Here is a 72,089-nt window from a genome sequence, read left to right as displayed (position 1 = left end):
GATGGCCACAAGATAGAGTGGTTGCCAATGATTTTATATTCACGTGATCACAAATTTTTTTTGTTAATAACATGTGTTAACATGTTAACATGTTATTAACATGTTAACATGTTAACATGTTCCCAAAAAAGCCGGTGGGAAGCTCCCTGATAACCGGATAAAATCCCGCCGGGCTTTTGCAATACCCGACGGTTCCGTCGAGGAAAATAAAAACCTGACGGGTCCAGCGGGGTCGTCATCTAGCCCGACGGGCTACAATTTTCTATATATATGGGCCCGCCGGGGGGCCCTTTGGGAGTTCATTGCTGACAGTATACACAGGTAATGAGACTTCTGTTTGTGTGTGTGTGTGTGGGTGTGTGTTCGTGCGGGCAGGATGTGGGTGGTCCGCCACATGAGGGGTGTGTGTGTGGGTGTGTGTTCGTGCGGGCAGCCGCCCATTGTCGCAATGCGCGCGGCAGGATGTGGGTGGTCCGCCACACGAGGGGTGTGTGTGTAAGGCCATTCTTCGGAATGGTGCTTACCCTAAGACACTTCGGTAACGCGGCTAGTTTGTGTCCTATGGTAAGTATGGCACGCCATATAGCGGTACTAATCGGTAACGCGACAAGCATAGTATCGTTATGGCGATGTCACCTTCCCTTCCCTTCCCTTTGTCAAATGCGGGCATATGGTCGGTAACGTGGCCAGTGTATGTCCGTATCCTATTCGTATTCCCATAGAATCGAGGGGCATTTTGTCGTTAACGCGGCAAGTTGGTGTCGTCCGCCTAGTGCATATATTGTTTTTTGCATATTGCGGCATTTGATCGTTAACGCGATCGAAAAAATGTCGTTAATTTGCTTGCATATTACGGCATGTGATCGTTAACGCAGTCGAAAAAATGTCATAAATTTGTTTGATTTGACTTGTATTGTTTTTATTGTGTGTGATCCATGCGATGCTTTGGTTGCTAACGCGGCATGAGTATTTCATGGATCAAAGTTTACATCATATTGTCTTTACGTTTTATTTTCATAATATCGTAACTCGAAAAAATGAATCTCTCTCTCTCTCTCTTCCTGCCCCCCTCTCTCTCTCTCATGATACACTTCACAACTCTTTCTCTCTCTCTCTCTCTCATGATACACTTCACAACACGATAGATGTGTAAATGGATTTCTTTTTTTTTTTCTCTTAAAATATACATAATTCCTAATAATTTCTTTTTTCTCCCTCTATTTACTTAAAAATTAAAACAGTACATTATTTTCCTCTTTAGGAACTCACAAAAATATTGAAAATGTCATCTAATGTTTCTTCTCACTATCTGTCACAACTCTCTCTCTTCCTCTCCTCTCTCTCTCTCTCTCTCTCTCTCTCTCTCATGATACACTTCACAATTCTCTCTCTCTCTCTCTCTCTCTCATGATACACTTCACAATTCTCTCTCTCTCTCTCTCTCTCTCTCTCTCTCTCTCATGATACACTTCACAACTCTCTCTCTCTCTCATGATACACTTCACAACTCTCTCTCGATAGGTTTGTAGATGAGGAGTGCTTTAGGAATACAAAACATTATTTTCCTCTCTTTAGGAACTTACAAAACTATTAAAAATGTCATCTAATGTTCCCTCTCTCTCTATCTGTCACACCTCTCTCTCTTCCTCCCCCCCTCTCTCTCTCTCTCATAATACACTTCACAACTCTCTCTCTCTCTCTCTCTCTCTCTCTCTCACGATAGGTGTGTAGATGAGGAGTGCAACATGTATACACTTGATAAGTAATAATGCACTTGTTGCGGTTGTCTCACGTTCGATAATGTATTGCATGATGTTGAGTTCAGTAATATTGTTTGATATTCCGTTTTTGTTTGATCATTGATAAGTAATGATACACTTGTTGCTGTTCTCTCACGTTTGATGATGTATTGGATGATGTTGATTTCAGTAAAATTATTTGATATTCCGTTTTTGTTTGAACATTGATAAGTAATGATACACTTGTTGCTGTTCTCTCACGTTTGCTTGATGTTGATTTTAGTAATGTTATTTAATATTCTGTTTTTGTTGTGTTTAGTGATATTTGCTAGATTTACGAAGATGACCAACAACATGCTTTCCCCTGAAGAGCGTAAAATCGTTCTACGAGCAATTCACATTGAAGCAGTCATCACAGTGTCACAATGTGCAGATGACGTCGTCAAAAAGATCAATGAGTCTGAGATACTCATGCGAGATCTAATAGAGCAGATATGGGAAAATGCACAGCGTCGACTTTGGAGCAGAGGCAACGCTGAGTTGCTTGATAGACAAAAGATAGCAGATTTCAACCATCAACATATAACACGAACCATTTTGGGGAGCATGCGTGTAGCATGCAATGATCTTAGAGATGCTGCCCCACCTGTAGCTAATATGCATCGTCTACAGTTATGGGACGCTATATGGAGCGAGCAAAGAGCCAAGAGCAAGCGCATGAAGGCGCTGGATGCAGAGTCACTCCCCAAAAGAGTGCGCATTGCCCAGGACGTCGCTGTAATGTCCAACCAGGCAGATGCGAGTGAGATAGGTGCCATTAATCGTACAATCTACAATTCTATGTGCACACACCTCATTGGCATCCCGCACGAGGCTCTGCTCGAAGGGCGAACAATAGGCTCTGGTGTTTTTGGCACAGTAAAAGAGTATATAATTAAAGGTATATCATTTTTACCGGAGCACATTACTTTTTGCGGAAAGCACTACAAAGGAGAAGGCAGCACCAAGTTCGAGAGCTTCCAGGCAGAGCAGGGCATGCAGGTTCTACACCCATCAATTGTCAGGTGTATTGCCTTCACAAAAGAATCTCCTTGGATCACTATTTTCCCATACTATAATGGCGGCTCGCTTGGTGATACTCTTCTGAAGGTCCCCTTCAGATTCAGTGAGTTCACCAGAGCAATTTTTCGTTTGGATCGAGGATGGAGACAACCCCCGCCCGATAATATTCCTTTAAGTCATCTAGAACTTTCTAAAATAAAACAAATAGTAATAACCATGCCACATATTATGCATGCCCTGGTGGAAGGCCTAGCGACAGCACATTTGGCATTGTACATACCGACCTACATCCATTCAATGTAGTGTTGAATTTTACAAAAGAGCGGAAGCCACGCGTAGGTATTATCGATTGGGGGTTACTGCTGAGAGCGCCCAAAAAACGGGTGTCTCTCAATTTTGTATTTGAAGCAGACAAGAACCCTGAGAAGGTGGCACAGGCGGTCTCCTACGCAGACAGAGAGCGAAATAAACGGCCATGTGTCAGGCGTTTTTCTGAGAGGTATTTCGGGCTCGTGTATATATGGGTGCATGGTGTGAATAAAGGTTTTGCTATGGAATGCATTGCCAGGTGTACAGGGTTGGACGGCATTTGATTTGGGTTTGTTGCAGGCCTGTCCGGTGAGAGGTTCGATGCAGGAGGTTTCAGCTGTTCGGTCGTCTTGAAGTGTGTGGGCGTCCTAGAAATACAATGGCATCGTGGGTTGCATTTGAATGTGTATGGAAGCATGGGCATTTAAGGTTGAAGGGACAGTGTTGTATTGGGCATTTGGTGTGAAAGGAAATATAAGGGTGGCCATTCATTAGGCCTTACAAAAAAATAAAAATAATTATAATATTTACGTGGCCTGTAATATCAAAAGCCACTTGGAGGCTTATTTAACGGCCAGCGCAACAAATGGTATCTTCTGGAAAGGTGACGAGCTGGCGAGTGCCTGCAAACGAAAAGGAGAAGGGCCGCTTTGTTACGGGGGGCTTCTTGGACGCTGACAGGCTGGGGCGCAGCTGCAAGTACAGAGCCATGGGGACTCTCTGGCGCAGCTGAAAGACGAGAGGTGAGTGCAGTGGAGCACAGCTGAGAAACGATGACAGCTGAGAATCTGCACAAGGTGCTGCAGTTGCAAGTCGGCTGGCATGAGGGGCCTTCTAGGTGGTGGTCAAGGGCAGCCCACAGCACAAGGAGAGACGCGAAGGAGCTTCTCTGGTGAAGGGGAAGCGCTGCAATGGCAGGCGTCAAGGTGTGCAGGTTGGGTGCTGCAGATGGACTGCCAACCGTGGGGGAGCCGCTAGGTGATGCTGCTGGGAGTGTGCAGACAACAGAGATAGGGAGCCTCCCTTGTGAAGTGTAGAGAGGGCTGGTCGACTGGGCGAGCTGCTGGCGTTGAAGGTTCAGGCTGGCGACAGTTGTCAAGGAGCGTGTGTGACTAGCGTCAAAGGTGACAGAGCAGCTGGAGCGGGCCAGAATCGCTTTGGTTTTGGGTATGCATGGAAGGTGTTAAAGGGAACAGGCTGGCGACTTGCAGAGGAGGCCGCCTAGGGAAACTGGTAGGGCTGGGGTGACCGAAGTGCGAGAGGGGGCCGCCTGGAAGAGAAGGACAGCCGACGGGCTGGTGAACGGTGTGGGCCGCGTAGGTGAAGCCGGATGCGAAGCACAGGTAGATGCTGGAGACAGGGCTGTGGACAGCAGAGTGGGTGCCGAGTGAAGAGAAGAGAAGGACGATATTGCTGCTTGGTGTGGTGGGCCGGTAGCAGGGCAGATAAGCTGCAAAAGGAAGGGTTTGAAGAGGCTGGCAGAGGATCAGCACAGAGAGAGTGAGAGAGAGAAGTGTTGGTGTAGCTGCTGCTGCTGACGACACATGCAGAAGTGATGGGCTGCAGAGAGTTGAAGGTTAGCTGGTGGGGCGCCTTCTGAAGTGAGAGTGGCCGGGGTTCATTCTGGTGTCATTGGTACAGCAGGCAGGCAAGAGGTTTGTGATTGGGGATGTGGTGTATCCTCGGCAGTGAGGTCTGAGTGTTTTGTTTATGGTTGTGTGAGTAAAGCTTCTGTGTCGGGAGAAGCTTGTATGAAATGTTTTGACTGGAATATATTGCTGGGTGTTTATCTTTGTCTATGGTGCCCATGTTTTGTGCTGTCTGTCTGGCGTGGGTTGGGTGGTGAAGTGTGAGAGAGTGTTCCAGCCGGTGGCTGGTGGTGCCTCCGTTTGTGTGTGTGATTCCAAGTTTGCGAGGTGGAAGAGCTATAGAGGCAGGGTTTTCTTTCTTTTTTTCACCTCACACCATGGATAGCCCCGGAACTTTATGATCCGTTTTAAGCAGATGCATACACTCCTGCATCTGATGTTTTTGCTTAGGGTATTTATTACAAACTTTATATGACTTTTGGCAGAAAGTACAAGAGTTGTGGATGGACAATAGTTCCTATTACCATGGATACTATTATTTATAGAGTTAAAAATTGGATGTGCCTGCCTAATCGCGACGAGCGAAAATCTATTTTGCAAGTAGTGGAATTTTTTAGATCACTAAATACTGACCCAACGAGGGCACAACGTCCTCTTGTAGAGCTATCGGTGTCATTCACCCCAATTTTGTAATGATACAGTATCAGGAGATTAAGTTTCAAGAATGGTACTTTGTTTCTCTCTTCAAAATTTGATATGTGCCCATTGTTTGAAATATTATCTCATCGAGTCTTTGCAATATCTCTCTCCTCTTGTCGTGTTTAAGTTTATGTTTTCTCTTCAAAATTTGATGTGCACGCATTGTTTGAAGTATTTTTTGAGTCAAGTGGATATTTCTCATTGAGTCTTTGCAATACATATCTCCTCTCGTGGTGTTAAACTTTAAGTTTTTAAGGGTAATGGTCAATTTATCTTACGTTGATCTTTACAATTCATTAAAATCCTAAAGTCATTTACGTTCATGCAGATATGGCAGAAGCGCAAGCAAACAAGCATCAAGAGTTGGCCAAGAAGGCATATGAGTGAATGAAGGCCCTTGCACATGGGGCCTGACAGCCCGCGAAGCTACAAGAATAGCATGCAGGTTGTCGAAATGGACAAATCCTACTTATGCCCAATGGAAAGACATAAACAAATGCGTAACCACAGAGATGATAAAGGAAATATGGCCATGTCCAGATGGCGAGATTAAGAAGGGAAGATGGAAGGTTTCGCGTTGCACTCACAATGATATCAAAATTAATGCTGAGCGCATTTTCTTGGAGGTGTACGGTCGTCCTCTCCATAACGCCGACGCTCCACTCTATTTTGCTAAGATGCTATATGCACAATTTATCCTAGAAACTCCAGTGGACTTCGCCTCCAGAGAGGCCACTGTCAACACCCATGACATACGTGAAGAGACAGTGACATTCACAAGGGAGGAACTTGCTCTCATGGTGGAGGGCGCTGGATTGGAGTTAAACAAGGTCAAAGAAAGCTTAGGGTCACAACTAGCAGAGAAGGAGAAAGAAGCTGAGCGATTATCTCAAGCGTCAACTCCTCCCCCAGCCAATAGAGGGATTCAAGAGCAGCTCATAAAGATCAGCCAAGATGTACAGACCATCTCTTCACGTATTGCTCTTGTGCGCCAAGGAAACCACATCTCTCATTTTTTGATACATCCTGATCTTGTGGGAGTTTCTGCTGAGGCTACTAGTTCCTCCACCCCCCAATGTCCTGTATGTTACAAAGTATTCGATGGGTGGAGCGGCCAGTATATACTACCCTGTGGACACTACTACCACTTAATATGTTTAGTGAGGCAAATGCAAAATATTTCCACATGTGCATTGTGCAGTGTCCCAATAAATCAAGGTATTTATACAGTGTTCGGCATGGCTATAGCGAATATAAACCACCAGGATCTTTAGATGCAACTCCTAGTGCAATTCGTAATTTATTTCAAGATGAAAGCTAAGAAAGACATAAATCCTACTTTTGTATTGATAATTTCTCCAAATACGATCATTTGTACAAGTACTTTTTATGAAATTAATGAAATGACTTCTTCCTCTATGTCAGTATCTTGCTCCAAAATTCTTTCACCGTTTACCCTCTCGTTTGCTAAATTAAGCTCATCTAAGTCAATGTCTAAATTGTCTTCTATCTCAAGGGTGGTGCACGACGTGCGTCCAACATCAAAGTTCTCGTCTACTACATCATCACAATTATACATCCATCTGGGCATATCTTCTTCATACTCTTCGCTTTCAATGTCTCGCAAGATCTTTTCATTGCAATACATGTAAACAAGTTTATCTGCTCGATCTGCAAGAAGTTGATTGCGAATAGTACTGTGAATATATTTGTACATGCTCCAGTTTCTTTCTGAGCGTGAGTTTGAAGAGCACTGACTTAGAACCTTCATTGCAAGGTTGCGCAATAAAGCATAATGCTCACCACCATTCATCATCCACCACTTCCATGCAGGTTGCTCTTTAGCCATTTGTTGAACAAGGGAGTTGGAAAATAAACCCTTTTTCAATCGAAATGAGGTCATCTCCTTTATGCACTTTACACGATCATCAACATTATTATAGAAAGTGTTTACCACTTTATAAAAATCTTGCACCACCTCAACGTTGGACATCAAATCCATATTCCAATATTCAGGATCTAACATGTAAGCAGCACTGTGTAGTGGTGAATGCGCTCCAATCCATCTAGCATGAAAGTACTTCAATAGGACTTTTCTTTGCCTACTGGAGAATGGTACACGCCATTGCTTTTCCACCACTGAATGCTCTAATTTCTCAGGACACTCCAAACTCCGCTGGACAGTGCACCATTGCATCCATGCTTTCTTGAGATTAGGCGCTCTTTGATCAAGACTTCGTACGGCATACATAATAGGCATCATTACATGGTATGCATCCATCACACTGTTCCACCAACTTCTTCTCGTAAGCGCTGCCTTCAAGACTTTGATTTTCTCTTTCACTTTTTCAAGTTGAGTGCTCTCCCAGTCATGAAATGCCATGCATGTAAATGTTTCACAAACTGCATCTTTATTTCGAAGAAGAGACTCAAAAGTGTAAAAGTGAGTGCAAAATCTAGTCTCCGCTGGAAGCTTTAACATAACTGACATGCGAGGTCGAAAAATATCTAACACTCTCTGTCTCTTGAGCATGAATCTCACAAGCTGGCGAGCAGTGTCGACGATTGAGGCAAACCATTTGGTATCATCACTTTTATACCAATCTTTTAATACAAGATTCAAACTATGAGTATTACAGCCTACCGGAAAAACATGTGGATATTGTCGCTGTAGGATTTTGGATGCATTCTTGCAATTCTTTACATTGTCCATGACGACTTGGACTACATTTTTGGCACCCAATTCCTCTATCACAGAGCCAATGACTTGAGCAATGTAAGCCCCAGTTTTGATTGAACCAGCAGAATCCACGGCACGGATGAAAGTCTCACCTCTAGGTGAAATAACCATTATATTAATTAATGGTTTTCTTTGTACATTAGACCATCCATCACTTACTATACTACATCCAGAAAGCTCTATATTGCTAAGAATTATTCTTTGTACACGTTCTTTTACTTGCACATTTCTCTAATAGATCATTTCGCATAGCATGGTACGTAGGCGGTGAAAACCCTGGTCCAAACTCACCAATTTTCTTCCATGCTCTCTTCCAATGCTCACTGTCCACCATCATCATAGCACTCCCAGAAAAGTAAATCGCTTCAGTAAGGGCGAGTTGTGCATCATCGAGCCGACCTTGACGTAGGCTTTCTTGCAATGAAGTTTGATGCATGGGTATATTTTCTACATCAAAGTTCTGCTTGCAGGAAGATGCATTGGGTAGATTACTTTCTGGTTGCACATTGACGTTCGGAGTACAAGCAGGCGATGTAGCGGTGGGAGTTTGATGATTAGAACAACAGTGTTCTTGCTGCCTTGATACATTAACGGTAGGAGTGTCATGTTTTCTTGAATCTTTCTTTTGAATTTCTTCTCTTATGCGTTTGGCCACTACAGGTGCAGAGGGGTGGGTACATGACTTTTTCTTTGGTCCGCCTAAAAAGTGCTCTTAGTCAAGGCGCCCCACCTGATTTTATTGCATGGCATAGCTTACACTCCCAATCTATGAATCGATCACCAACGTTAATTGCATATTGCCACTCTATCCCAGGTGCCTTTTTTTTCCTACTATTTGGAATTTGGACTCTATTGGAGGTATCACTGGATCCAACATTGTCCTCCATCTCAACAAATAACCTATTCAACCAAGCATATAACAATGAATACACAAATGAAAAAACAACAAAGTCACTCACGTATTACAAAACATACATTAGCAGACAAACTACTTCGAGACTATCTTGACAAATACAAAAGATCATCACATAACACAAAGCTACTTCGAAACTATCTTGCAAGGTCTGACTACAAAACTACTTCGAAACTATCATGCACATTGCACCCCCAATGAAGGATGCCTTTTGTACCCAATTAATGATACTTTACACAATTAAAGATCTATGCTTGCTCAATACTCTAGTATAGGACAATAGACCCTTGTCTACTCTAAACTATATCAAGTATCAAGAACCAATACAAGCCCCTAAGCAGGACTCTTGGCTCCATCAAACCATTCATAAAGCAGAATGAGGTAGATTACCTACGTAGCTCAAATGCAAAGTTGAATGACTCCAAATTTGTCCCTAAATCTCTGCAAGTATTAGCTACAAACCACACCCTGCCTCCAATTCAAAGAACTAAGGACGAGTGGCTTAATAGCCTTAGGAGTGCCTACAAGGAAAGACGACATCCCCCAAGATAAGGACGTTCTTCCCAAGAGGACACTTCTAGCAACTCGAGAGTTCTACAAGTACTTTGAGGAGAGATATCACGCCCCCAAAACAAGGACTATCTCCCCAAAAGTTCCACGATGGGTGTCGGGCAGTGTTTATAAACAGAACAGAACCCCGCCGGTGTTCTTTGGTTTTCCCGGCGGGCCCGTCGGGATATGTGCTTATCCCGGTGGGCCTGTCGGGAAAACAAGAAGCCCGAAGGTGTTACGGGACTAGTGGGTTCTGGCAGGTCATTGCTCAGGTCATGTGAATATACAATGTGATCACAAGTTTTAATATGTTAACAACAGGTTTTGTTAACGTGATCACGAAATTGTGAAGACGTTAATGAAATCCCTGGTGGTTGCCTTCAATGTGAATTATGAGATCCCTATCCCCATCGCGCAACAAATTCTGGGGTGCTAACAGCGGAAGTAGCACTTCTTGCACGGGGTAGGGTCCCACACTCGGGGCCTCGCCCACGAATATCCGGACAAGAGACTAATCCATTGGTTTTTTCAAAACTGAACCCGGAAAAACTTCCTTTGCCCGAAAAGCACAGGCGATTCCACCAAGATAACTTTTCCCTAATGTAGTCAAAAGCCTTAACTAATTGAGCTCATTTGACCGAACCCATAAGTCCCATAGTCAGATCAGGGAAAAAGACTGTACTTGGATCATAGAGACAAACGCTTTTTTCCTCATTGAGAGGCACAGCCGTTGATTCTTTTCCATAGAACAATTTTTGTCCGGAATTTATTTCATCTATCGAACTAAACTGAAATTGAGTCTCGATTTACGGATCCATCAGTCTAGCCTAACCTCCCATGGGTTAGCCAATCGCCTAACCACTGTAGTGATGGGATCCAATTAGGAATTTGGTTAGGTTTTGTCCCGGGTACCAGGGAAAAGAGTTCCCAGGCCCCCTAGCCGGATGTTCATGCAAACATAGAACTAGTCACACCACTTACACACCCAATATGAAATTGCCTTTTTTCTCAGCATCAGCTATCTTTTAAAACAATCCTTTAACGAAACCATTGTGTCACTGATCACAATCCTCAAAATCTTTGGTTGAATCCTTATTTCCAATCATTCCTTCATCGGTGTACTTATGGCATCATTGGCAACTAGAACGCTCATCACCTATTCACTCAGGGGCCTTTTCGATAGTTCCTAGCTCATAGTTAACTGGCAATATATTCACATAACAAAATGGAATCTCCATGGAAGATCAGTAAGATCAACTAAAACAGATCCATATGAAAGAGTCATGGACTCATCCATTGAGGACCAGCAAGGTCAATCAACCAGATCCACACCCGAATTCAGAAAATAACACTTACTCCTTGTTCCAATATCTTCCCCGACGTACTTAGTGACCGAGCACCCTATGGTCAGCACCCTTTAGGATCCTTCGCAGGTCACCTAGCACTTCACTCATAGGCCGCTTTCTTGGTCCCTTGTCCACTGTACCGGAAGCTCACCATTTTAATCAAACCGAGGCTGGTCAAGACCTCGGCTGACCTTGCTACATGAGACGTCCTCCATTGACTCTCCGTCTCACAGTAGTTGCAACTTTAACAGATAGATCTCCACGACCTCATTCACAAGACGGTCAAAATGCTACCCTAGCATTCTTGACATAAAACAGTCATTTAAAAATAGATTTCACATACAATTACAGTCCCAACAGTATTTCCATCTTTTCTCAATCACTCCACATCCTTACATATTAGTCCCCATCTTTTCTCATCTTACCACAATTTTACTTCATTGATCCCTGTCACATCACATCATTCCCACATCAATTCACATCCAATCTCATCATCCACACATCAATCCACATCATCCACACATCACTCCACATCATCCACACATCAATCCACATCATCCACACATCACTCCACATCATCCACATCAATCCACATCATCCATACATCATCATATCCATTTATAGAATGCAAGAGAATTCTTATTTTTGATATAAGATTTCTTTACGCATCTATTTATGCATAAATTCCATTTTAAGGAGAATAACACTTTCGAAATAAAAATCAATCTTTTTTGCATCCTATGCATAAATTCAATTTAAATGAGAGTGACACTTTTGAATAAAAAATCAATCTTTCATGCATCTTCCTATGCATAAATTCAATTTAAATGAGAATGACACTTTTGAATTAAAAATCAATCTTTTATGCATCTTCCTATGCATAAAATCAAAATTGATGAAAATAACTCTTTTGAACTAAAAATAGATTTCTTTATGCATCATTCTATGCATAAAATCAAAATTGATGAAAATAACTCTTTTGAAATAAAAATAGATTTCTTTATGCATCTTACCATGCATAAATCCAATTTAGTAGGAATTACTCTTTTAGAATAAAAAAATTTCTCTTATACATCTTCCCATGCATAAAAACTAAATCCAATGAAAAATAACTCTTTTAAAATAAAAACTTTCTTTTATGCATCTATTTATGCATATATTCAATTCTGATGAAAGTCACACTAAAACAATTTCTTTTATGCATCTAATTTATGCATAAATTCCATTTATGATGAAAATCACACTTTTAATATAAAAAAATCTTTTATGTATATGTTTATGCATACAAATCATTTATAATGAAAATCACTCTTTTAATATAAAAGAATTTCTTTTATGCATCCATTTATGCATAAAAATCATTTATGATGAAAATCACACTTTTAATATAAAAATTATCTTTTATGCATATGTTTATGTATACAAATCATTTATGATGAAAATCACTCTTTTAATATAAAACAATTTCTTTTATGCATCCATTTATGCATAAAAATCATTTATGATGCAAATCACACTTTTAATATAGAAATGATCTTTTATGCATATGTTTATGCATATAAATCATTTATGATAAAAATCACTCTTTTAATATAAAAGAATTTCTTTTATGCATAAAAATCATTTATGATGGAAATCACACTTTTAATATAAAAATTATCTTTTATGCATATGTTTATGCATACAAATCATTTATGATGAAAATCACTCTTTTAATATAAAAGAATTTCTTTTATGCATCCATTTATGCATAAAAATAATTTATGATGAAAATCACACTTTTAATATAGAAATTATCTTTTATGCATATGTTTATGTATACAAATCATTTATGATGAAAATCACTCTTTTAATATAAAAGAATTTCTTTTATGCATCCATTTATGCATAAAAATCATTTATGATGAAAATAACACTTTTATAATCAAAATAACAATTTCAATATGCTTTCTTCTATGCATAGAATTTAATTCTAAAGAAAGTAAGCATAGAATTTAATTCTAAAGAAAGTAACACTTTTTTAATAAAATATTTTTAGTATTTTTATATACCTAGGATGAAAAATAACACTTTAAGAATACATATATGATGGGAATTACTCTTTTTGAATTAAAAAAAGTAAAACTTATTTTACACAATTTTAGAAAATTTTGCTATAACCTCCTTTGTATGGCTGACCATTTTTCAATTTTTAACTCTCTAAAATTAATTAGAATTTCACCAAGAGTATTTAAATCATTCTAATGTAAACATTTTCTACTTATTTAAGAGAAACATTATGAAAAACTTGATTTTATCCACCATTAATCATTCATTTAGGATAAAGAATGGTTGGATTTACTAAAGAAGAGAGGGGAATGCCTTTTTTCAATGAGGCATAACATCATATTCATTTTAGAGAAGACAAAAATCATAAAAACCATAAAATGAACAGAAAAAAGAGAGAAATTTTAACTTACGAAGGAATTTGAGAGCTTTCCTTTGGCTTGATGGTTTGAGGAATCTACTCTTGTTTGAAACAAGAGTGGTCACCAATCTTTAGAAGAGGGAAGGTCAAAAACTAATGAATTATGAGTAAATTCATAGTTTTTGGCTCTTGGGAGAAGCAAGGTAACAGTGCAAAAAACACTATTAAGCTTCAGCAAAGGGGGAGGCCTCTATATATAGGAAAAAGTAAGCCTCTAACCAAGCAAACTGATTCTAAAATTTGCCAGATCAGTTTGGTCAATTTTTGACCATTTTTAGGTCAGTTTAGCTTACTTTTTAGAACTAGACTTGAATTTGGAGAGAGGAGAGATGAAATATCTCAATTTTTGATAATTTTAAATTCCACCACACATGTGAAGTAGGCGCCTCCTTCATGAGGGGGAATCCCCATCTTGAGGTGTCAAAAATTCATCATTTCACTAAATATCTCTTCTTTTTTAACTAATATCCTTGTCCTTAGTCAACTCTTCATCTTATGTGAGTATTTACTCATTTTTGGGGAGATTTTCTTTATTTCTTCCATTTATCTCCTCCACACATTTGGATGAATCTGATTGGCCCCTCAAAACCTTAATTTAAAATTTTCAGAAAATCTGGACCCCTAGGATAAGGCCTTTTAAACAGATTATAATTTATTTCGAATGCACCTTTTGAAAATCTTTTTGAACTTCTGTTATTCACGGGGGAACTTATTTAAATACAAAGAGATATTTTTCCATCCAAATATATCCAAAATCTGAATAACCTCTCTCTAGACCTTTTATATTTCTGAAGAGGGATTTGACTACAGGGGGAGAATTTGGACATCATGAGGGGCTGGGGGAGGAATCTCACATTCTACCCCACTTAAAAAATGTGAGATGTCCTCATCTCGTGGGTGGAGTATGATCTCTTTCATCTTCTTCTTCTTCTTCAATCACTTCCCAGCGTTACTGCCTTGGAAGTGTACGGCCGATTTGGGAACAACTCTCTTTGGCTTCCCCTATACTGAGGTGGAGGTCTTGCATTACTTTGGATTGAAACTGTAGGTTGGATAGAGGGTCTACCTCTGGGATTTCCCTGATTTTGGCAGATAGAACCCTGATTACTCTGGAAGGAAGGGGTTGGAGTCTGGAATCTTGATCCCTGATTTCCCTGTCCTGAAAAACTTGATCCAAAAGGAGTTGGGCAATCCATACTGCGATGTACAAATCCTTGAGAGTTATAGCATTTCACTCTCCTGTTCAAGGGTGAAACTTCTGAAGTTGAAATCTAGGGGATTGAGTTTCGGGAAAAGGACATTTCTTCCATTCTGGAACTTCCCATATCCTGGGTTTGACCTTGATATCTCTTAGGCGGAGGAAGGTTGGAATCACCTTCTAGGAATAAAAACCTTTTGAAAGGTGATGGTGCTGGCTTTGGCGGGACTTTGACATCAAAGGCTTTGGCGAAATCCTTCGCCATCCGAACTGCTTCGGCCATGGAAACTGGCTTGGCATTCTTCACCAGGATATTCAAAGGTTCGTTCAGTCCTTGAATGAACCTGGCCATCAGTTGTTCTTCATCCAGCAGAGGCGAGTATCTGAGGAGGAGGGTGAATGCTTAGTGATATGCTTCAATAGTTCTACTCCCCTGGGTTAACTCTAAGAATTCGTTCATCTTTGTTTCTAAAAAGTTGGGAGGACAGAACTCGTCCTTAGGTAAATTTTGAGATCAGTCCAGGTTTGGGTATTTCGGTCGAGATGGCTTGTCTCACAATGATTCCTCCATGCAACCCTGGCCGTTTCCACAATCTTTAACTTGGCGAGAGCCATCTTGCTTCTCTCATTGTAGCCAATTACATCAAAGTATTCCTCCATGGCCCCAATCCACTTTTCTACAACTTTACCTAACTGTTCCCCTTCACCCTTGAAGGGACCAGCAGGCTGTGAACTATGAAGAGTTTTACGAACATCCAAGTCGAGCTCTTCTTCATCAAGTTGTAACATTTCTACCATGACGACCTCGATCCATGTTCCTATCAATATGAAAATTCTTGTTAAGTTTCTTTATTTATGATTCAATCCGATTTTTGATTCAACTGATTTTGGGGTTCTTTAAATAGGTCGGCTCCCCACATAATCATGGGGTAAAGATACTCATATAGAACGCATTATCAGATAACAATTCATTCAGAATATCTCATTTATATCTTTAACACAATAATGGTCCATTAGACTGAGTTTTTCCATCTGAACAGTCCTCCATGGGGATTTCAATTTTTCAGATTTTTAATTTATCATCCCTTAACTTGATCCACTGATCAAAAGTTAACAGTAGTAATCTTCCAGCACAATCCACTAATCTCATAGTGATTTGCTGAAGTCATTAACGTCATTCCAGTTATGAACATCATCATAGGGACTCATCCCATTCATCCTCATTGTGGTTTTGCTCAGCTTATTACATTTCAACTAAATTTCAAGAATCATCATTTTTCAATCAGAATCCAAATCAACTCATCAGTTCACAACCAAAATTTAAAAATCATATCAACCACATTCGAATTCATCATCTAGATAGCATTAATGCTTATAATTTCAAGTCTTAGATTTACTCGTATATACTGCCGGTAAAGAGTTGTAGTTATACCCTCGGTATATACATGTAGTCACGGTCCTTGGAACTATAAGGTAAAGACCATCATGTCTAGGCCTCAAGCAAGTCAGGGATTCCATGCAATTGTGGTATTTCCATCTGAAGACCCAATTACTAATTTATGAATTTCAGTTCAAATAACAACTTGTATGAATTTCATCACACAATTCTAATCTTATACTGCTACTTCATAAATTTTTGACATTTTTGGCTTTTTGGTTGATCCTCATTAGTCCAATTGCTCTGATACCAGCTCTGAGATCCCTATCCCCACCGCACAACAAATTCAGGGGTGCTAACAGTGGAAGTAGCACTTCTTGCACGGGGGAGGGTCCCACACTTGGGGCCTCACCCACAAATATCCGGACAAGAGACTAATCCATCGGTTTTTCCAAAATCGAACCCAGAAAAACTTCCTTTGCTCGGAAAGCATGGGCGATTCCACCAAGATAACTTTTCCCTAACGTAGTCAAAAGCCTTAACTAATTGAGCTCATCTGACCGAACCCGAAAGTCCCATAGTCAGATCAGGGAAAAAGATTGTACTTGGATCATAGAGACCAACGCTTTTTTCCTCATTTTTGAGAGGCACAACCGTTGATTCTTTTCCATAGAACAATTTTTGTCCGGAATTTACTTCATCTATCGAACTATTCAGAAATTGAGTCTCGATTTACGAATCCATCAGTCCAGCCTAACCTCCCATGGGTTAGCCAACCGCCCAACCACTGTAGTGATGGGATCCAATTAGGAATTTGGTTAGGTTTTGTCTCGGGTACCAGGGAAAAGAGTTCCCAGGCCCCCTATAGCTAGATGTTCATGCAAACATAAAACTAGTCACACCACTTACACACCCAATATGAAATTGCCTTTTTTCTCAGCATCAGCTATCTTTTAAAACAATCCTTTAATGAAACCATTGTGTCACTAATCACAATCCTCAAAATCTTTGGTTGAATCCTTATTTCCAATCATTCCTTCATCGATGTACTTATGGCATCATTGGCAGCTAGAACGCTCACCACCTATTCACAGGGGCCTTTTCGATAGTGCCTAGCTCATAGTAACCGGCAATATATTCACATAACAAAATGGAATCTCCGTGGAAGATCAGCAAGATCAACCAAAACAGATCCATATAAAAGAGTCATGGACTCATCCGTTGAGGACCAGCAAAGTCAATCAACCAGATCCACACCCGAATTCAGAAAACAACTCTTACTCCTTGTTCCAATATCTTTCTCGACGTACTTGTGGGTATCTTCGGCACGACCGAACACCATATGGTCAGCACCCTCTAGGATCCTTCGCAGGGGTCACCTAGCGCTTCACTCATAGGCTGCTTCCGTGGTCCCTCATCCACTCTACCGGAAGCTCACCATTTTAATCAAACCGAGGCTGGTCAAGACATCGGCCGACCTTGCTACGCGAGATGTCCTCCATTGACTCTCCGTCACAGCAGTTGCAACTTTAACAGATAGATCTCCACGACCTTATTCACAAGACGGTCAAAATGCTACCCCATCATTCTTGACATAAAACAGTCATTTAAAAACAGATTTCACATACAATTACAGTCCCAATAGTATTTCCATCTTTTCTCAATCACTCCACATCCTTACATATTAGTCCCCATCTTTTCTCATCTTACCACAATTTTACTTCATCGATCCCTATCACATCACATCATTCCCACATCAATTCACATCCAATCTCATCATCCACACGTCAATCCACATCAGTCCACATCATCCACATCAATCCACATCATCCATACATTCATTCACATCAATCCACATCATCCATACATCCATCCACATCAAACCACATCATCCATACATCCATCCACATCAAACCACATTATTCATACCTTCATCTACATCAATCCACATTATTCATACATTCATCTACATCATCCATACATCCATCCACATCAAACCACATCATCCATACATCCATCCACATCAAACCACATCATCCATACATCCATCCACATCAAACCACATTATTCATACCTTCATCTACATCAATCCACATTATTCATACATTCATCTACATCAATCCACATTCATTTCATAAGCATTCCCCATTTTTATCTATTCACATCTTTTTCTATCTCATCACTTATTTCTTCATTTATCCTCATCAGATCTCATCCACTTGCATCTACACATATACCTCATCACTTCTCATACATTAACATATATTTAGTTTACATTGCATCTTATCACATCCACTTCACATCACATTTCATTCATTCACATCTCGATTCACATGCTAACACATTTCATTCATTCACATCTCGATTCACATGCTAACACATTCATTCACGTTCCTTATCATTCATTCACATCCCGATTCACATCACATCACATCCATTCACATCCCATATCATTCATTCACACCTCGATTCATCTGTTATTATATTCATTCACATCTTATATCATTCATTCACATCCCTTATCATTCATTCACATCCCGATTCACGTGTTATCATTTTCATTCACATCTTATATCATTCATTCACATCCCTTATCATTCATATCTATCCAATTTACTTCACATCTCATCGCCTCTATTCTCGTTTGTATCCATCACATTCACATCCACATATATTCTTCCACATACATCCACATCCATACTTATCACATACACATCCTCTCTCCACACCTTGGTGGGGTGAGAGCTGTTTTGGTTCAAGAGTTTGAGAGCTCTATGCTCGCTGAAGCTCATTTCCTTTTTTGGTATGCGCTTGGCTGTTGGAGCTGTGAGAGTTCTCACTTCACATGCTCTGTGAGGTCAGGGCTTGCCAAATCTGAACGATGATGAGATCTGTGAGGCCTGTGTTGGTTAGTCTCATATGGGGTGGTCTGCGTAGGTAAAACGATGAAGACAACCACTAGAAGGATGCAAATTAGAGCAAACGGTACATATGACCTATGCCCCAAAGCTTAGTAGAGTGGTGAGACAGGAGGCACCAGCCATGCCATGTCTGTACACCTGGTTTCTCCAGCTTCTATATAATTCAAAAGCAAAAACGATATGATCTCTGCGAAAAAAGCTCGCATCTTCCTCTTTCTCTAACTCCTCCTCGTACTTCCTCTTTGCCTTCTCTTCCCCCTCTTTTTGCTGCCTTTTGTGCTTCTGCTACGTTGTACACAAAGATCATGAAAGAAAAAATCTCTATAATCATAGTTTCATCATCCTTTTTCTGTGCTATATTGTTTCTAGGGAGAGAAACTGAATAAGATGGTAGCTTGGAGCTCCGGTCTCTTTGATGTATGATGCTTGGAGATTGTAGTTTGTGTAGATCTCTACTGTTATGTCTTCAAATACATCATCTCTTTTAGCCAAAGATTTGAAATCTGATCAAGCTTTCCATTGGTGAAATTGTTATCGACATGATTTGTAGTAAAACTTTATCCAAATCCATGCAAAAAACTTGATTTGCATAATGCTTTTGTAATCTTTATAAATCTTTACCAAGATTCTTCAAAGCTTCAAAGAGTACATAATATCTGCTCCAATCTGAAATCTGCTTTGAAATCCTCATGATTCTGCAACATAAACTTGTTTAAATATGTAATAGAATTGTAAATTTGCACACTGGCTCTGTAAGAACTCAACAACTCTACAATGATCTTGAATTCTACAATCAAATCTACAAGAAAACTCAAATTTTCTAAAAAACTACAATAACTTTGCAATAGATTTTGAATATGTTATTGAAAGCTGCACCAAAATTTGTAATATTTACAATTTATCTCCGATATATTAATCAATACCTTTCTTGATGAATCTTTCACCAAAACTGTATAGCAACCAAGAATCTTCCCAAGAATGCTTGCAAGAAACTCAAAGGATCTTGCAAATGATAGCAGGAAACTAGGGTTCGTGTAAAGATTTGATGAAAATAGGCTCTAATTCATGTTGAATTTCAATAATTTGAAATTTAAGAAAATCAAGAAGATTTTCAAGAACATTAAGAAATGCAAGAAAATGCATTTTGAAAACTGTGGAAATCTTTAATCCACGAATGATTAACACTAATCATGATTTAAAAAATGCATTTTTAAAAATTAGATTAACAATAATCTAAAAATGATTATCATTAATCATGATTAAAAAAATGTATTCTAAAAATTGGATTAAGAATAATCCAAAAATGATTAATCTTCTAATCACTCCTTAAATAAGGATATAAGCCAAGAGCTTTGATACCAATTGAAATGGAGTAAAGAAGGCAACTTGGGGTTGAAAGGATCTTGGGGGAACTGGCTACTGGGGAGAATAGTCAAGGAGACAGATCTAATATTTTGTATTATATAAGATATTGTTGCCTGTGGGAGATTTGGGTTTCTAGGAATTTGTTGATATTCAATAAAGGGACTACTTAGGGAGTAGAAGTAATAGAGTTGATGTTCAAATGTGTGCACTTTTGTTGGTCTGTCTACTATGTTAATAAGATGAATAATACTCTATATATTGAGGCAGTCCTCCAGGCATTGCGGGCAGGGATTAGGTGATTCAGGCCTTTGGTGAGATGAGATGTTATTAAATATTAGGGTTCCCTAATGCTGATTAATTGATGGCAGGTATACACTTGGAAAGATGTTAGAGCCAAACATCCCAAATTTGGGCCCAAATCTAAAAGGTGGTACATGAAGGAAAAAGGTGGATGGGCTTACAGTCAAAGCCAAATTTGGGCTCTTCTCATGTCCCCTCATATCCAAAGATGACAAACTTTTAACTTTAGCTCGAATTTCATTGATTAGATTTGTGCGAATGTATATCTTTTTTTTGCATTAAATATACATAAATAAGTTCCTCGCAAAACAAAAACTAGAATGCTTGGGTAGCCTTATCCGCCCCTGTACAAGTGCACAAGTGTGCTCGAGCAAACATGAAGTTAATTTCATACTAACACATAACATTCAAAAATAAAGCGTATGCAATTCATATCGATAGGATGCAAGACAATGTTCTACCCGCATGAAACCAACCTCTGGCATAGCTTCGGTGGTTGACGAGTCTATGTATTGCACACTATCACTCTATGTGTTGCCATGTTATCTATAGCAAAAAAATTTATGGTTTTGATTGACATATCTCGAATACAAAGTTCAAAATTAAGAAACATACATGAATATCTTGAAGTGATCAAACGAACATGAATATGTAAACATACTTGGAAAGGGTGCTAGAGGCACGTCCACTATCGATGAACTACACACCTATGCTTATGATCGATGGAGATCTTGAAGTACCTCACAAAAAGGATAATTACAAATTGGTTAGCATATTTGGTTCTGAGTTACATGTTGTTGAAGTCATACAAATTTGTGCCTGTTTGTGCGAGTGAAAAAAAACCAAACATAAAGTATGTCGGGGAGTTGGCGCAGTCCTCCCCAAAAACTTATAAACATAAGGGAACATGCCGTTCCCCTGTTTTCCAAATAACACTCTCGGTATCGAAAGTGGACCAAAGGTGTACCTTTAGTGTTGAAAGTGGCCATTAGTTTGTTCGAATATAAAAGAGAGAAAAATAGGAATACCTTTGTTAGCCTGCAGCACTAAAGTCGATGATCCGACGAGTCTCATATGATATTGTATCCACTGATTAATGTAGAGCTATATCCGATGTCGGTGCACATGAGTTATCTTCAACCTCGTAACCAAAGCCGCAATCTTCCAAAAAACTTTCAAATAAAGAACAAAATTAAGATGCAAGCTGGCGTGGTTATTAAGGTAGCTTGATCAAATAGCTAAGTCTAAAGAGTGCATGCTTGAGAAGCTCTTTTCTCGGGATGTTCTCTTGGAGTGCACTGATCGTAAAGAAGGGTGGTGGATGTCCTTATGTTGATGAAAATCTTGATTTATAGATAGGGTGTATACTCTACGGGGGTTCTATGTACTTTTGAAGGACATACATGCCTATCCGCTACACTTAGAACTCCGCAAACGATTCCACGCTAAGGGGGCAACTCAACAATGGCCTTTCATGATTAGGCACTCATCCACACATGTTTGCACGGGCAGAAGATATTCTTGTGATACATGAGAGTGCTTGTGTTGGATACTGTCAGTGTGAAGTCATGTTGTGACTAGTTATCAGTGAGATAGATAAAAGTGTGTGCATTGTAGTCTATGTGGGGTGAGAGCTCATTGTCATCATTGTCTATAACATGCCATAGATTGCTACCTGAGTTGTCGCTCTACTGGTACTGAGGGGATGCTAAGATCAACCCATTCTACCAGACCCTACATCCAGTCCTCTCCAACTCATGATTCTGAACTCCAATGTATTGCCTTCTCATCTGCTGCTAACAACAACAACCGGGGCGTAGGTCATGGCCATCCAAAGTCACTCAAACATGCCCTCCAACTCTTTAATCCATGTAGCCCCGGCCCAGGCCTATGACTCCTCGCACTTCTGTCCCCTTCTTCTGACCCACCATCATGAATGCGAGAGAGAACATGGTGTCCCGTCCACTTCAATCCAAATTTGCTTTTTTTTTTTTTGGAAACTTGTTGTTTTTACTTTTGTCCTCTTCCTTTTGTCCATGCTACTTGGACCTTTGAGCTTGCTTACTTTTCTGCAAAGTTCTTAGGATACCCAAGGTAATAATGGTGCTTATTACTATTAAAACCCTAAGATCTCTCTATATAATTGTTAAGCATAAACATGCATAAATCAGACATAAACTCAACCACCCACGAGCCCAAGGGATGCACACATGAATTATAAAAATGAAATACATCATACCTCTACCTTGATGTCCCATACCATCAAGAGGTATAACTCTAATCCAATAGCATGTAGCTATAGTGTGAAATGGTAGATGAGTAGATATGGACCTCTACACAAGAGACCATAGCATAAGCCTCCAAGCCCCCCAAGCCTCCCTTGAGTGTGCCCCATGCCCCTATTGTATAGGAGGGCTCTCAAGTGACTCTTGACTTTCCATTTCCCATGTGTGACCCTTGGATGCCTGACCCTAACCTTAACCCTTAAGGTTAGTCCTAACCCATGCTCCACTAGAGCTTGTTCCCATGCTCCCATGCTCACAAGCCTAATGTGGGTTAGCCTCCTAGTATATGCACACATAATGTGCATATAACATAGCACACATAATGTACATATAACATACTTACCCTCTCTCAAAACATTGCACTCTTGCAATGAAAAGAAGGAGAACTGCGCTGAACAATCTCAACCGACTCCCAAGTCGAATCCTCTATTTCCCTATCTTTCCACCTAATTTTAACCTCAGGGATTAGTCAACTACAAAGTTTCCTTTCCTTGAATTCAAGTACCTTATTAGGTTCATGTGGAATATAGGATAAATAATCGACTTCAACGAGTTCTTGAGGAGTAACTGTGTTATCCTCACTTCCCAGTTTCCCTTTCAATCTATTGATATGAAAGACTAGATGAACTCTAACATGTGGAGGTAGTTTTAAGTTCAAACGCAACCATGCCAATCCGACCGATGTATAACTCGAAATTGACCACAATATCTAGGAGATAAATTCGAGCATTTTCCTTTTGACAAAGTCTGAGAGTCTTTAGGAACATTAAAATAAACCAACACTCCTAGTTCAAAAGACCGAGATGAGTGTCCCCTATCAGCATAAAATCGTGCCCTATCTTGACACTCATGATAGAATCTCGAGCTTTGGTCAGCATTTCCTGCATATCACGCAAGAAATCCCTCGATACATCAAGCTCGATGTCCTTAAGACCGACATCAATAGGTGCCCTCGGTTGACACCCATACATAAGTATGCATGGACTAAAACCAATAGCTATATATTTAGAACTGTTATAGGCAAATTCCATCATTGGAAGATATTTTTCCCGATATGATAATTTTCTAGAGACATATGCATGAAGCATATCCTCTACAATCTGATTTATACACTCTGTTTACCCATTAGACTACGGATGATTAGAGCAATTCACATTCAAAGTAACTTCCTCGTTGTAAACCATTCGGAATAAAGTAGGAAAACATGGCATTATAATAGCAAAAACCAAGGATTCATCGGTGCCCCGACATACCCATATCTGCATATGGAATAATCGACGTCCCGAGTTACCCATATCAACATAGAGAGTCACCAGCGTCTCGATGAGTCACATATGTCCATCCGTAAACCATCAGGTTGACTGTATAAATCACCTAAAGTATGAAACTAGAGAAAGAAATGCCAACAAAGAAATAATCCAAATTTCTTTATCCAAACACAACAAGATAAACTTGTTTGAACTCTAAAGAAAGAGATTTCAACAAGTGAAAATGCCGATGAGATTACCCTCATTAAAACATGCAGGCTATAGATAAAAGAAATTTATCTAGAGAATGCCCACAATATAACTTCTAGTGAATTTAGAAAATAAGATTGTCTTTGAATGTTGAGGTCAACATGCTAAGTGATGTAAGCAAAGCAACAATCTTGAGCCCAAATTATCCCATAAGATAATATATGTGAGGGATCACTAGCGTCCCATACCACCATGATACCACCCATACATACCTTAACAAAATTTGAAAACTTCCTAGTATGCTGTCGAGGAAATATGAATAAAATCCTGTATAAAAGGAATAAGATGGCCTTATCCAGACTTTCACATACTAAAACCTGTCTCTATATACCTGAGACTACATCAAGGAATAACTCCTTCCGAGTACATCATTAGAAAAGAAATTAAATTATTGGCGCCTTTCTAATGATAACTACCTAAAACACAATAAAGTTAGGATATAAAAATAACTCGCCTAGATATATAAGCAACTAGGTATCCGAGTTGGAATATATACAAGAGTATAAGAAATATACTCCAAAATTATGTGCAAAAAATGAAGGCAAATTCTACCTTCAAAGCACATGTAGTTATTCAAAAGATCCTTATAAAACCATGATAAAAGCATAGAAGCTCCTCGAATCCATAAAGACCATAGTTGATCATAAAAATCAATGCATACCATCTAATGGACATTAATCATGCCAAAAGAAGCATTAAAATTGGTGGCCAACTCATCACTCCCCGATGTATATGAACGTGGTGTCGTTCAAGCAAAACTCCAAAGTAAACAAGTGAAACACATGTGTGTAGCACTCAATAAATAACCCCTAGTGATCTAGGCAGCACCTGATGAGTCCATATAAAACTTGGAAAACATTCAATAAAATCCACCAAAACAAACCGATCAACTAACCCATGATAGAATTTGTTTTAGGCTTAAGAAATTAAGCACAAACCACACTTAAATAAGTGCAAAATATTATCATGGAAAAGTGTCAAAGGTGAAACACACTTTGAACGCAAATTATAGCCATCAAAAGAAATTAAGGAACATGTCCAAAAAGAATGGCTAAACAATGGTAAAAAATCATGAATACATCGTTTAGAATTAATCCAAACATAAATATCCATTAATACGAGATATAATCGTATTAATAGTATGCGAATAACCTGCATCTATCTAATGTCAGCACGAGAAAATGTACTTCAACATTAAATAACCCTCGAAAATATTAAATTCTCGAGAAAAAGAATTATCATGAATTTTTCCTAATTTTATAGGGCCTCAAAATATGATAATTTTGAATTCCACCAAACCTATCTTATGGCATTCCAAACCTATATTTTTTTAGAAAATTTTTAGCAATTAAATTTGCTAAAATACCATTGATATTTTAAAAATACCAATTTTTAAGATTTCTAAAAATAGTATCTAGAATATTCCTAATTTTTTTATGAGAATCCCATCTTTCACAAAATTTTCAATTCTACCCAACAATTCTCAAATCTAATGAAAATTTACAATTTTAATGGATTTTTCTAATTTTTTGGGTCAAAAAATATAATTTTAAAGGAATTTGAATGGTCACAGGCACCGGAATGGATACACCACATGCCAAACACCAACCCCACATTTTTTCAAAATTTGAAATAACCTTTGTCTAATTTTCCACTAATTTTTAGGAATTTTTAAAAATTTTTAAATTACCCCGAACGCATTGTAGAATACGAACGGTCAAAAAATTTCCAAATTCCAACGGTTTTCCCGGAATACGGAAAGCCAAAAGTTTTGGGAAAATGAAAAGACAAAAAAAAATCGGAATGTGAAAGGTCAAAAGTTTTCGGAATACGGAAGGTCAAAAGTTTTTCCGGAATTCGGAAAGCCGAAAGGTTTTTCGGAAGATGAAAAGCCAAAAAGTTTCTAGAAAACCTTTGGCTTTCCGGGAAAATGGAAAGCCAAAGGTTTTCCGGAAGATGAAAAGCCAAAAAGTTTCTAGAAGAAATTTCCATAAATTTTTCAGAGAATTTTTATCTCAAATTTCACATTTTCTGGCTTTTTTCCAAGCTTTTTTTGAAAAAGAATTCAAAAGCTTTTTTTTAAATTATAAAAAACTTATTTTTTTAAAAAATTAAATAAGATTTAATTAGCTTTGTAAAGGATTTGATTTTTTTAAGGGGGGGCGAATTTTTCGCCAGCAGGGCTGCAGCGCAGTGCCCCAAGAGAAGGAGAGGGAGAGAATGAAAACTCCCTCTCTTCTCCCCTCTTTCCTCTCCTTCTTCTCCCTTTCAATCTCTTTCCTCCCCTCTCTGTTAAAACAGAGATTAAAATTAATCTTTTCATTAAGGTTTTTAATTAAACCCCTAATCATAATTAACATTAATTAATGTTTAATATAAAAAAATTCCTTTTTAAGAGAAATTTCACGGAAAAAAGAAGGAAAAATGAGAGTTGAGAGGCGGAGAGGATCCCATGCACACGGGAGAGCATTTCATGCATCAACATACTGTCCCCTACTGTATTTCAGCAGAAACTAGACAGAAATTTGATCGCATACCCGTGGAAAAACCTATAAAAATGTATTAAAAATATATTTTGAATCATAAAAATGCTCAAAAAATTCCTTAAAAATTAGGAAAATTTTCCTAAAATTTCTAAAAATTTAGGGAATGCATTCTACCAAAAATATCCACCATAAAATATGTGGTATTTTTGTAAAAAGTTTCAGTAATGCTTATTTTAAACCATAAAAAATAGAAAAAAATAGCATTAAACTCACGGAATTCTCCCGCAACGTCGATTCGTCCATTAAATTGAAGTAACACACATTCCAATTGCCATATCGGCGATCCACGTGAAATTCATCAACACAAATCAATAAAATAACATTTTTATTAGTAAATATTAAAATTTACTTAAAAAAATCAACAACATAACATTTTTATTAGTAAATATTAAAATTTACTACAAAAAATCAACAACACAAATCAACAAAATAATATTTTTTAGTAAATATTAAAATTTACTAAAAAAATCAACAACAATTAAATAGAGATTGCTCTGATACCACTGTTAAAACCCTAAGATCTCTCTACATAACTGTTAAGCATAAACATGCATAAATCAGACATAAACTCAACCACCCAACCACCCCCGAGAGCCCAAGGGATGCACGCATGAATTATAAATGAAATACATCGTACCTCTACCTTGATGTCCCATAGCATCAAGAGGTATAACTCCAATCCAATAGCATGTAGCTATAGTGTGAAATGGTAGATGAGTAGATATGGACCTCTACACAAGAGACCATAGCATAAGCCTCCAAGCCCCCTAAGCCTCCCTTGCGTGTGCCCCATGCCCCTATTATATAGGAGGGCTCTCAAGTGACTCTTGACTTTCCATTTCCCATGTGTGACCCTTGGATGCCTGACCCTAACCTTAACCCTTAAGGTTAGTCCTAACCCATGCTCCACTAGAGCTTGTTCCCATGCTCCCATGCTCACAAGCCTAATGTGGGTTAGCCTCCTAGTATATGCACACATAATGTGCATATAACATAGCACACATAATGTACATATAACACTTGCACATACCCTCCTCATTGCATAGTGATGAGTAGGAGACTAGAGAGAAAATCGCTTTGTCTCTATCTCTCTTCCTTCCACGATTTCTACATGTCTAGGATGTTGAGGGCGAGCTTGAGGGCTTGAGAATAGGCTGCATATCGAAGGTATTTGGGGGGGCTTCGGCTCGTATGGGGAGAATGATCCCTTCTTATGGTGGATCGTGGCAGTAAACCAATGTATGACAAGGGCTGCAATTCCCAGAAGCAACGCCCACTTCTCGACACAATGCCGATCTCTCTCTCTCAAAAGCCCTTTGGGATACATGAAAACCTAAACTCTTCCACCTAGAGAGGAAGTGGGTATGGTCTTTCGGAACATGAGATGGACGACTTGGTCGCCTGAGAGTGGACAACGAGAAGCTGAGATCGCATGTGTGCGCTATTGAAGGCGTTGTTTCTTGCTAGAGCGAAACAAGAGAGAGGGAGAGAGGACTTCTCCTCTCACAGTTTAGCACCATATCGGTGCACAAAGGAGAACGCATCAGGTTTTATGTTCACAGGAGTATCCTCGGCTCAAGAGAGGAAAGTCCAACTAGTACCTGAGCACCTCCCTTTTGCACCTGGGAAGAAAGAGGATCGCCTATGTTTACAAGGCCAACTCTAAGAAGAATGGCACCCTACTGCCGGCTGGGTTACAAAGCGCCATGGCAACAGTGGGGTTGTCCGCGGCCCCTCCCTCTCTCTGCACTAGCCATCAAGCATCGAACTGCACCCCTGGTCTTTTCTTTCTGTGCATGGTGCTAGTAGGTAGGCATCGAGCTCCACACCTCCTTTTTCTTCGTTCTCTGCACAGGCAAGCCTTTGTCGCTCTTTGCTGTAGATAGAGCTCCTCCCCTCTCTGGCCGGCCATGTCCCTTCTCTTCTTGCCCTTCACGGCCACCAGGCAACGATATTGGTGCACAAAGGAGAATGCATCATGCTATATGTTCGTGGGAGTATCCTTGGCTACAAGAGAGGCAAGTCCAACCAGTACTTGAGCACCTCCCTTCTACACCTGGGAAAGAGGATCGCCTATGTTTACAAGGCCAACTCTAAGAAGAATGGCACCCTACTATACCGGCTGGGTCACAAAGCGCCATGGCAATAGTGGGGTTGTCCGCGGCCCCTCCCTCCCTCTGCACTAGCCATCAAGCATTGAACTGCACCCCCGCTCTTTTCTTTTTGTGCACGGTGCTAGTAGGCAGGCATCGAGCTCCACACCTCCTTTTTCTTCGTTCTCTGCACAAGCAAGCCTTTGTCGGTCTTTGCTGTAGACAGAGCTCCTCTTCTTTAAAAGTATTGAGCCACCATCGCATGAAGATGAGGAAAACAGATGAGGAAAACATGCCAAAGACCAAAGAACCCTTGACATCAACCAAAGGCCATGGTCCTAGGATACCCCCATCCCCCCACTTACTAACACACAAAAATTCCCTACATAAACACGCCATGTTCATGCTTCCCCATCCCTTCATGAATCTAAATTGCATGTCAACTCTCTTCTAGCCTTAGAGAGAATTGGTACTTACCTAGATCATGATATAGAAAACATGCGAGTTTGACACACTTTTACAGCGCACACTTTAGGGTGTCCCACCAAACTCTTCTCTCAATTGTAGTCTAAGCATCCCCCTAGTAGTGAAACAATAACTGCATTAAAATTTCACCTTTATATCTTCCAAGGAAAGAATCTACCTCAGGAAGGGAGTATGTTAAGACCCTTTTGAGTTCAATACATTTAGTTGTAATAACACATTTTGATCTACATATATACTTTTTTATGTAATATAAAGCCAAAATGTTTAGCTGAGAGGCCTATGTAAAGGCTCATGTTATAAATTTTAGCTTATGTCTTTTTTCAGTTTTTTAAAGTTGTGAATAGACTGTGTGAACACAAGGGCATGGTATGCTTCTTATGCATTATTTAAATGCTCTTGGCTATCTCATGTGTATGAGAGAGAGAGAGACACACACACACACACACACACAGAGATAGGGATAGGGATAGAGAGAGAGAGAGAGAGAGAGAGAGAGAGAGAGAGAGAGAGAGAGAGAGAGAGAGAGAGAGAGAGAGAGAGAGAAGAAGAAGAAGAAGAAGAAGAAGAAGAAGAATAAGAAGAATAAGAAGTGTAGACTCAAGTTTGGATAGTGGGATTGTGTCCTTTCTTATTAGCAAAAAATGTATTATAGGAGAATGGGATTGTGTCCTTTCATTATTTAAAAGTGTATTAATTATTATATGGCCATCTTTCTACATGTGAACACCCGCTTGCAATCTCAACCATTGGTTGTAGGCAAGATCTATTTAGCATCTATTTCTCAGCATTGGTGGGGGTAGGTAAGTCTATCACCATTTTTCAACATTAGTGGTAGGCAAGGTCTATTTAGTAGTCATTGGTGGTAGGTGAGGTTTAGCAGTGATCATTTCTCATAATCTAAATTTGAGATGACCATGATCTAGTCACAATAAAAAGGACTCCAACAATAATGACCTTGAGCTAGTCACAATAAAGGATTTCGATAATAATGACCTTAAGCTAGTCACAATAAAGGACTCCAAAAAAATAGACATACTGATAGACCCAGTGTAGTGGAAGCTTGAAAGTGGAGGAATGTAATCATGGTGTATACCATCATGGGTAGCCTCATAAATAGCATCTTGAGGCCACACCCAATATGAGACCACTCATACGAGGGTGCAAATTCTCTAAATTTATTTCTTGATCAAGAAGACAAAAAAAGAGGGATTAAAAAAATGATGTTCCCATAAGGATGATGGAACCCTTGGTGATAAAATGGTAATGCTAGGGATAGCTATAGCATCCAAAGATCTAGCCAATAAGTGCATGGGACCACTTATAGAAAAATTTCAATCTTTACAACTACTCTTACCACCATGAGGTTAACTCCAAAACCTTTGATGTTTTAGGTGCTCAAACCCATGCTTGTTGGAGAAAGAGATAAAGCATTAAATTCAAGGTGGGGAAGATGCATTCTCCATACTTAACTAGTAGAAAACAATGGGAAAGGATTTGGTAGCTCGAGCAAAAGGAAGAAATTCAAATGCTCCTTTCACAACAAGAAAAGACATCATGTTAAGGAATGCAATAAGAAGCAAATGTATAGTGAGATTGAATACCTCTTCATATTTTGGAACATCTTTTCCAAGAATTGAACATACTAGTGGAAGCACATGGATGACAACAATGCATCACAACATATGGCTAGTTGACAAGATGAATATACCACTCTAATATTCTCACTTACACACTCATAAGAGTTTGTACATATGGCTAGTTGACAAGATGAATATACCACTCTAATATTCTCACTTACACACTCATAAGAGTTTGTACATATGCTCGGGGGAGGGGGGAACTCCTAAAGAGACATTGATAAGAATGAGTAAAGTGTCATGATGATAAGGTCACTTACACACTCATAAGAGTGTGTGTATATAGGCTTGGGGAAAAAAACCTCCTATAAAGAGGGAAAAAATGGCCTAGCCCATTATTAGCGTACGTCCACACATCACTATCGTATAAATGGCTACAAATCTCCCTAGTAGAGTGATGATGTGAACGTGTATATAGGGATCATGTGACTGGTTAATTCCCAAATGGAAATAACCCCAAAGCTTTGCGAAAAGCTTAGAACTTATCTCATGAGAGAGCCTTCATGAAAATATCTGCCACATTATTGTATGTAGAGACATAAGATAGGTGAATCTCTCCTCTGCAAAGATCCCCTTCCTAACATAATGATAATGCACATCAACGTGCTTTGTGCAACATGAAACAATAGGTTCCTCAGCTAATGCACTCTAGCTGTTAGTGAAGATGGAGGTAGGGGAATGTTGTGGGACTGCTATCCAACACCAAGATCTACGAAAAGGCATTTGAGCCATACACACTCCACAATCATTTTTGTAAAAGTTATCTTATACTCAGCTTCACAGCTCAAAGTGGCCATTGTCGGCAGGGCTGCTTCATGCTCAGCCATAATATACATGAATTACTAAGATGAAAGCAAAAGACACTAGTGGACACTTGTGTGTCATAACATCCAGCCCAATTGGAATAACTAAAAGCGTATAGCTAAATATCACCCCCTTAGTATAGAATAGGCCAAGGGAGACTGAGTGCCATATAGAATACTCACTTGTTTGGTGTAGCAATAGGCTTATAGTCTTTAAGAAAAAACTATGTAAGTAGTCTCTATACATATGTACTTCGAGTGCAACATCATAATACCATCATTACACTATATAAATAGAATGCCCAAATAATCATGCAACGAGACCAAATATGTTATCTCAAATGACACATGTTATATTCAGCCTTGAAGGTTGAAATCATCTCCTCACATTAGGGCATGTGAGAGAAGCCTTGAAGGTTGAAATCATCTCCTCATTAGGGCGTGTGAGAGAAGCATGTCATCAATGTATAAAATGATGAAGCAATCTTTACTTCGCTTTAAATATAGAGTACTCTTAGTTGGATTGTTTGCAAAAACTTTTTGCAACTAAGTATGCATTTATCTTCTCATACCATGGTTTGGGGACCTTCTTAAGGCCATATAAAGATTTTATTAACTTGCATACTTTAGACTCTTATTTTTTCTCAACAATTCCATGAGGCTGAGGAGATACATAAAGCTCCTCATGCAAATTACCATTTAAGCAGGCAGTCTTAATATCAAACTGATGTTTATTCCAACCATGATGCACTACCAATGCAATAATACACTTGATTGTAGTCATACAAGACATGGAAGCAAATACCTTGTCATAATCTATGCCCTTATCCCGAGCATAACCCTTTGCAATAAGCTTTACCTTTTACCATCATCTTTATGCTTCAGCTTATAAACCCACTTCATACTAATGGCCTTTTAGTTTTACCATAAGACAAATCTGCTAAATACCAAGTGCCATTATTTACGATATTGAGTTATACTCATCTTGCATGGCCTATATCTAATGATTATTTTTGAGTGATTCCTCAAAGAAAACAGATTTCTCTTCATTGCATATACTGGCAATGACAGCATGATCCACGAAAGAGAAAGATGTATGATGAGAACATTCACGACAAAGGAGTAGCTAATTTTCCATCCATCAATGTCTAAACTAGCCATTTTGACATATTCTTGGACGCTTGTATGACTACCCTCTCCTCATCCACTATATCATCCATAATTTCCCTCATCAATAGGATGATCTATGGGGGGTAGAAATTTAAGCTAATTTTTAGTCGGTACTATGGGCTAATTTGCAGCACCTTGTTGAGATTCTTGGCTCCACATATGGTTTCTTGGCATTGTACAAAGGTAGGAGTGTATCAAAGATTTCATAAGAGTGTGTACATACACTTGGGGAAAAAAACCTCCTAAAGAGAAAAAAAATACCTTGACCCATTTAGCCTATGTCCACATATCACTATAATATAAATGGCTACATTGCCATCGATGATTCTTTAAGGTAAAACTTAGTAAATTTACCTATGTAAAAGCATCAACCCTAGATCCACAATAATCTCTTAAACATTCTCCCCAAATGATACTTGGTCATTTCAAGGTCGCTACCTTATGGCAATTTTGGCTCCATGACGTAGCCAAATTTTATATTTATGGCCCGCATATAAATATATTTGCATTATAAGAGGCTATAATGAATATACTAGACTAATCCATGCTCACAAAGTGTGTTTTTATATATTAAATAAATTAGGTTTATAAAATTGGAAGGCTTCCCTAACTAGGCTATCAGTTTCCCTAACAAGGTAAGTTGAAAAAATATGCATGCCATGGGCCTTTCTTGACTATTTTTTGAGCTAAAATGTGTGTTTACTTAGGTTCGCACACATAAACACAGACACAAGCATGTACACATCCAATAACAAATATGTATTTATGTTATGTTAATGCACCTTCAAGATGTATTTATTCTTACAAAATTCTATAAGGGCCTTTTATTGTTTTAATTCTTTAAATTATGGATGCATTTTCTATTGGAAAATAATTTAAAAAAAAATTAATGTACATATGAATAAAGAACGATAAGTGGTGCTTATTAGGGTGGCTCATATAAGGTAACCCAAAACACAAAAGAAGTTGGATAATTAATATTATGCCAACAAAGGCGAAAGTCTTTGTAAATCTGTTTGAGATGTATTAGGTTTAAAATAGTACAATGAGTTTGTGAAAGGACCTTTATACATGTAGACCAAGAAAAGAGATTGACCTTTGAAGACCCATGGAGGAGCCAAGCTTGTCAAATGATGCTTATTTTTAGGGTGGCTCAAAAATAATATGTTTTTTAGTATATTTTTTTATAAAAAGGGACATTTATACATGTAGACTAAGAAAAAAGATTGACCTATGAAGGCCCATGGAGAAGTGAAGCTTGTCAATACCTTGTCTAACTCTATGCTTTTATAAAAAGATTGTTCTTTGAAGACACATGGATATCTAGAGCTTGTCAATATAAGCTTTTTATAAAAAGATCTCAAAAATTAAACAAAAAACAAAAATTGACATGAAAAAGAGTCTCCCTTAATATCTTCGACATGTTTATCCCAAAATACAAAATTAAATTTACATTGTTAAGATAGTTTGATGTGCTTATTCATAAATTCATGGTGGCTATCACGAATGGAATGATAAATGGGGATACTAAAATCATTATTTTGATTATCCTTTGTTATCATCTTATGATTTTCATAACATAAATACCACCCCAAGTGATAAGTGTTGAAATGTCAAGCTCGTATACAGCTGGAGGATAGCACATGGGTGCTGACAGAGTGACAGTATGGTAGATGGATATCGTGTGGTGTGTTTATGACCGCGTGGTCATGTGTGGTGTGGACATTACATTAGGTTTACTTTGTAATGTGGACATAACACTATGTTGTGTTCTCTTTTGTGTGTGTGAGAGAGATGGTGACTATTGCTTCTCTCCTTCTTTATGATTGATGGATATGGATTAGGGTTTGCTTCTCTTGTGTGTGCTCCCTCCTTCTTCTGTTTTTTATCATGGTATCAGAGCCTAGAGCTCATTAGTTGTGTTGTGAGAGTGAGTGAGAGAAGAGGGAAGAAGAAGAAGAAGCTGTGAAGATTTCCATTGAAGCTGTGGAGCAAAAGAAAGCTGTGGAGCTCACCTCGGTTACAGATCTGAAGCTTGGCCTAACTGGTAAGAGTAGCAAAACTCCCTTGAGCGGATTGCAGGTGCCAAAGAGCAGGTTCAGTGAAGATTGAAGTGCATAAAGCAAGCAGAAAATTTCTGGTTTTGAAGCTTTCATGGAAAGCTTGTGAAGGAATATATTTTGTCAAATGTATTGGGGCAAATACAAAGGAAACACAGAGGTTCTCATGTATTGTGAAAGGGCACATGTATTAGCAACACTGGAGCAAACCATTGCATGAAACATTGATGTATTTCAGGAGATTTGTGAAAGAAAAATTCTAGTTTTTTTGACTCCTACAAAACAGAGAATATATGCCCCGTGGTGGAGGATCAAATGCGGCAATACTACTCAAAATTGGAGCTTGCTCTTCATACCCATGATGCATTAGGTCATAACTAAGGATCCTATCAACTCAATGGTGATAACCCCTCTCTCCTAGAGCCTCAGAAGCAGGCGGCGCATTCTGGAGCAGAATTCTGGATAGTTTCAATAGATATCATGCCATTCACTCATTACTACACCATTTGATGCCATTCAAAGCTTGGGGAGTTGAGCAAAGGCATTGCTAAGGCATTTTGAAGCTTGTTTGCAGCTCATTTGATGTATTTGGAGCTCATTGAAGTCATTTATCAGAGGTTTGCAGGTTTGCAGAAGTTCTGTCCAGAAACAGAGCATTATTAATCAAGGCATTAATCCTTGTCTATATCAAATTGGCCTAATTCCTTTGGTACAAGTAGATTCCCATGAGTTGCTAAACTTTTGATTCAAAAAATTTTGAATTTGGATCAGATTTGAAGGAGATAGAGCACTTTTAGTGAGAGGTGGTACCTGACATATGCAGAAAAAGGCAAACCAGGGAGCTACAAAACTTGGTGGTTCTCACTCAACTTGAAGAATTTGATCAAACCCTTCTAGGATATGTTGGAGCAATGTGTTATGAAGCCAATGAATGCATAAACATCAAATTTGAACAAGATTTGAAGGAATTAGAGCAAGATCTTTGACTGGTTCTTTGGCGAGAAAAAAAACCAGAAATTTTTTTGTGAAGAAGTATCATTTGTTTTCAACCTTGATCGAGTATACATTGTTGATGAAGCATTGTGGGATCTAAAAGCACATATATTGCAATAATTTGATGTGATTTGGAGAGATTTGGAGCATTACAGGTACTTCATACATTGTGATCAAAGGGGTGCATCTACTACCTTGCAAACATGGGAGATGGTCCGATACAAATTGTTGGAGAGAAGCTTGACAGAACTAACTTTCAAGTGTGGAAGTTTTTAATGAAGAGTTTTTTGAAAGGCAAAGGTTTATGGAGTCTCGTGTCGGATGGAGACCCGGAGCCATTCCTACCTCCTCAACCAAATAATGCCCAGTTGGTTGCTCACAAGCAATGGGTAGAGCGGTCTTCAAAAGTGTTGCATTATTTTTCAATATGTGTAACAGATGCCTTGCTTATTCACATCCAAGATGCAGATACAGCGAAAGAAGCATGGGATATATTGTGCCGAATGTATGAGACAGACACTGGTGCAAGAAAGATACAACTAAAGCAACAGATTCATAGTGTAACACGAAGGAATAGGAGTATACATGAGTATGTTTAGGAAATCAAGGGTTATGCAGATTCCTTGTCATCAATCCATGCCCCAATGGATGATGATGATTTGGTTGCCCTCACATTGCGTGGTTTAGGCAAAGAATACAAATCTTTTGACACTTCCATCTCAGTAAGGTTGGGAGGAATGCCAGACTTTAATGAGCTTGTGTCATTGCTCATTGTGGAAGAATTAAAGCTTGGACTTGGTGGTATGAATATTACAGGTGGTGCATCCTCATCCAGTAATGATGAGCATGCAAGGAATCAGGCTTTGTACTCATCTAGAGGCTCTCGAGGCAGGGGGAGATTTACCCCTCGAGGCCGTGGAGGACGTGGTTGGAATGACAGGTTTACTCAACCACAATCAAATCAGAATTTTCAGAATTCAAAGTCATCATTTGGACCACGTGGAGGTCATGGATTTCAATCCCATAGGGGGAGAGTTGGAACAGGTGCTCGTGTAGAGGACGATGGCAAGGTCCTCAACAAAATTTGAATGGGATTGAATGTCACTATTGTGGCAAACTTGGACATATGGCAAAAGATTGTTACAAAAAGCAGAATGATGTCAGGAATGGAAGACCACAACATGGAAATTATGCATCTACTAGTAACAATGATGGGAGTTCAAATCATCTTTTTGCAATGAAGCACATTATGGGGACAATGGATTCTCAGAATGCTGGAGATGAGTCATGGTATATGGATTCGGGTGCCTCAAACCACATGACATGTCATGGTGAGTGGTTTGAGAAGATGCAACCATTGGGTACAAATGGTTATGTGGTCAGAGGAGATGATACTCAGCATCTTATAACACATGTTGGCAGTGTGCCTTTGAGGATGCATGATGGAAATGTGAAGAATATGTCAGAAGTGCTATATGTACCATCCATTACAAAGAATTTGGCATCAGTAGGCCAAATGGTTGAGCAGGGACTACAAGTAAGATTCAATGAGAATGGCTGTTTTGTGGAAGACTTTAAGCATGGCTGTAGATTGATTGCCAAGGGCAAGAAGGAAGGAAGGTTGTTCAAATTGGATGCAGGCATACCAGAATTGAGCTCAGCCATGTTTTCTAAAAGCAATGGGATTGTGCAAGATATTGATATGTGGCACAAGAGGATTGGACATGTCAATATACAGAGATTAAAGAACATGCAAACAAGAAGCATTGTCAGTGGATTGCCTAGATTCAAATATGATGGACATATGCATGTTTGTGAAGCCTATCAGTTTGGAAAGCAGGCAAGGTTGAGGTTTCCTAGAGAAGGAAATATGAGTAACAGGCCACTTGAGATAGTACACAGTGATGTATGGGGTCCTGCACAAAACACATCTATCAAAGGCAGTCTATACTATGTGACATTTATAGATGATTTCAGCAGGATGACATGGATATACTTTCTGAGAGAGAAGAGTGAAGTGTTGAAAAAGTTCATGGATTTCAAAGCTTTTGTAGAAAAGAAATATGGCTGTTGGATTAAATGTTTGAGAACAGATGGAGGTGGTGAATACACCTCAAAAGCTTTTGAGCATTTCTTGAGGAAGCATGGAATAAGAAGACAGTTGACTTGCAGGTATACACCTCAGCAGAATGGTGTGGCTGAGAGAAAGAATAGAGTCATATGTGAAGTGGCAAGGGCAATGCTCAATGAAAAGAGCATGCTAGATTACTATTGGGCAGAAGCATGTGCTACTGTAGTGTATATTCTGAACAAAACACCTACAGCAGCCATTCATGGAAGCACACCAAAGATGCGGCTTACAGGTTACAGGCCAGACATTGGACATCTCAAAGTCTTTGGATGCGTAGCTTATGTACATGTGCCTGACGAAAGAAGAAGGAAGTTGGATCCTAAGGCAGAGAAATGTGTATTTGTTGGATATGCACAGGATCGAGGCATACAAATGTTATAACCCTCAAACTAGATAAGTGGTCATCTCACGAGATGTAGTGTTTGATGAGCTTGCTAGTTGGTACAAAGCAAAAGATGAGGGAGTCATTGAGTCATTTGAGGCAGATGTGCATGTGAACTTGCCACAAGCAAGTTCTAGTTCTACTACTATGTCTGGGCCAGTAAACAGAAGCTGAGAGTAGCAGTGTACGTCCATGGTCAGGACGTTTGAGGCATGAGAGTGTGAGCACTGGGAGTAGTGCTATGGATAAAGGAAAGAAGAAGGTCGAAGGAATTGGAATCACAGGTTATGAGTCATCTAGTTCAGAGAGTTTGGATGAGGAGCTCGGCATACCTGTTTTACGCACACCTGGTGCTAGGCAGGACAGATATGTGCCCCCACATGCTAGAGTTACAGGTGTACAGAGTGACCCGCATGCATTGCGGAGATCCCAGAGAGTCAGATATCCAGTTGAAAGATTGACATATCAAGATTTTGCTATGCACTATGCATACATGACATCTATGGTGAAGCATGTGGAACCTACATGCTATACAGAGGCTATTGGAGAGCATGTATGGGAGAAAGCTATGGATGAAGAGATGGATGCTTTGGACAAAAATGATACATGGGAATTGGCTGAGTTACCGCAAGGAAAGAATGCAATTGGTTGCAAATGGGTGTATAAGGTAAAGTGCAAGTCAGATGGCAGCCTAGAGAGACATAAAGCAAGGCTGGTCGCTAAAGGATATGCACAAACTTATGGTCTTGATTATGATGAAACTTTCAGCCCAGTGGCTAAGATGGCTACTGTGAGGTCTATCATTGCACTAGCAGCACAAAAAGGTTGGGCTTTACATCAAATGGATGTAAAAAATGCTTTCTTGAATAGTGAACTACAAGAAGAGGTGTACATGGAACAGCCAGAAGGATATGTACATCCAGAATATCCTACTTTTGTTTGCAGGTTAAAGAAGCAATCTATGGTTTGAAGCAAGCACCTCGTGCTTGGAGTGACAAGATCAGCAGATATCTTGTCAGTATTGGATTTGTGGTTGGAAATGCAGACTCTTCACTTTATGTGAAGAAGACACATGATGGTATCATGATGATAGTCATTTATGTTGATGATTTGATTATCACAGGTGATTGTGGGAAAGGCATTGATGAGGTTAAGGCCTCTTTATGCAAAGAGTTTGATATGAAAGACCTTGGTGATTTAAGGTTCTTTCTTGGCATTGAGGTGATAAGAACAAGCAAGGGTATATGGCTGGTGCAAAGGCAATATGCACTTGACATGCTGGCAAAGTATGGTATGACAGCATGCAAACTAATGTTGACACCATTAGAGCAAAATATGAAGCTTCGGGCTGATTTGGGTGATGAGCTTGATGATATCACCATGTACAGAAAAATGGTTGGTAGCCTTATCTACATGACCATTACGAGGCCAGATCTCAGCTATGCAGTTGGTTTGGTGAGTCAGTTTATGCAGAGTCCTCGTAAACCTCACTTGGATGCTGTGAGACGTATTCTGAGATACGTCAAAACTACCGTGCATTATGGTCTTTTCTATGAGGCAGGAAAAGACATGCATGTCTATGGATATACAGATGCAGATTGGGCCGGTAGTGCATATGACAGGAGGTCTACCAGTGGCTATGTTTTCAGCCTTGGTAGTGGAGTTGTGAGTTGGAGCAGTAAAAAGCAACCTACAGTTGCTTTATCTACCACAGAGGCCGAGTATCATGGAGCAGCCACCATAGCTGCATGTGAGGCTATGTGGTTGAAGAAGTTGCTAGATGATGTCAGGTTACAGAGTGATATGAGAGTTGTCATTCATTGTGACAACATGAGTAGTATTCAGCTTGCTAGCAACCCAGTTTATCATGCCAGGACACCAAACATATTGAGGTCCACTATCATTTCATCAGAGAGAAAGTGCTTGATGGGCATGTTGATTTGACATATGTACAGACAGATGAGCAGGTTGCAGATATATTTACCAAAGCACTTGGTAAGGATAAGTTCGAGTATTTCCGTACTAGATTGGGAGTCCTAGAGATGGACATGTCGAGCTTGAGGGGGAGTGTTGAAATGTCAAGCTCGTATACAGCTGGAGGATAGCACATGGGTGCTGACAGAGTGACAGTATGGTAGATGGATATCGTGTGGTGTGTTTATGACCGCGTCAAGCTGGTCATGTGTGGTGTGGACATTACATTAGGTTTACTTTGTAGTGTGGACATAACACTATGTTGTGTTCTCTTTTGTGTGTGTGTGAGAGATGGTGACTATTGCTTCTCTCCTTCTTTATGATTGATGGATATGGATTAGGGTTTGCTTCTCTTGTGTGTGCTCCCTCCTTCTTCTGTTTTTTATCAATAAGCACTTATATGAAAAACTAAAGGTACCCTCCTACTCAATAATGGGGTGTTCGGGATAGCGTGTAAGGCACCGGGAGGGGGTGTGGGTGGCACGGCAATGAGCTCGTGTCCATAACTTTTAGCTATAAGAAAAAAGTTATCTTGGCTTGCATATCAATCGTTTGCATATCAATCACTTGCATATTAATCATTGTGTGTTATTGAGCAATTGCATTGTTTGATGAAGCGAGAGAGAGAGAGAGAGAGAGAGAGAGAGAGAGAGAGAGAGAGAGAGAGAGAGAGAGAGAGATTTCTTTAAGCTTTTCCAACTTATGGAGTTCAAAAAAATTGTAGTTAGCTAAAGGCATAGTTGTACTGAGTTTTTTCTTTAAGATTCTCCAAGTTATGGAGTTCATAAAAATTATGGTTAAACTAAAGTCATAGTTGCACTCAGTTTATTCTTTAAGACTTTCCAACTTATGGAGTTCATAAAAATTATAGTTAGCTAAAGGCATAGTTGCACTTAGAATTTATTCTCACTCTCTATTAAAGTGCATGTGCATTTCAACGATAAAAATACTCTACAAAAACTGAAGTCCAAATCATTGTAACTACATTCCTTAGACCTCTTTACAATTCACAATTATTCAAGGAACACATGGGGCTCAAATGTACTTTTTATAAAAGAGGTTTACAAGAATGTATTTCAATACTTCTACATTAAAGTAACATGTCTTCATAAAACTAAAGAGATAGCAACATGTCACTTGCAAATTTACAACCCGTGTAATAACTAATATGCAAAAGTACAAGAAACTAAAGAGATAGCAACATGTCACTTTGCAAATTACAATCTATGCAAAAGTATATGAGGCATAAAGTGTTTTAACACCTTTCTCTCTCTCAGTCTCTCTCTCTACACACACACACACACACACACACACACACACACAACATGTCACTTTGCAAATTACAATTCGCAACCCATGTAATAACGAATATGCAAAAGTACATGAAGCATAAAGTTTTTTAACCTCTCTCTCTCTCTCTCTCTCTACACACACACACACACACACACACACACACACACACACACACACACACACACCGTGCTTGATCTATCACATGAATTTATGGGAAACGAAGAAGAGCCTTTCTACCTAGAATTCATGTGATATTAACTCTTTAAATAAACAACAAAGTGAGAAGATGGTATTAATCAAGTCATAGCTCATTGGTGTGAAAGGAAGCCAATAAATGTAAAAACATTAATCTCATTCTGGTGGGAATAGGGTGAAGATTTTGTGTTGCACGATAGGGAGGGAGGGAAACCATGCCTAGGAATTCGAAGACGTGATAGATGGGAATGGGAATGAGTGAAATCTCAGTGAGCATGTGGTTCTAGAAAGTGAGATGGTGTGCATGGAATTGAGGGGGTGGAGTGAAGGTGAAGGAAGTGGGGTGGTGGAATTGTTCCAACTTCAACAATGGAACTCCAAAGGCCAATAGAGAAGGTCACATGAAAATGAGTAGTAAAGAGAAATGTATTAAAATACAAGGTTGTCAACCTTGGGTTATAGCCTATAGGATTACAAACGTGAGTATTAAGTAAAGCACCTTAGCCTTGTGGATGATGATGGAGATGGTGGGGAAATGCATGCGGCGTGGGGGCATGATCTTGACGTATGCTTGCTGGCATGAGATGCATCAATGACAGCATCATGTGCCATTGCCATCACTGGCACTGCCATGCACATTGCACACACGCATGTGCACGATGACTCATCGGGGCGTGATCGCATCATCGCAGTCAGTGGCTGACGGCCCCACTGACGGTCGGTCGTTTGTGCCGTTATTGATCCCCACTGCAAAAGTGCAAACCACCGCCGCTAGCCAGTCACCTTCGATGTCCCATCTAGAGAGAGACTAGAGAGAGAAACTCTTTCGGCCCGACTCCGCCATAGCCGGTAATGGTCCAAAAGCGGCGATTAATTAATCGCCCATTTTCTTGTCATTTTCGAGGCATTTTTGCGCTTTCTGTTAGAATTCCGTGGTTGAATTGGGCAATTTAAATGATGGCCCAAATGATGGGGTTTGGTATTCTAGAGAGAGGCAGTCCCTCTCCTCCGCCATAGCCGGACGAGCTACAGTAAAGAGCGTTTTTCTCGCATGAAAGACAAGTTGACAACACTGCGGGGCATGGTCGGCTTAATGGGAGCTCGGATTCCAATTGGGCAGATTTTCGATTTTGACAAATGTGCAGTTGAAATATAGGAATTCAACGATGCTAGTATATGGGGCGATTAACAATTGGAAGTGGGTGATTTCCAAGTCAACAATGCAATGATTTTGCTTCATGTGGGCGATGGGGAACCTTTAATCTGATTGAAGCCCATGTTAGTTTCTGTTAAGGCGACCCACGTGGCTTGCGCAGAAAGTGCAAGGCGCCATAGCCTCCCAGAAATTTTTGCTTGTTTCTGCAGCTTGATAGCTATATCCATTAGCCAAGCTGATGCAAGCTTTGCTTCAGAGCAAGAAAGACCCACGTATTTAGCTTTATGTGCAGTATAGAACCAAATAGGAGGGTTGAAAAATTGGGTGGGGGAATTGATTTTGGGCAAGCGGCAGAAGGCAAAAAGGCCATCAAATTTATCAGATATAGATGATTTAGGATAGAAATTTACTCGAAAAGGGTAGCAGCAACAGGTGAAGATGCGGTTGTAGCGCAACCTTCACAGGCCCCACAATATATCGCCCGCTATCAGCGGCCTTCTTTCAAGGCTCTTCTTCGCTTCCCATAAATTCCAGTCTTCCCTGCACACAAATTAGCGCAAACGCTAGACATGAAATTGCACTCCTTCCACCAAAAGTTTGCTCTAGCTTTCTGCGCCTCTCTCATCTAGTATCAGTTGCATTTTTCTCTTCTAGTTTAACCGCGTTTTTCTGTTTCCCTAATTTCTGCCCACCTATCGAAGCATATACGATCCCACATTCAGCTATTTAAGAGGTTTACCCAGACCATAATTTCAGCCTCTTCTGGTCCTTAGTAACCTACATTGATCTTTTCTCAGAGCAGATTTCACCCGACAAGGCACATAATCTGAGCAATTTCAGAGTTAATCTGCACTTCTCCTGGCATAATCTGAGTCTTCTGGTGAGCATAATAGATTGACAAGCCAGAAACCAAGCCAAGATTCAGCTATTCCATTGATCTTGCTCTACTTTCGAAAGCTTAGGCTACCTGCATTGCGAGCAAAGCTCATCCGTTGATTCTTTCGATCGCCCACCATCTCTGATTCTCCTTGTGGATGCAAGCTAGTCAAGCTCACAAGTTTGCAGAATTTCTCCTCTTTTTTCTCCAATCTACCAGGTTTTTTCGTAGATGGGCCCCTTTGCTGTTCTCTTGGGCTGCGTTGCTGTGATGCTTTTATGCATGAGTTGCCATGGTAGAGAGATGCAAACCTTGCGAAAAGATGGTGTAACTCAGCAAGATGGATCAAACGTAGGCCTCCACGAAGAGCTCTTGAATGACCCAACAAATACCACCATCTCTTTTCTTCAAGGTCAACAAGCTCGGAGATTGCTGCCCACTTTCAAGCAATTAGATGCAGCATCCAGAACTGTCATAGTGGACCAGAATGGTAAAGGGCAATTCAAAACTGTGCAAGCTGCTGTGGACTCTGTACCAGTCTACAACAAGCAGTGGGTGTACATTCAGATCAACGCTGGGATTTACTAGTAAGTTCTCTTCCTGGTTTCTGTGTTTCTGCATTTTGCCTTTTTGCTCCCTGTTTTTTCATTTGTACTGAGAACCATCCTAGTGGACTAAAAACAGCCTAATTCTTCAAGCCATGAATGATGCTATAGCTCAATTAAGGTTTTACATCAAGTTTGGCCATCATATTTAAGGGAGATTTTGTCACAATTAAGTCGTAATATTGTGTTCCAAATTGAGCTTTTCCATAGCTAACAGTGATTTTGTAACAATCATGCCACTAGTCAGATGGTTTCTCTTTTTAAATAATGGACCGAGTTAAGCTTCACTGAAAGAAAGGCTTCTGGTTTCTGCACAGTGAGAAGGTTACCATCCCGTACAACAAGCCATACATTGCGTTCCAAGGAGCTGGAAGATCAAACACGATCATAAGTTGGAATGATAGAGCAAGCACTTTTGGCACAGCAAACAGTGCTACATTCTCAGCCAATGCACCTAGCTTCATTGCAAGGGGAGTTGGGTTCAGGGTAAGTGAAGCTCTACATCAACAAGCTAGTTTGATCTGTATTTACCGTAGACGGGCTTAAAAATCTGTCTTAAATGAGTTACTTGTTTGAACCAAAATCTGGAATGTCTGTGTGTGTGTAAGAGGGAGAGGGAGAAAGAGAGAGAGAGGGGGGGCGAAGTGCGTTGGAGTGTAGGGGGAGGGCTTGGGGATGTGTATATTGAGGGGATTTCTGATACACATGTATTCATGGTGGGTGTGTGCTGCTGAATTTGGCAGAATGCAGCCCCACCTCCACAACCAGGAGCTTATGGTGGCCAAGCAGTGGCAGTGCTTCTGGATGGAGATATGATGGCCTTTTATGACTGTGGCTTCTATGGAGCACAGGACACACTCTTTGATTACCAAGGCAGGCATTACTTCAAGAACTGTTACATCCAAGGCACAATTGATTTCATCTTCGGGCATGGACAGTCCTTCTACAAGGTAAGGCGCATCTATGCCTATATGGACTCTTGATGTAATGAGGTTCAAGGGATACTGAAAGCTTTAGAATAGAGAATGACTGAATTATAATAAGGCAGGCAAATCTAGCCAGCAAATGATGAGCTAAATGTCAAGATTCTCCCTGCCAAGTCACCACGTCTCTTAGTGCGGGATCAATGAGATGCCGAATGTCTACCCCTCAAGTTAATTGGGAAGGCGATCAGCAATTACCTCAATGTTGGGGGGCTTGACCTGTGCAGGCAGAGTTGGATTAAAAGGTAGATTAGCTTAGCTGCGGATTCACTTGAACTTAGAAGTAAGACCAAAACCTTAGGAGGACTATCAGTTTCCTCTAAAATTTCTTGAATTTAGAGTTGTAGCTGCATTACAAGAGCTTGGGCTTCAGCTCCGTGTTTAGAGGCTTGAAACCTCCCAACCGTGTGAAAGCTTCTTGGTAAACTTCTTAGAAGTTTCATCCTAAACTCCCAATAGGAAGACACAGTTTGATTATATAAGCTCTAGAGCATATTGTAACTTCCAGTCGGAAGCTTATTTTAGATTGAGAAGAGAGGGTAATGCACTTCTGTTTGAATGGAAGGGTTTGCTTTGCAGCGGTGTTGATCTTATTAGGGGAGGTCTCCCGGTAAGGCCGGATAGAAGGCTTTCTATCCGTTTGCATGCACATACATACATGCACTGATGCAGACGCACACCATTCACATGAACATACTTCCACAAGAAAACCCACAATCCCCCATTTTGCTAATAATGCACGACTCACTCTGCGTGCGTGTATGTGTGTGTGTGGGGCAGGGATGTACACTGGTGGTGACAGCGCAGTCGGGGTACCTGTCGGGGTCCATCACAGCACAGAACCGGAACGATCCGCGTGACGGGGGAGGGTTTGTTTTCATGGGGTGCACTATAATGGGTACTGGAGAGGTGTACCTGGGGCGCGCCTGGGGCGCTTACTCCCGCGTCGTCTTCATGTACACCTACATGAGCAACATCATCGTCCCGGACGGATGGTACGACTGGGGCCAACCCTCCCGGCAAGGGTAATTAATTATAATTAATCTCTACTCTTGAATCTCCTTGATTTTGAAGCCTTATAATCAGCTGCTTGATCTGGTGCATTTTGGGGTGCTTTGCACTTTGCAGGACTGTGTTCTATGGGCAGTACAAGTGCTCCGGCCCAGGCGCCAACGCGGCCAACCGAGTTGCATGGTCTCACCAGCTCAGTGATGCACAGGCCCAACCCTTCTTGCAGCTCAGCTTCATAGACGCTGGAAACTGGCTTCAGGAAACCTAGCCTCCTCCTCACCACCACCACCTAGCAAATCAGCAGAGAAGCTTTGGCCACCCCGATGGCCGCTCTCTGCTCTCTTAATCAGATTACTTCCCCCCCCCCCTGCCCCCCTAATTTTGTGGTGGCTTTTGGGGTTCAACCCATCCAGCCCCTCCCCTTCATTCTTTGACTTCATTTCCATGCCCTAAATGGCATGATGCTTTGATTTTATGATTAGAAAAGCTTTCTGTATAGATGATCGACTTTAGAGTCATCACAAGAAGCTTACGATGAAGTCTCATTCTAAAACACAATGAGACTTATTTTGGAAAAGCTTTATTTCAATAAAATGTTGATTGTGTAATAAAGGTAAGGATTTGAGAGTGTGTTGTGTTTAAACACAGAACTCTTGGATGAGAGCTCTCCCTTCACCGCTTGCTAGCCTTTCAAGCCTTCGTTGCAGGGCGGTCACCAACCACGTTGAATTGATATATATATATATATATATATATAAATCTACCACTTACTCTCATACTCTCCCTTCACCGCTTGCTAGCCTTTCGTTGTAGGGCGGCGGTATATATATATATATATATATATATATATATATATATATATATATATATATATATATATATATATATATATATATATATATATATATATATATATGAATCTACCACTTAATCTCATACCACCAACTTCATAGCCTATCTTGGACCATCAATATCTCTCCAACCTTGGGTGCAAATAAGCTATATATATATATATATATATATATATATGAATCTACCACTTAATCTCATACCACCAACTTCATAGCCTATCTTGGACCATCAATATCTCTCCAACCTTGGGTGCAAATAAGCTTCACCACCATTGACTTAGATGATGATACGAGGATGTGATCACCATTACAAAGAGGAGTATTTTAACCACTCTAGTTAACATGGTTTCACTCACCTATCTTGCCTTAAGAAAAATGTAGCACCTCGCATACTCGCTGTCACACTAGAATGTTTCTTTGTTGCTATATATATATGTATGCATGTATGTAACACACATATACATATATATATATGTGTGTATATATATGTATACATACATACATAAACATACATACATATACGTGTGTGTATGTATGTATATGTGTGTATATATATGTATACATAAATACATAAACATATATACATATACGTGTGTGTATGTATGTATGTATGTACACACACACACACACACATGTGTGTGTATATATATGTATATATATGTATACATACATACATATACGTGTGTGTATGTATGTATGTATGTACACACACACATATATATATGTGTGTGTGTGTGTGTGTGTGTATATGTATATATACATACATAGACATACATACATATACGTGTGTATGTATGTATGTATACACATATACATATATATGTATATATGTATATATACATACATAGACATACATACATGTACGTGTGTGTATGTATGTATGTATACACATATACATATATATACGTGTATACATATGTGTACATGCATACATATGTGTGTGTGTGTGTGTGTGTGTGTGAGAGAGAGAGAGAGAGAGAGAGAGTTCTTAATGTATAATGAAGATCAAAATGGTACAATGATCATACAATTTGTGATAGATAGACTATCACCTACAACAAAACATTAAGAATATAATGCAGTATCCCACATGCTACAAAGTTAGAGATAGAATGATAGCACCCTCTCGAGTCTCACAGTATGTTGGACATTAGGGTACATCATGTTCACATTTATCCACCTCATTTGTGTTGCATTCTAAGCACACTTGAAGCTCTCTATGCTACCTCATGTCTAGATGTAATCATTGTGATAGAACATGCATTCTCCCTATAAAAATCTTTTATGCATGAAAAGTGAACTCCATAGTTTCTTTGCACTTTAAAAAACCACATAAATTACTATGAAAAATGACAATATGGATGGAGAATTGTGTCAAGGTAAACCCTAAATGCCATCTTGTATAAATATATTTGCTCATGTTATCTGCGCTAGTCTTAAGGTAGCAATGTATAGGTAAGCATTTTGAAAAGAGAATGGTCTCCCACCCCCACCCCACCAAGACTTCTCTCTTTCCCCTTAAATGGAGAGTTCAAAGAGAACCCCTAAGCTACACAGAGACACATACACACACATATGTATGTATGTGTGTATACATACATACATACATACATACACACACACACACACACACACACACGAATCTACCACTTAACCTCATATTGCTAGCTTCGTAGTGTATCTTGGACCATCAACACCTCTCCAACCTGGCTGCAATAAGCTTCACCACTGACTTGGGTGATGCGAGGATGCGATCACCACATAAAGGGGAGTATGTTACCACTCTAGTTAACATGGTTTCACTCGCATGTCCTACCTTAAGAAAAATGAAGAACACTTGGCATCCTCGTTGTCACACTAGAATGCTTCTTTGTTGCTATACACACACACACACATATCATATACATACATACATACATACATATATACACATATACATATACATATACATATATACATATATACATATATATATATATACATGTATATATGAATACATACATATGTGTGTGTGTGTGTGTGTGCGTCTATGTGCGTGTGTGTGTGTGTAGAGAGAGAGAGGTCTCTTAATGTATAATGTGTATAATGAAGATCAAAATGATACAATGATCATATAATTTGTGATAGATAGAGTATCACCTAATGTTATTACAACAAAACATTAAGAACATAATGCAGTATCGTACATGTTACAAAGTTAGTGATAAAATGATAGCACCCTCTAGAGTCTCATAGTATGTTGAACATTGGACTACATCATGTTCACATTTATCCACCTCACTTGTGTTGCATTCTAAGCATACTTGGAGCTCTCTACACTACTAGTGTGACATGGAAGTCTATGTGTGAGAGTGTGTAGGGGGAAAGAGTGTGTGTTTGCATTAGTACATGTGCATGTGTGTACATGTGTGTGTGTGTGTAGTAAGAGAGAGAGAAAGAGGGAGAGAGAGAGAGAGAGTTTCGACATTTGAGAGTGTGTGCATGTGTATGTGAGAGAAAGAGGGTGTGCACGTGCATGTGTGTGTGTGTGTGAGAGAGAGAGAGAGAGAGAGAGAGTGTGTGTGTGTGTGTGTGTGAGACAGAGAGAGAGAGAGAGAGAGAGAGAGGCTGAGAAGATAGTTTGTGTGGGAGGAGATAGTGTGTGTTTTCATTAGTGTATGTGCGGTGTGTACATGTGTGTGTAAATCTATTTAAGTGTGTGTGTGTGTGTGTGAGTGAGAGAGAGTGAGAGAAAGAGAGTTTCTATGTGAGAGAGTGTGCGTGAAGAGAGAGAGAGAGTGTGTGTGTGTGTGTGTGCATGAGAGAGAGAGAGAGAGAGAGAGAGGCTGAGAATTTCTATGTAGGAGATAGTTTGTGTGGGAGGAGATAGTGTGTGTTTTCATTAGTGTATGTGCGGTGTGTACGTGTGTGTGTGTGAGAGAGATAGAGAGAGAGAGAGAGAGAGAGAGAGAGAGAGAGAGACAGGTGTGTATATGTGTGTGCATGTAAGAGAGAGAGAGAGTTTCAACATTTGAGAGTGTGTGTACGTGACAGAGAGAGGGAGAGGGTCATGTGCATGTGCATGTGTGTATGTGTGTGTGTGTGTGTGTGTGTGTGTGTGAGAGAGAGAGAGAGAGAGAGATGGTTTCTTATTTAAGTTCTGCAATTTGATTAATTTTGTTGTGATTTCTTTTTTTATACATATCACCTATCTTGCCTTAAGAAAAATGTAGCACTCGCATTCTCGTTGTCACACTAGAATGCATCTTTGTTGCTATATATATATATATATATATATATATATATACATATGTATGTATGTATGTATGTAACACACATATACATATATATATGTGTGTATATATATGTATACATACATACATATACGTGTGTGTATGTATGTATGTATGTACACACATATACATATATATATATATGTATGTACATATATATATATATATATATATGTATACATATATACATATATATATATGTATACATATATACATATATATATATATATATGTATACATACATACATATATATATATGTATACATATATACATATATATATATATATATATATATATATATATATACATATGTATGTATGTATGTATGTAACACACATATACATATATATATGTGTGTATATATATGTATACATACATACATATACGTGTGTGTATGTATGTATGTATGTACACACATATACATATATATATATATGTGTGTGTGTGTGTATATATATATACATACATACATACATAGACATACATATATATATATGTGTATACATATGTGTACATGCATACACACACACATATGTGTGTGTGTGTGTAGAGAGAGAGAGAGAGAGAGAGAGAGAGAGAGAGAGAGTTCTTAATGTATAATGAAGATCAAAATGGTACAATGATCATACAATTTGTGATAATTATACTATCACCTACAACAAAACATTAAGAATATAATGCAGTATCCCACATGCTACAAAGTTAGTGATAGAATGATAGCACCCTCTCGAGTCTCACAGTATGTTGGACATTAGGGTACATCATGTTCACATTTATCCACCTCATTTGTGCTGCATTCTAAGCACACTTGAAGCTCTCTATGCTACCTCATGTCTAGATGTAATCATTGTGATAGAACATGCATTCTCCCTATAAAAATCTTTTATGCATGATAAGTGAACTCCATAGTTTCTTTGCACTTTAATAAACCACACAAATTACTATGAAAAATGACCTCTATGTAGACTCATTATGGATGGAGAATTGTGTCAAGGTAAACCCTAAATGCCATCTTGTATAAATATATTTGCTCATGTTATCTCCGCTAGTCTTAAGGTAGCAATGTATAGGTAAGCATTTTGAAAAGAGAATGGTCTCCCGCCCCCGTCCCCCACCCCACCAAGACTTCTCTCTTTCCCCTTAAATCTAGAGTTCAAAGAGAACCCCTAAGCTACACAGAGACACATACACACACATATGTATGTATGTGTGTATACATACATACATACATACATACACACACACACACATACACACACACACACACACACACACACACACACACACGAATCTACCACTTAACCTCATATTGCTAGCTTCGTAGTGTATCTTGGACCATCAACACCTCTCCAACCTGGCTGCAATAAGCTTCACCACTGACTTGGGTGATGCGAGGATGCGATCACCACATAAAGGGGAGTATGTTACCACTCTAGTTAACATGGTTTCACTCGTATGTCCTACCTTAAGAATGAAGAACACCTGGCATCCTCGTTGTCACACTAGAATGCTTCTTTGTTGCTATACACACACACATATCATATACATACATACATACATACATACATATATACATATATACACATATACATATACATATACATATACATATACATATGTATATATATATATATGTATATATATATATATATGTATATATATATATACATGTATATATGAATACATACATATGTGTGTGTGTGTGCGTCTATGTGCGCGCGTGTGTGTGTAGAGAGAGAGAGAGTTCTTAATGTATAATGTGTATAATGAAGATCAAAAAGATACAATGATCATATAATTTGTGATAGATAGAATATCACCTAATGTTATTACAACAAAACATTAAGAACATAATGCAGGAGTATCGTACATGTTACAAAGTTAGTGATAAAATGATAGCACCCTCTAGAGTCTCATAGTATGTTGAACATTGGACTACATCATGTTCACATTTATCCACCTCACTTGTGTTGCATTCTAAGCATACTTGAAGCTCTCTACACTACTAGTGTGATATAGTGCTGCTGAGGCTACACTACCTCATGTCTAGATGTAATCATTGTGATAGAACATGCATTGTCCCCATAAAAATCTTTTATGCATGATAAGTGAATTGCATAGTTTCTTTGCACTTTAATAAACCACACAAATTACTATGAAGAAATGACCTCTGCGTAGACTCATTATGGATGGGGGATTGTGTCAAAAGGTGAACCCTAAATGCCATCTTTTATAAGTATATATTTGCTCATATTAGGTCCTTAGGAAGTTCTCTAGTCTTAAGGTAGCAATGTATAGGTAAGCATTCCATTGTCCAACACCCCGCCACACCCCCCCCCCCCAAAAAAAAACCCACCAAGACTTCTCTCTTTCCCCTTAAAAGACTAAATTTTTCAAAGAACCGTTAAAAAGTGTGACTTCCAAGCAGAAGACCTAGATTGGCTCCTCAAATTTTGTTAGGTTTCACCTATCGAATTGAAATTTGAAGTTGAAGGGCAACCCCAAATTTTCAACTGAAGGGCTGATATTAAACCTCGTAGAGAGATTGGAAGGGCATACTTCTACTTTTTTCAAAACTCTTCATATTTCCATGCAAAGGGCATACTTCTACTTTTTTTAAAAACTTAGCCTTTCTCTTCTTCTTTTAAAAAACTTAGCCTTTCTACTTTTCAAAAAGGTGGGCCTTTCTTGTCTTCTTCTTTTTTGGTATTATTATCATTAAAAAAAATTAAAATTTGTGCAACTAATTCCTAGTTGATGAGAGGACTCCAGGGCCCATATGCCCTCTAACAAACACCACACCCCACAAACACCCGCGGGCAACGTTACAAAGATTGCAAAACACACCTAATTAGGTTTGGGGCATCATGCATGTCCAAGTATTTTGAATGAAATTTATGTATTTTGTGAACCGAGCTTCGTTTCGTACGTCAAGTTAAGACTGGTCGGTCACCGACTAGTGTCCACCGTAGTTTGATTTTTAATATAAATTGGATTATGGGATGGTTTGGTGGGGCAAGCATAATGATTGATATATATATATATATATATATTGGAATGTTCACACTGCACAGAGCACACCGCGCTGATGGCATGGTGGCATCATTGGCATGTGCACCGCACAACGACCAAAACTGCCCAACTAACTGCCTTGACGGTTCATCCCAACCGTCAACCAGATAATTATTTGTCATGATTCATCTCTGTACCGTCCCATTCATCACTAGATCGTGGCCGCCCACGTGGCCAACCGGCACGATTCACCCACTATGGTCCGCTTTAATCATGGTCCTCAGTCTCCATGAAATCAAATGAAATCACTTTGACGGTAACTCCTTACAATTATGCCCTCCGGTACTGAAATTACATGCTACCAGAGTAGATTCGAACACAACTCCTTACAATTTGGAACTTTCACATTAATTAAACAAGGGAGGAGAAGCTTAGGAGACTTGGTTTTGTTCGGGTACCATTTGAAGCTTTAAGGTTGAAATGGTACCTTAATAATAATGAATTTTATTATTAATGTAGAGGGAGGTGGAAGGTTCGAGTGGTTTCAGGTCGAAGAAGATTTTTTTAATTAATAATCATATTTTTTATTGGTAATCTCAACGGTGCGGTGCCTGAGAGACTAAGAGAGAGAGAGAGAGAGGGACGGAGGGTGATCTGGACGGTGCGGTGCCTGAGAGAGAGAGAGAGAGAGAGAGAGAGAGGGGGGGGGACGGAGGGTGATCGATTGATGGAGGGAGAGAGGGTAAATTTTTTTGTTGTTAATTTGCACACTGTGGTGAGAGAGAGAGAGAGAGAGAGAGAGAGAGAGAGAGGGTGACGGATTGATGGACAAAAAGAGGGACAGAGGTAGGGAGGGAGATCGATGGAGGGAGAGATGTGAATAGGTTTTGCTGCGAATAGATTGGAGATGCGTGAGTGTTTCAGTGATACACACCAATTTTTTTTTGCAAGGCGTCCACGTTTTTTTTCACCTCCGCCTAAGCATTAGGGGAATTTTGGACTCAACTTTGGGCCCTCTAAGAAGTGCCAACTAAGCTTAGAGAGAGAATCCAAAAAGCCTTAAAAATAAGGTGAAATTGATTTTGGCGTATTTTCTCTTGGCATTTTCTTGAGATATAGAAGATATATTTCTATTCCTAAATGTACATAAAAATGATAGAATATTGTCAGTTCTCGAAGTCTTCAATCTGTTCATGTACTATATGTACTACGTGAACAATGAATCGGTCAATTCTCCAAGTTTAATGGCTTATATCTTAAAATCTCTACCTACAAGCCGAAATAGAATATTTCTTGAAATTTGAACCAAGGATCATCCAAAAATAGTTTGAGTTCCCTCCCTGCAAGAAATTTCACCTCAAATTTCGAAGGTTTTCGACTTCCCTCCCTACAAGAAACTTTACCTCAAATTTCGAAGTTATTACATATCAAAGTTTGCAGGTATTGGTACCTTTAAAATCAAGGTTTTTTGTTACATTCCCGTAACGCCGCTACGGGCATTACCACAGGAGGGGACAGCCTCTGGCTCACCACCCAGCCATAGAGGAAGAATGAGGATTGCCCCTCATCCCCCAGGCTATATAGTGTGTGGCTTGCCGTCCACATTAGCCTGGCGGCCCATGACTCCGCATGGGCGTCCTCTCCCACTGAACCCCGGACATGGCCATCCGGTCTGCCGTCGGTCACAGGCATTACAGCCTACGTGACATTACCCCCCCCTTAAGAAGAGTTTTCGTCCTCAAAAACAAACTGGGGAAACCTTTTGAAAATTGCACTACGGTGTTCCCAGGTTGCTACCTCCTCATCCCTATCTGTCCATTTAACAAGTACCTCCTGGTACACTTTATGTCGGGTTTGTCTATCACGATACTATAGAATCTTTTCAGGTTCATGTGGTATCTTTGGTGGCTCTATCAAGTCCACCAAAATCTCTGGAGAAACTGCCTTCTCTAACCCTTGAACTGATTTCTTCAGTTTATTGACATGGAAGACAGGATGGACTTGAGAACTCTCCGGTAACTCAAGTTTATATGCTACGTCCCCAATCTTCTTAAGGATTTTAAAAGGACTACAATATCTCGGAGAAAGTTTATCACACTTTCCCGTTTTCATGGTTTCTGACTGCGCAGGAACCTTGAGGAATACAAAGTCACCTTCTGCAAAGGTCACCTTTCTTCGTCTTTTATCCGCATAAGTTTTAGCGCGATCCTGAGCGCTACTAATGCTCTCACGTGCGGCTCTAAGCATATCATTCATATCTTCAAGGAAATCCTTGACAGATTGAATCTTCTCCTTTTCTAGGCCTACAGCCATCGGAGATCTCGGCTGGAATCCATACATTAACATGAATGGTGTAAATCCAGTCTCGCTGAGTGTTTGGAGCTGTTATAGGCAAACTCCAATAAGGGCAAGTACTCTTCCCAATTAGATTGCTTCTTACTAACATAAGAACGCAACATATCCTCTAGAATTTGGTTAACTCTTTCAGTTTGACCATCAGACTCCGGATGATCTGCCGTACTCATACTCAGAGTAGTATCCAACTTTTTGAAGACTTCCCTCCAAAAATGACTGTTGAACTTTCTATCTCTATCCGAAACTATATCTGCGGGCAGGCCATATAGCTTGTAGAGATGTTCAATAAAGAGTTTGCCAATTCTGGCATTTTTACAGTTTTCTTCGTGGCGATAAACTTTGCCATTTTAGTTAACCTGTCCACTACCACCCACACCAAGTCATTCCCTCGACTCGTCTTGGGTAAACCGGTAATGAAATTGATGGAAATGCTTTCCCATTTCCCTTGAGGAATCTCCAGCGGATGGAGTAGTCCTCCAACCTTAAGACGTTCATGTTTATTGACCTGGCACTTACTGCATTTCAGCACATAAGTCTGGACGTTCTTAAACAAACTAGGCCAATAAAACTGTCTTTTTACTAGTGCATAGGTCTTCTGAATCCCAGGATGACCCGCACTTGGACTATCATGACTTTCTTTAAGAATTTGGGCTCGAAAGTCACCAATAGTTGGTACACATACTCTACCCTTGTAAAGTAAGTACCCGTCGCGTCAATGGAGTAATTAGCATATTTCTCCCACGTGTCCGGTAAAGCTCGACCGCCGCTACGGGCAATCCGACGTGCCATTAACTGGGGAAGTCATTGGTAAATGTCTAGTAGTACTCACGCAAGCCGTGATTTGGTATTTCAACCAAAAACCCCAAGGCAAATTTCATGCCTTGATTTTGCATCATGTCATTAGCACAGAAGCTAATGTACTGGAGAGCATTCTAGTAGCGCAAGTTCTTAGACTATGCTACTAGATATTTGTAGACTACGCTACCATGTTGCATCACCAACTTGTTAAAACTTCTCCTTGGAAAGCTCTACGGCCATAGGAGAAATAAACTAGAGCCAATCTAATCATGCATCACAAGGATTAGTTCCAAAGCTGAGAGATACTTTCTCTCTTAGAGTAACATCTTTGCACAAGCATATGCTCTAGAATCTTGTTGAGTTTCTAACTACCATCAATCTACGGATGGTTAAACTCCACTCTAACTCAGAGTAAATGTAAGTTTTGAAAATTTTCCTTCAAATATAACAATCAAACTTCCTATCTCTTATGCCATACTATATCTGCGGGCAGATCATATAGTATGTGGAGATGTTTGATAAAGATTCTTGCACCACTACGGGTGTCTGGAGTTACATCCAATCACTTACAACTCTTTGTTGCTACTACCAGACACATCCCTTCAAGTATTGTCTGGACTCACACAACTATTCGAGTTTATGTGATATTTGAGGATATCCCTCCTTTCCCTCAAGAAAGGTTTTTGTCCTCAAAAACTCTACTCTCAAGCGGACTACGCGCTAGTGTCATAGGTCCAAGAACAAATCTAGACTGTGTTTAATATCATATGTTATATTCTTGAGTCCTTCCAAGAAACTTTTAAACATCTTGCAACGAAGATGTGGTATAGTGTCTACGCACATATGGTGGTACTATAGATAAACTGCTTTGCAACAGATCAGTGGTTTCACACTTGTAACAAAGTGCTTCATTGTTGCATATTATTACCCTTCATAAGCGGTTACACACTTATGAATCATTTGGGTGGGTTGTACCATCTATCAAGAAAAATTCCAAACTACCAATAACCACATTATCAATCCACAGATAATGACTGAGCTTGCTGCGAAGCCATAGGTTGCTAGATAATTGATGGTAATTACACAAGCCCAATGTCTCATTACATCATACATTCAATATAAATGCAAACATCACAGTACTTCGTGATGATGAACTTAGGAATTTCATCATATCCCTGTTTGGTGTTGGTATGAAGTATAACTATGAGAACATTATTTGCTACCTCCTCATTATAGCGGCAAAGCTACCTACCCATCACAGGTGGCAATCTCTACCAAGCTATAACCAATGACAAGTAAATAAACGAGTACTCTTGTAAGAACTTCATAACCATATCTTCCACCAAACTCATAATCACTACGGATTAAATGCCAGGGCTTGCAAAATTGAATGTTGTCTGATAGGTAGAGGGGATCATCAAACTACGGATGACCTTGACAACTCACTAGGACTAGTGATGTGTAACTTTTAAGTTACTCCACTTTCTTGCTTATTCCATACCATCGAACAAATCGGTCCCTCGATTTGAGCAACGTCAACATATTTATGAGTACCTCGATACTCATGGATTGTGGTTCGGTAATTTAAAATGTTGATCTAGAGTATCTTTCACTCGAGGATCTTAATGTTATTAGCAGTTATGTATTAGTAGTGAGTAACTACGTACCCACTATCATCACACTAGTAGCTCCATACTAGTCTGTGAGTAACTCCGTACACCCATGGCGTACCTCCCCCGAGTGGGAGTACCTTATACAACCATCTATAACAAGATGATTAAGTCACTTGCTGCTAAGAAGTGACTACACAAATTGACATACTAGTCTATGAGTAACTCCGTACCCAATGGCGTACCTCCCCCGAGTGGGAGTACCATATACAACCATCTATAACAAGATGCTTAAGTCACTTGCTGCTAAGAAGTGACTACACAAATTGACATACTAGTCTGTGAGTAACTCCGTACCCAATGGCGTACCTCCCCCGAGTGGGAGTACCATATACAACCATCTATAACAAGATGCTTAAGTCACTTGCTGCTAAGAAGTGACTACACAAATTGACCCCTTCATTGCACATTGCAGTACAATCTCTAGTATTACAACACGAATTTTGGACGTCCTTATTAGAGGTCAACTTAATAACTAGTGCATAGGTCTTGTGGAGTCTCGGCCGACCTAACCACACCACTGGTGACTTTCTACAAAAAATGTGGCGCCGAAGTCACCACCTATGTACTTTAACTCCATAAAGTACATGGTCTTCATTTATCATCTATGGAAAGTTGTAAAACATTCCTGTGATGGATTTTTATCACCCTAAAATTATTGTGCACTATTTTAGTGTGAAGAGCTTTTTTCCTGGGTACCATGGTTCACCCCAAGCTCATCTGTTGCTAAATTCTCCGATTTAACAAAAGATATGTCTGCCTCCGAACACTCCAATTCAGCCCCAGACTTTGAGTTTACTTCTTAACACTCCGGTTAAGTCAAAACTCACCAGATACACTAGGATTTACCGCTAAGCTCTCCGGCTTAGCCTCCTATCCTAGCTCAGCCCGATTTTATGTACACTACATATGTCGGATCCGATACTAACAACAACCAGGCTCATCTGGAGTGAGATACTACTCACTATTGCCATGTAAAACCTTATTAAATCCTAGAAATGCTCCACTCATTTCCCAGGGGTCATACGACTTATAGGGTTTACACGCACATGAACTTTGTAAGCAAAATAGCCTGTCATGCAATATTACAATTGCTTATGTAGGAAAGTAATATATTTCCCAAATTCATATGGTAGCAACTAAAATGTGCTGACAATCGCACACTTATGTTGAACATAGGCAAGACTACACTTGCAAAATGCTATAGGGCGTCCCCCATGCATGAAACTGTCCAACCAAACTAGTCTTACTCCTAACCTCTAGATTTAGATCACTCCAGAACTAAATCACTCTGTTAGCACTAGTACACCATCATGGTCTTGCTACCTAGAGCTTCTCCGAACTCTGTAACTGGGTTTTATCCCAACTTATGGCTATATTTGGTAATTTTCAAAGTTCAAATTTTATCTTGCACACTTTATCACTACAGACAAGTGTACCTACAGACCTTCCAAAGAGTCAAGTTACATGCACAAGCCTTGGCGTCCCATTCCACCAAGACTACAATCGATTCCGTGAGAATTTGATGTCCCATACCATCAAATTACCACCAAACCAATTGATGTGACATATAAAAAGACTCTTTCCCCCCTCGAAAGATCACCACAAACTCTCGAGCAGTGGGATGTCGACGCATGGCAATAAAAAGAAGAGAAAACCATGCTAGTAAGTTTAAGAACAGTTCTCTTCGATCAACTTCTATAAGGGCATTGAGCATTACATCTCAAGACTTCTACAAATCAATCCTAAATCTGCTATTATTATCTAGGCATATGCTAATACCTCAGATTAGTACTCCTAGATAAACCATTCAATTGAGTACTGCTAGCCCCTTTATCCCAAGTAATACACATTTTAGGGATTACTTTTACTAGGCAATCACGTGACTAAATCAAACTAGTCACTAATCTCTAGGCCCAAGTAATGACACTATTTTGTTACTACCAACAAGGGCCAGCTTGCCTCTACGGGTCAAGGCTCTCTTGTTGCTACAAACAGTAAGCAACTTGTTTGGACACAAGGCATAACCACATCAAGACTACGCTTGTACATGGTTCTCATTTGCGAAAGTTTATCACAATCTTCTAGCATCTGTTAAAAGATTGTGAAGGGTTATGAGCACTACGGCTCAATTAGGCTTACCTTGATTTCTCGTGACAAGCACTTCGTCTAATTTGGGCACAACTGACGCCATTGCCGGTCCTCTTAGCCCAAGTAAAACACATTGCAGTTTTAGATTTACACTATAGCCAAACTACGTGACTTTGATGGTCAATACTAAGTCTATGCTCAGCTTACTTTTAGTCTCTCTGAACCAAATGTGTGATCACCACATGTGCTACTTTCGAGGCGTTACGGCCATAGACGTGTTCACTGGGCACAACGGCCCTAGAACGGCTCTCTCTCGAAGGACTCGGCACTATGGCCGTGGGATTTGTCTCTCTCTTAGCATGCGGCGCTACGACCATGTGCGGTGGGTTTCTTTCGTGGAAAACGGGCACTACGACCACACGACACGACGACCGTGTGGGTTTGTTTCGTGGGGTGTGCCGTTGTTTTGTGTTTTTTTAAAAAAAATAATAATAAAATAACGGGCCGGGCCGGCCCTCGCCGCTTTGGGCGTGGCCGCCCGCCCGTGGGGAGTGTCCACACGATTCTGGCTGGCCTCCCGTTGCCAGCTGTGCGCTGGGCAAGCCCATATGTGATGGCATCAAGGGCGGCCGCCTGTTATTTTCATTATTCATAAAAATGAATAATGAAAATATATTTAAAAAAAATAAATGATTTTTAACCCTTTTTTTCTCATGTGGCGACGTTTGCTGGGCTGGTCGGCTGCCTGGTGGTCGTTGCTGCCGCCTGTTGGCCGTCGTTGGGTGGCTGGCCGGCGCTGCCGCCTGGCTAGCCGCCCTGGCTGGCTGGCCGCCGCCGCCGCCGCCTGGCTGGCTGGCCTGGCTGCCTGCCTGCCTGGCTGGCCGCCCATTGCACAGCGCAGCCATCAGAGCCGAGGGATATCCTCTTCAACGTAAGTCGTGGTAAAAGGTGGGGCTGGTCCTCGTAGTAGAGACGGAGCTTCGTCTTCAAAGCGTGGGGCTGATTTCGCAGTGGGGCTGCTCTTCGCCCCCCCCACTCAACGCAAGTCGCCCCCCCCAAGGCTCTTCAACGTGGCCGTGGGGCTGGTGGGGCTGATCTTCGCAGTGGCTGAATGCTGTTCTTCGCTCCCCCCACAGGCTCTTCGTGTGTTTCAAAGCTTGCGCCCCCCCCTTCCACACACATTGAACGATTCCTTCGCAGCCATTCAACACAGACAATTTCAACGCAGAGAAAAACAAAAAAAATGAGATGCTTTGCTTACCTACGATGCTGCTTGCTGTGTGTGACGGGGAGAGAGAGACAGAGAGAGAGAGTGAATTCTTCCCTTCCATTCTTCCTTGGCCGCCTCCCTCCACACCCTCCATTCGAGATAAGGGTGAGAAGATTGTGGATGAAAACCATCGAGTGGGCTCCGGTCCCCCGTTCACGCGCGGACTCTCACGATCCCCTCGAACCACGCTCTGATACCAGTGTTACATTCCCGTAACGCCGCTACGGGTGTTACCACAGGAGGGGACGGCCTCTGGCTCACCACCCAGCCATAGAGGAAGAATGAGGATTGCCCCTCATCCCCCAGGCTATATAGTGTGTGGCCTGCCGTCCACACTAGCCTAGCCGCCCATGCAATGATTTTATATTCACGTGATCACAAGATTTTTTTGTTAATAACACTTGTGAACATGTTATTCACATGTTCACATGTTTTCATGTTCTCAAAATAGCAGGTTACCAATGACCTGGTAACCTGCCGAAGCCCGCCGGGCTTTTTGTTTTCCCGGTGGGCCCGCCGGGAAAATCCATTTTTCCGGCGGGAAAAAAAGTTAAAAAAATGGTCAAAATATTTTCATGTTCACAGTCATTCCTACCATTTTTGGGCCTTCTGGACTCATTTATGATGTCAAAAGTTCAAAATTATTTGTACAAAAAAAGTTATCTCTAAATTTATCACCTTAAGCTTGATTACCATCAATTAGATCTTATTATACTTCCAATTGAGTCTAATTGACATCAATTAATATCCAATTGAGTCCAATTAAGTCTAATTGGGTGTCAATTGATCAATTGGGCTCAATTGACATCAATTGACATCCCATTGGACTCAATTGGGCTTAATTAGACTTAATTGGATTCAATCAATTGACACCCAATTGGACACAACTGGGCTTAATTGGACTCAATTGACATCGATTAACACCCAATTGATGTCAATTGAGCTCAATTGACATCAATCCTAGTCAATTGATATCCAATTGATGCCAATTGAGCCGAATTGACACCAATTGCACTCAATTGGTACCCAATTGATGTCAATTGAGTCCTCAATTAACATCAATTAACACCCAATTGAGTCCAATTTACATCAACTAATACCCAATTGAGTCAAATTGATATCAATTAAGTATAATTGGGTGTCAATTAATCAATTCGACTCAACTGATATCAATTGACATCCAATTGGACTCAATTGACATCAATTGGGTGCCAATTGAGTCCAAGTGACACCCAATTGATATCAATTGCATCCAATTGGGCTTAATTGACATCAATTCACACCTAATTGATGTTAATTGAGTCTAATCCGATTTAATTCACACCCAATTGATGTCAATTGGGCTCAATTGACATCCAATTGATGTTAATTGGACTCAATTGACATCAATTAACACCCAATTGATGTCAATTGAGCTCAATTGACATCAATCGTAGTCAATTGACACCCAATTGATGTCAATTGAGCCGAACTGAGCTTAATTGATATTAATTGCACTCAATTGGCACTCAATTGATATCAATTGAGTTCGATTAGACTCAATTAATATCAATTAACACCCAATTAAGTCTAATTGATATCAATTAATACTTAATTGAGTCAAATTGATATCAATTAAGTCTAATTGGGTGTCAATTGATCAATTGGGCTCAATTGATACCAATTGACATCCAATTGGACTCAATTGACATCAATTGGGTGCCAATTGAGTCCAAGTGACACCCAATTGATATCCATTGCATCCAATTGGGCTCAATTGACATCAATTCACACCTAATTAATGTCAATTGAGTCCAATCACGTTCAATTCACACCCAATTGATGTCAATTGGGCTCAATTGACACCCAATTAACTCAGCCCAATTGATATCAATTGAATCTAATTCAAACTCAATTGAGTCTACTTACATGTAATTGGACTCAAGTGACATCAATTAACACCCAATTGATGTCAATTAAACTCAATTAACATCAATTAACACCCAATTGATGTCAATTCAGCTCAATTGACATCAATCGTAGTTAATTGACACCCAATTGATGTTAATTGAGCCAAATTGGGCTTAATTGACATCAGTTACACTCAATTGACACCCAATTGATGTCAATTGAGACTCAATTAACATCAATTAACATCCAATTGAGTTCAATTGACATCAATTAATACCCAATTGAGTCAAATTGATATCAATTAAGTCTAATTGGATGTCAATTGATCAATTGGGCTCAATTGATATCAATTGACATCCAAGTGGACTCAATTGACATCAATTGGGTGCCAATTGAGTCCAATTAACACCAAATTGATATCAATTGCATCCAAGTGGGGTCAATTATAATCAATTCACACCTAATTGATGTTAATTGAGTCCAATTAGGTTCAATTTACACCCAATTGATGTGAATTGGGCTCAATTGACACCCAATTGATATCAATTTGGCTTAATTGATACTTAATTGATATTAATTGGACTTGATTGACATTAATTAACACCTAATTGATGTCAATTGAGCTCAATTGATATCAATTGTAGTCAATTGATACCCAATTGATGTTAATTAAGCCAAATTGGGCTTAATGGACATCAATTACACTCAATTAACATCTAATTGATGTCAATTGAGTCTAATTGAGCTCAATTAATATCAATTAGCACCCAATTGAGTCTAATTGATATCAATTAACACCTAATTGAGTCAAATTGATATCAATTAAGTTTAATTGGGTGTCAATTGATCAATTGGGCTCAATTGATATCAATTGACATCCACTTGGACTCAATTGACATCAATTGGGTGCCAATTGAGTCTAATTGACACCCAAGTGATATCAATTGCATCGAATTGGGCTCAATTGACATCAATTCACACCTAATTGATATTAATTGAGCCCAATTGATATTAATTAAGTCTAATTCACACCCAATTGAGTCCAATTGCATCTAATTGGACTCGATTGACATCAATAAACACCCAATTGATGTCAATTAAACTCAATTAACATCAATAAACACCCAATTGATATCAATTGACTCCAATTGGGTTTAATTGACACCCAATTGATGTCAATTAAGTCCAAATAGATACAATTAGGCTCAATTGACACCTAACTGATGTTAATTGAGTCCAATTGGATTCAATTGAGTCCAATTAGATTAAATTAGATGTAATTAGGCTTAATTGATGTCAATTGAATTAAATTGGATGCAATTTACCCAATTGATGTCAATTGAGTTCAATTGGATGCAATTAGGCTCAATTGACACTTAATTGATGTCAATTGAGTTCAATTCATATCCAATTATTGTTAATTGTGTCCAATTGAGCTCAATTAACACCCAATTGATGTCAATTGGGCTCAATTAATATCAGTTAACACCCTATTGAGTCCAATTGATGTCAATTGAGTTCAATTGGGTGTCAATTGATATCAATTGAGCCCAATTGATCAATTAATATCCAATTAGACTTAATTGATGTCAATTGGACTCAATTCATTCAATTTAGCATCAATTATAATCAATTGACACCCAATTGATATTAATTGACATCAATTAGGTGTTAATTGATGTCAATTGAGCCCATGTGACATCAATTGTGTGTCAATTGAATCCAATTGATGTCAATTGAGCCCAATTGACATCAATTGTGTGTCAATTGATACACAATTAGCTTCAATTGGGCTCAATTGACATCAATTGACACCCAATTGATGTCAATTAAGCTCCATTGACACCCAATTAGACTCAATTTGGCTCAATTGACATCAATTGACACCCAATTAGACTCAATTTGGCTTAATTAAGTCTAATTAGACTCAATTAGACTCAATTTGGCTCAATTGATATCAATTGACACCCAATTTGACTCAATTTGACTCAATTGACACCCAATTAGACTCAATTTTACTCAATTGACATCAATTGACACCCAATTGATGTGAACTGATGTGAATTGAGCTCAATTGCATCGAATTAGGCTCAATTGACATCAATTGACACCCAATTAATATCAATTGAGAGCAATTGATGTGAATTGATGTCAATTGAGCTCAATTGCATGGAATCAGCTCAGTTGAGTGCAATTGAGCCCAATTCAGCTCAGTTGTAATCAATTGACACCCAATTGATATCAGTTGCATCCAATTTGGCTCAATTGAAACCCAACTGATGTCAATTGAGTCCAATTGATGTTAATTGGCACCCAATTGATGTCAATAAGGTTCAATTGATGTTAATTGACACCCAATTGATGTCATTTACGTCCAATTGAGCTCAATTGACACCCAAATTATCCAATTGAAGTCAATTAGACTTAATTGACTTCAATTGTGTTAATTGGATATTAATTGATATCAATTAACACCCAATTGCTATCAATTGAGTCTAATTCGGCTCAATTGACACTCAATTTACATCCAATTGGGTGTGAATTGAGCTCAATTGTATCATATTAGGCTCAATTGACATCAATTGACACACAATCGATCACACAATTGAGTGCAATTGAGCCTAATTGATATCAATTGTGATCAATTGACACCCGATTGATGTTAATTGCATCCTATTGGGCTCAATTGAGCACAATAGGATGCAATTAACACCCAATTGAGTGTCAATTGAGTGCAATTGAGCCCAATTGAGCCCAATTGATATCAATTGACATCCAATTAATGTCAACTGAGCTCAATTGAGCTTAATTGACATTAATTATAATAAATTAACACCGAATTGAAGTCAATTGGGCTTAATTAATATCAATTAACATCCAATTATTATCAATTGAGTCCAATTCGACTCAATTGATACTTAGTTTACACCCAATTTATGCAAATTGGGTGTAAATTGCATCGATTGAGTCCAATTCGACTCAATTGATACTTAGTTTATACCCAATTTATGCAAATTGGGCTCAATTGCATCGAATTAGGCACAATTGACATCAATTGACACCCAATTGATATCAATTGAGTGTAAATCAAGTGTAATTGAGTCCAATTGGGCTCAATTAAGTGCAATGATGTCATGGACAATTGAGTCAATTGATGTAAGTATAGTTAGATTTAATTGGTGTGTCAATTGAACTTAAGGCCAGCAAATTATACAAAACTTTTTTTGTGCCAAGAATTTTGAACTTTTGACATCATAAATGAGTCCAGAAGCCCAAAAATGGTAAGAATGACTGTGAACATGATTTTTTTATTTTTTTATTTTTTATTTTGTCCACCCGAAAAATGGGTTTTCTCGGCGGGCCCGCCGGGAAATGAACATTTTCCCGGCGGGATTACTGGCAGAGAAGGTTTTTGCAGGTCATAAAAAATGCCCGTGAATATACATTGTGATCACAAGAATTTTTATGTTAACAACAGGTTTTGTTAACGTGATCACGAAATTGTGAAGACGTTAATGAAATCCGTGCGCCCATGACTCCGCATGGGCGTCCTCTCCCATTGAACCCTGGACATGGCCATCCGGTCTGCCGTCGGTCACAGGCATTACAGCCTACGTGACATTTTTCTTGCAAATTAGTTGGACTCTACTTCTTTTTACTATTTTGGCACCTTTCTCTTTCCATTCAGATTTTTCTACTAATCAAGAGCAAGGAGGAACACAGAGAGAATCAAGAGGATGGCAGAGGGATCAAGAGCAAGGAGGAATACAGAGAAAAGAGACATTTACAACCTGCACATCGAGCTTGAACATGAATATGAACCTCTAAGAGTAAGAGAAATAAACCTAATACTTTGTGTAATGCTTCTAAAGAAATCTTGAGGATGCAAGGGAAGAAAAACATAGATTTATGGATTGATGGGAGGTTATATCCAAAAGACCCTTTTAGAAACTCCATCCCCCCATTTAGGAATACGACATCTCTGCTTAACTTTGTTGGAGATGGCTATAATGGGCTCCTAGGATATACACATCATTTTGAAGCAACAAGCAATGTTCTTAAATTAGAAAGAGATTTGTTTGAGAAGGAGAACATTCATTTGAAGAAAACCATGGAGCATTGTGTGGTGCAGAAAGTTATTAAGCAATAAGGAAACCATTTTAGGGCTTGAAAAACAAATGTCTGAATTAAGACATACGCAGACCTCATTAGGTCTCTGTAAACGACAAAAAAAACTAAGGGATATTGAGCAAATGAAGCTAGGAGGTGGTGGCATCAAGAAGAGAATACATGCAATCAAGTAAGCTCCTTTCTATTAACGGGCTTATTGTTTCTATTGTGATATTTTATGAATAGCAATCATTATTGCATATCTTCATGTATATCAATTTTTGCATTTCAATATGATATCAGATCATTATTGCACCCTGATAAAGAATCAACGACAGAACCTTCTGGCGCACATTTAAGTCTTCTTTTAGATCGCCAGTATGTGGAAGCATTGATGAATGAGAAGAAATATAAGAAGGTCTTAGAAAAGCAAATACATGACTTTTTCAAAGATAATCAACTCAATCCACAGGACATGCAGGCAATACTTGATGAGGCTGGTATATCACACAGAGTACTCAGCCAGAAGGCACCGCACTTGAAAGACCCAAACTTCAAGCCAATTCTCGATATTCCATTGTCAAGTATCCACATTTGTACAATGCATGCTCTTTGCAGAATCATTGAAAAACTTTTGTTTTTATACATATGTTTTGCATGGACTCTACAGCCCAATACAGCAAAGGTTACATCCATCAAAGCACTAGAGAAAGTTCTATCAGACATTGGTTTGCATGGTGGACATGCAAAAATTGAACAAGATGAAAAAAGGTCTAAGGATGGGAAGAATGTACCTAAGAAACCTTCCATTGGGGGTGTTAAAGCAAGAAGGTTTCTATTTGAACCAACACCAGAAGGTCATAGAAGAAGACGATCAGTGCAGATCGTAAAATACAACAAATGGAAGTGCATTCACAATGTAGTAGTAGACCATGCAGACAATGGTCAAGCAAGAACACGGAAAGCCAAGGTGTGGAAATCTCTAGACACTATGTTTAAGTTCTGTGACAAGAAAGTGTGGACGAAGGAGGACCATGAAATATTTCAAACACTGCTAGATGAGTTCAAGAGATCAATGATTGATGCATGGACGGATCAACACATCACCCACTATATGGTATTAGATTGATCATGCATTGAACTAGTTTTTATACCGTATATTAAAAAATATACTAATTAATGTATTCTTTTATTCTCTTGAAGCATATTATACATACCCCTTGGTTTGCAAAGAAGTATGGTAGTTTATCAATATGGTCAACCTAGGGAATGGAGAAAACACATTATCAAGCACGGTCCGGGTATTTCAATCATACAAGACATGGTGGAGGAGCAGAAAAAGCTAACAATTTAGAGGAATTACATCATTGGACCTATGGGAAGCTTGTACACAAAGCCAAAAAGAAGCAGCAGTTTAAAGCATCCCAAATTAATCAAGTAGTAAAACTTGTGAATAAAGAAAGAAAACAAGATATATGCAGGAGATCTAATGCAAGTATTAAGCATGCAGAATGGCAAGTAACAAAACAAAGAAATGGGAAGATTTGGATACCCATAGATTCATGATTAACATTTCAAATTCAGAAATGATCATATGCAAACTGTCATGACATTACACGAGAGAATATTATTACAAGAGATAGGAATATACTACTACTCCTTAACCTGCTCACTAACATCCTTGGGTGCATGAAGCCTTGCCCTTTTTGAAGATGGCTCTGTAACATCCTGTAATTGGCAAACTGGAGGAACCCTCGGTTTTGTGAATCTCAGAAGCTCCCTTAACCTGCTCACTAACATCCTTGGGTGCATGAAGCCTTGCCCTTTTTGAAGATGGCTCTGCAACATCTTGTAACTGGCAAACTGGAGGAACCCTCGGTTTTGTGAATCTCAGAAGCTCTCTTTTGCCATAATCACTTAGCATATTGGGATCCTTAATCCCACACGCCAATCCATAAGCAGTATAGGCTAAGTAATATTTACTCCTTAGTGCATAGACTCCAGGGCCCTGCCCAAAGATTCACAATGCCTATATAGTGAACTTTACCATATATAGGAAATTTTGAGAGATTTCCTGGTTATGTTGATGGAAATTTCCTATATATATCTAGACAATCATATTTTCCATTTACTCAATCCTCTACATGTAAGAAATATGGGCTTATATCTAGGTAATTCAATTTCATATATAGGAAATATGGGCCAGTATCTAGGTAATTAAATTTCCTATATAGAGAGTATGAGCCAATATCTAGATAATTCAATTTACTATATACGCAATATGGGCCAATATCTAGGTAATTCAATTTCCTATATAGAGAATGAATAAGAAAATAGGCTATTATGTAGACAATACAATTTCCTATATAGAGAATGAATTGCATATGTGGAGAATTGAACCACAAATGAGTAAATGGTTATTTAAAAAAATTAGTTATTTTTTAAAAAATTGGTTACTTTAAAACTTTTATACTTAATTATTTAGGCATCAATATTATTACAAATTGAAATACTTAAATTCTTCTCTCTCTCTCTCTCTCTCTCTCTCTCTCTCACACACACACACACACACACACACACACACACACACACACACACACACAAAAAAACTCAATGTAACATATGTTAAAATGTAGGTATGTCCTCTCATCTTATATTAAAAAGTAAGAGAATTATTTTACCAATACTAGCATGTCCATATTCAAGCTAAACGGCCACCTACCTTAGAAACTAAGGTTTTCTCTCTCCTCATCAAACACACAAATATTCTTTCTCTGTCTCTCTCCCTCTCATACGTAATCCAAAACCTTAGATCATTATCTCTCTCGAATGTGTTGCAGTAGTAATTAATGATTATAGTAAGGTTTTACACCTTAGCGAAAACGTCTCCCTCTCTCCCCCTCTTAGTGTGTTTATATCCATTTCTTTTTCTCACTTTGTGTCAAACGTCTCTTAGAATGTAAATTAAAAAAAAAAACATAAACAATAGCCTTTATCTCTCTTTCACTAGGTCATTGCCCAACAAGAAAATACTACACACAACGTATTTAAAGCCTCTCTTCGAACTCTCCAGAATACGAAAACCTCTAGAGCTTTGAACCTCCAGTCATCCACACGTCAAGATTTCATCTCTAAGGAGCTCTAAGGTTACCTCTCACCACTTCAAATTGATTAATTGAAAAAAAAATTGGGAAACCATATTAAGCTTGCACTAAGTTAAAATATATACAAATAGGACAAAAGATTTGTGTTGATATTGCGAAACAATGGGAAAGAACATTTTGCATGGGAATGGTGAGAAAGAGTGAGTGTTTTGATAGAAACTACGTACATAGCTTTCAAAGGATAGCTATAGAACCTCTTAAGATCTCATAATACCATATCCATGAGTTCATGTAAGATCTCATAATTTATGTAAGATCTTAATATATAATTTCATAAAATCTTGTTAGAGATCTAATGAGATCATAAGATCCATAAGACTTCCTCTATGAGCTCATAGGATCACATAAAGGTTGAGAAGTGCTCATCGAACTTATCCTGGTCCTAGTGCTTATAATATTTTAAGATGATCAAAGCTAAGTTCCCTAGGAATGTACCCAGACAACAGATTTTCTCCTAGTCTTAGGTATACTAGCTGTGAGAGTAACATTGAGGGAGTGATGCTAGTGTCCCACTCATTAGATTGCTACTTTGTGGAGATACAATGTTTCTTGTGTCATCTAAACCAATCACCAACCCACTCTCAAAACTAGGAATCTTTGGCACTGACATAGGAGATGCCAAGATAGGAGAGCAAGAGATAGACACTAGCGCTACACTAGCGTAACTATAGCCATAATAAATTAATCCACCAAAACCAGTGTAGGTATAGCTCTAATAGTGATATTTTTTGGCCCCCAATTGTCAATGACTCTGTGTCACTTAGATGCTAGTGACAAGCTAGAGAAGCAAGGAACTTGCTAGGAAACGGAATTATATTTAAAGACTCGAG

The 72,089-nt window shown here is 39.3% G+C and overlaps 1 protein-coding gene across 1 annotated transcript; it reads left to right on the top strand.

Moving 5' to 3' along the window:
- The first annotated feature begins 43,852 nt into the window (after positions 1-43,852).
- On the top strand, positions 43,853-47,387 carry LOC147635622 (putative pectinesterase 53). The gene is made up of 5 exons (XM_086802995.1): positions 43,853-44,763; positions 45,099-45,267; positions 45,525-45,731; positions 46,545-46,789; positions 46,893-47,387. The coding sequence occupies exons 1-5, from the start codon at positions 44,408-44,410 to the stop codon at positions 47,041-47,043; spliced, it is 1,128 nt and encodes a 375-aa protein (XP_086659121.1). The 5' UTR covers positions 43,853-44,407; the 3' UTR covers positions 47,044-47,387.
- The last annotated feature ends 24,702 nt before the right edge of the window (positions 47,388-72,089 follow it).

The sequence above is a fragment of the Cibotium barometz genome, chromosome 9 (genome assembly GCF_041138505.1).
Source record: "Cibotium barometz isolate CiBa-2024 chromosome 9, ASM4113850v1, whole genome shotgun sequence".
NCBI lineage: Eukaryota > Viridiplantae > Streptophyta > Polypodiopsida > Cyatheales > Cibotiaceae > Cibotium > Cibotium barometz.
The sequence above is the reverse complement of the archived record's forward strand: the minus strand, read 5'-3'. Positions and strand labels throughout refer to the sequence as shown.

What these genes read in the sequence shown, in the direction of transcription:
- LOC147635622 (XM_086802995.1), top strand. Translation starts at nt 44,408, where the DNA reads ATGGGCCCCTTTGCTGTTCTCTTGGGCTGCGTTGCTGTGATGCTTTTA. An exon ending in ATCAACGCTGGGATTTACTA is followed by an intron (nt 44,764 to 45,098) that starts GTAAGTTCTCTT and finishes GTTTCTGCACAG; the next exon opens with TGAGAAGGTTACCATCCCGT. An exon ending in GGCCAACCCTCCCGGCAAGG is followed by an intron (nt 46,790 to 46,892) that starts GTAATTAATTAT and finishes TGCACTTTGCAG; the next exon opens with GACTGTGTTCTATGGGCAGT.